General features: G+C 40.9%; 3 protein-coding genes across 6 annotated transcripts; 1 reads left to right on the top strand and 2 right to left on the bottom strand.

Annotated features, from left to right (window-relative positions):
- The first annotated feature begins 1,412 nt into the window (after positions 1-1,412).
- On the top strand, positions 1,413-10,820 carry LOC139301344 (alpha-synuclein-like). The gene is made up of 6 exons (XM_070924710.1): positions 1,413-1,638; positions 2,033-2,191; positions 2,378-2,407; positions 4,290-4,432; positions 9,352-9,423; positions 10,081-10,820. Exons 2-6 carry the CDS (start codon positions 2,071-2,073, stop codon positions 10,096-10,098), a joined length of 384 nt encoding a protein of 127 aa, XP_070780811.1. The 5' UTR covers positions 1,413-1,638; positions 2,033-2,070; the 3' UTR covers positions 10,099-10,820.
- A 1,406-nt stretch (positions 10,821-12,226) lies between these two features.
- Positions 12,227-22,687, bottom strand: nop14 (NOP14 nucleolar protein homolog (yeast)). 2 transcript variants are annotated; one of them, XM_070924645.1, is made up of 19 exons: positions 22,567-22,687; positions 21,927-22,109; positions 20,299-20,433; positions 20,047-20,188; positions 19,634-19,779; positions 19,185-19,322; positions 18,958-19,080; positions 18,708-18,839; positions 18,235-18,580; positions 17,986-18,116; positions 17,777-17,862; positions 17,521-17,656; positions 17,190-17,291; positions 16,629-16,782; positions 16,362-16,521; positions 13,504-13,651; positions 13,262-13,380; positions 12,979-13,134; positions 12,227-12,884 (listed from the first exon to the last, which is right to left on the bottom strand). In XM_070924645.1, the coding sequence occupies exons 2-19, from the start codon at positions 22,107-22,109 to the stop codon at positions 12,788-12,790; spliced, it is 2,634 nt and encodes an 877-aa protein (XP_070780746.1). In that variant the 5' UTR covers positions 22,567-22,687; the 3' UTR covers positions 12,227-12,787. The 2 variants fall into 2 exon arrangements, with proteins under 2 accessions (XP_070780746.1, XP_070780747.1); XM_070924646.1 differs by having other exon boundaries at positions 13,262-13,377.
- Positions 22,688-29,569: 6,882 nt separating this feature from the next.
- On the bottom strand, positions 29,570-57,987 carry add1 (adducin 1 (alpha)). 3 transcript variants are annotated; one of them, XM_070924266.1, is made up of 17 exons: positions 57,883-57,987; positions 47,807-48,015; positions 47,040-47,202; positions 46,561-46,712; positions 45,709-45,789; positions 45,468-45,617; positions 45,226-45,369; positions 44,898-44,996; positions 44,327-44,500; positions 43,622-43,879; positions 40,618-40,713; positions 40,377-40,469; positions 38,767-38,853; positions 37,666-37,822; positions 36,544-36,927; positions 35,574-35,663; positions 29,570-31,993 (listed from the first exon to the last, which is right to left on the bottom strand). In XM_070924266.1, exons 2-17 carry the CDS (start codon positions 47,999-48,001, stop codon positions 31,707-31,709), a joined length of 2,610 nt encoding a protein of 869 aa, XP_070780367.1. In that variant the 5' UTR covers positions 48,002-48,015; positions 57,883-57,987; the 3' UTR covers positions 29,570-31,706. The 3 variants fall into 3 exon arrangements, with proteins under 3 accessions (XP_070780367.1, XP_070780368.1, XP_070780369.1); XM_070924267.1 differs by lacking the exon at positions 38,767-38,853; XM_070924268.1 differs by lacking the exons at positions 29,570-31,993; positions 38,767-38,853 and adding an exon at positions 34,669-34,703.
- Between the last annotated feature and the right edge of the window lie 14,102 nt (positions 57,988-72,089).

The following is a 72,089-nucleotide window of genomic DNA, read 5'->3' as shown; positions in this document are numbered from 1 at the left end:
CACACCCAATAGGCTTCACAGTGTTGGTGTTTGCCACAACAACTCAGCGCCTCGACATAATAGTACTTTTGCAAGCCATATCAGCTAACCACTTAGCGTGCTGCCCTGTTAGCCTAGTGGTTAAAGCTTATACCACATCCTGGCTTCAACTTCAGCAGGCGACCTCTGTTGCACGCCATACCTCTCTCTCTGCCCCTTTGTTTCCTGTTTGCTTCTCTGCTACCATCTGTTTCCTGCTTGATGTGATTTTGTTTTAGGTCGAGGTCTATGTGGCAAGAATTTGGCAAGCTGATGTGACATTAAAGAAATATAGAAATGCATAAAACTGGTGCGGTGATGACACAAATGCAGCACGTTTCTGTTCAAAATTTTGTAACTGTTTAGCAATGCAAGGATGAAACTGGAACCTCTGAAGCCACGCAAGCATTTGAAAGGAGTGACATGTCACACCAAGCAGCAGGAATTACGTTCATCTTTATTTAGGACAATTCCACATCTCATGATTCACGCCAAGTGCCAACGTTCACTGAATGTGCTCTATATGTAGCAAGGGTTGCCTTACGCTAACCACAGTTTATTTGCCATGCACAAATATTGTGGAAAGTGAGAAACTTTGGCAGTGGAAATGTTGTTATTGACCGTATAACGTTCTAGTCTAGTGATAGGGTTGGCTGTATAATATGACTTTTACATAAAACCCCACTGAGTCTAGTCCCTGGACAGTGTGTGTTGAGGTTTCAGTAGAGAATAGAGTAACTTACCTTTGCAAAACTTAAATGAAGCATATTTGAAAAGCCATCATCTATCCATCAAGCCTGAAGTTATAAAAGTGTAAATAACAGCTTTTAATCATCAAATCTGCAGTTGTTTATGAATGGCTTTGATCCAGATCTGTCTGCAGCCGCTTTCTTCAAATACGTGGTTACTTAAAAGGACTTTTGACTACCTGGCAACCCAAAAACTGGGATCCACTAGGGGTATCAAAAAGTTATTGCAATGATTAATGTAATAATTTCGTGCAAGCCAATTGCAACATGGCCTTTTACTCTTCAATGCAGACAATTCATCGCGGACCTGCTGTGCAGCTGTAGTTAACATCTTACTCACACGTGGGAACACTGAATAGCCCAGTAGTGTTATCTCGCATAATTATACTGCCACTAATTGGTAGTTCGGCCGCAGATGCATTCAGCCGACTGCTGATTTTAAAGAGCCTGCTGCGCCTACACGCTGTGGGCAACCCACGTATACAGAAAGAGCTACGTAATCGTTCGTGTGTGTGTGTGTGTGTGTGTGTGTGTGTTACAGACAGACAGACAGACAGCGGAGCATCTCTTCTCTCGCATCAGCATCACGGGGTTTAATCGCTCTTTCTCCATCCAGGCGTAGGAGGCGTCTGTCAAACCTGTGGAGCGTCTGTCTGTCTGTCTGTCTGTCTCTCTCTCTCTCTCTCTCTCTCTGTGTCCGTCTGTCTGTTTGGAGGACACCACACGCGTCGCTCTGTAGAGTAGTTGTAGTTTGGAAACAATAAACCGGTTTTACGGCTCTTTGGGGGAATCTCTCTCTCTCTCTCTCTCTCTCTCTGTCATCCCGGAAGACTCACCAGATTCTCGCCTTAAAGGAAGTTGAAGCGAACAGGTGCGTGAACACACAGCTCTCTTATTTCTTGTTCTCTTTCGCTTAAAAAAACCTACTAAACATCCTCTATTTTAGAATATCAGCTACATTATTTCCCTGTCGCGCTGCATTACAAGAGGTCCGTTTCCTCTTTTTACATTCAAATTAATAGTAAATCCATTCATGGTTTCTCAGTTGGGCTGTAACCAATTCCTACAGGTGGGATTTTCAGCAGCTGCTAGTATCAACTGCACACATATTTCAGACGGTGATAGTGGCTTGACAAACCTGTCAGAGAGAAAAGTAGGGCGGTGGCACCGTTTTTTTTTGTGTCTTATTGTTACTCATTTTGATGCCGAGCGCTTCGATACGGGAGTGCCTGCTCTCATTTGCGCCTGTTTTGACATCCTCGCAGCTGTGTGTGCGTGTAATTTGGGAGCCAATCAAGCAGCCATGGACACGTTACTGAAGGGTATCTCCAAAGCCAAGGATGGGGTCGTGGCAGCGGCGGAGAAAACCAAGCAGGGAGTGACTGGAGCAGCTGAGATGACGAAAGATGGGGTTATGTTTGTCGGTGTGTGCTGGGAATTAATTTGATTGATGGTCATGTTACAAGGAAAATGGAACAGAAAGATTTAAAACGTTGTTATCTTTAATATTATACATAACTCTGAATTAATGAAATAGGGCGTTTTGGGCCACTGTAGTCTATCGTGTTGGTATTTCTGATTAATTGAGCTTCACCTACATTTCCTTTCAGGTACCAAAACAAAGGATGGAGTCACAACAGGTAATAATTCAGGCTTAAATGCATCTGTTTCATTCTCTTGTTGGTCTGGGGGGAAAAAAATCAATATTGTATAAATGTACAGCCCTTCCTGTAAACATCAGAGCAACATTTTTTTAGTTAAAGTAGGTCTTTGACATAAAAGCAGAAAAAGGGGTTAATCTCGCTGGATCCTCAGGTGGTCTGTAAGAGAGATGTATTGTAACTCTGCGGGTGAGTGAGTGTCATATTTCACCGCCTTACTCGACACAACCTGCCTAACTCCCCATGGGCCAGGCCTTGCCATTTCTCACACATAACAAGCAGAGAAGGTAAGGGAGGCGTCCTGCTATATAGGCATCCAGGGAAACGGCTGTATTGTTGTACCCTAAAGCTGCAATTACAGTTAGTGTTTTGGATATCTTTCTTCTCAGTGGGGCCAAGCGGCCAACATTGGACCTATATCTGATAATCTGCTTTCAGGAGGTCCACATAGGCAGAGATGATGTCTTAAAGCAAAGTGCAGCTTAGTTGTGATTAATTATTATATTCAACAGTCTTGGACTCCATCACCATATGGTGCAGAGTATCGATTCTCAACCGTTTTGGCTTGTTGCCCCTTGAAACAAAGCAACTTCTACTTGTGACCCCGTGTCACTGGTTGTATATGTACCAGTTGTGTCCAGTTCAACAAAAGACAGGTAAAAATGAATATTATTTTGTGTAATGTTCCTTTCTGCTCTCCTATCCTGCTAATAATCCCTCGTTGGGGCCCTGATCCCCGTGTTAATAACCACTGGTGTAGAGAAGACCAAGACAAGGCATCAAAATACAAAACACTGAGTGACCCTCAATCAAACCCTTGTCGTGAATGAATCTTCAGATGCATTAGTTATACGGAGAATGTCTGAATTGATTGATTTTTAGCCTTAGTTTAAGAAGGGAGACTCACTGAATTTCAAACTCTTGTTTCCAGTATACCTCTCCAAAACAGTGACACAAAAAGTTTACATTAAGGTCACAGGATGTAAACACATGTAAAATCAGATGCACTGATATGTAAAATTACACAACAATGCATTGTTAAAACAGTAAAAGGCGGGGTGAAACTCTGTGGAAGGGCTTTGAAAGGAAAGTGCCTCCAGGCTGTTGGCGAGGTTTTTCAGTTAACTAAGGTGATGATCCTGTTTTTAAATAATTCTGCAGGGCGTTCCAGGTAGAAGCAGAGTTAGATAACTCCTTTACCCAAACCTGACTTCAGGTACAGTGATGCAGGAAGTAGCTTCCACCACACTACTGCAAAAAATAGGACGCAAGCAGGCAAAATAACAAAAGCTTAAGATCTTATGAAGTTTGTTTTGATTTATAATCGAGATTTAACTCAATGCTTCAGTATCTTATATTCTAGCAGAAGCACTATTTATAAAACGGGACTTTTGAAAGAGGAAGTATCACAATCTTTGTCTTACAAAGTAATTTAGAAGAAATAAATCGTACCCATGTACAATTCAATGTATTTAGGAGTTTTGTGGCCACAGAAAAAGCAGTGATAAATTACTGTAATAGTTTAGATTACTACAGTATTAACATGCGACAATTCTCACCTTCACGTGTCTGTTTGTTTGGTTGGCTGTGACCACCATATGTTGATACCTTATTTGTTAGATTTTGGTGACTTTATGATAGTTCCTTTAGCACCTTCATCAGGTCAAACTAAGCTGCTGGAGACAAGTCACTAAAGGGCAGCAATCGAATTACATTTCCCTCCAATGCCTGTGGCAGCTTTGACGTGCAGTATTGTGAGATCTGTGTCATGTTTATGTATTTTCTCTACATGCTAATCCTCACAGGTATTGAGGCTCTATAGAGATATACAACCTCCTCCTCTCTTCTTTCATCCCTACAGTCGCAGGTAAAACTGTCTCTGGGGTGTCTCAGGTGGGTGGAGCCATGGTTACCGGGGTTACCGCTGTGGCCCAGAAAACTGTGGAGGGTGCCGGCAATATTGTCGCTGCCACTGGATTGGTCAGGAAGGATCCAGCCAAACAAGTAAGAGAGACACTTTTTTATTTTAAGCTGAACTAAAATTCTTCATTTTTAAGAAATCAGTATATACATCATTGGGGTTTCATGTGTACTTATTTGGGCAAAACTGTAAGTACCAAAATGAAGCCTTTTTTCTTTTTTTTGCTGATGATAGCGCCCCGTACAGTAGTGTTCCAGTGGGTGTGAGTTTTGGGGTCCGACTGATAATGTTGGTCTTGTAATTTGATTGGTGCAATATCTTTGGCACTAAAATAGTTCATAATATTCCTTCAATTCCAACAGATACACAGGCAGCTAACCAACTAGAGCAGTGGTTCCCAACCTGGGGGTCGGGACCCCCACAAGGGGTCACAAGACATATCTGAGGGGTCGCAAGATATTTCAGAGGATGGGAAAGCAGAAAACATATTTCTGCTACACCAAATTATGTTTAATTTTCAAACATTACTTTAATCTTTGCTTATTTCTTTCTTGGAATTACCAGAAAATCTTACCTCAAAAAGGGGAAAAGAAAGGTCACTTGGTCACAACCAGTAAACAAATGGTTTCTGTGGAGAGGGGTCGTAAGCAGACATTGAAGCTCAGGCAGCTTCAAAACAATATGTCCAAAAATGATTTTATCTTCTTTTGAAAAATAAAAATAATATGCACAATAACTGGGGAATAATTATAGCGTATATGTCCTTATACAGAAAGTGAGAAGAATTCAAATTTCAGTTTGACTGTAATGTTTTAATTCGTCTGACTGATTCGTCAGCACTTAACTCCACAGACATATTGATATACTGTTAAACACACCTGTAGAAATGGTAGTTTGCAGCACGGCACATCCCTCCATTTCATGACAGTGGCTGCCAGCTATAACTCTTCACTGTGTCAAAATGGCCTCCTGACCTTGAGTCATTTGTCATCACTTCTCATATCTGCTGTGTGTCTTTCTTCTCGGAAATGAAAGCCATTACATATTGTTAGCTTTCCTGCATTGTTCATCATTCAGTCTGGCCAACGTTTGTCCAAAGGAGGAGGGGGAGGAGGTAAAGGCGGTTTACTATAGAAAACAATTTACTGCTGCGACACAAGTCAAATATGAAAAATGATTTTCCTTTCCTTTCCCCTTTACAGTGGTTTCTTTGTAATCTGTCTGTATCTTTCTATTTTACTTTCTCATTCTCTCTAGCAAGGATTTTGATAGCTGCTCATGTAGATTTTTGCAGATACAGTCATAGCTACCATTTGTACACTGAGGTCATGTGTTAGATATTTTTTCTGGGAATTTTGGGCTTTAGCAAATGTAGGGGGAGTTACATTATTTAAAAACATACAGGTTACAGACTAGGAGGATTACAGTATTTTTAGACTTAACACTGTATACAGCCTTACAACAAATTAACTTTTTATCAATCAAAAAACAATGTTGAGCTCCTTTTCAAATGTGAACATTTTTGATATTTTGGTGGTGTGGTCTTCAGCATTTCAAATGTGATGAATTCATATATAGATTTATGTGGTTTTGGACATGAATTCAAAATTCAAAATATATATAATAGAGCATATAGTAGAGCATTTAATTAACTAAATAAAATATTAAAACTAAAAAATAATTGGGGGCATTGGAGGAAGTTGGACTCATGACCTCAGTAATTCTAAAATATTTGAGACTTTTTTGACCTTTTTGACTGAACATAGAGGCCTACAATGCACTTTAAAGGCACACTGTGGAGTTTTTGACCACTAGTAGCGATATAGAGCAATGTTTTCACAAGTGGGTCCCAAATTTGTTTGTATCTCATGCACACGCTCGAGGGCGCGTGTGACACAATATGTACTCTTTTTACGTTAATACGCTGTTCGGTGACATTAAAGTAAACATGGTTGTAGATAGAGCACATTTTAAAATATTTAAAAAATTGGCTTTATAAATGTTTTGAGAAAAGGGCATTCAGCAGGTTTGTTAAACCTCAAGGATAGATACACCCATAACATTTGTTTGTTAACAAGCAAAAAACCACAGGGCACCTTTAATTACAACATGCACAAGATCCCCAACGTAAATCTCTACATTTTCCCTTTTACTTTACACCAGCTCCTCTTAACCCACCAACTCTTCAAACACAACAAACTTTACAAGAGGAACAGATTGCCCTCATGTTCATGTTCTGCTTTTTGTTTTACACTGAAAAACACTTTTGTTGTCAAACCATAGCAGTTACTCTTCCCTGTGGTTTATATCTGGATTAATAAGGTGTTAAAATTGGATGTAATTCTGAAGGGAGGACTAAATTTGCCTGTAATTACCCTCCTTTCTCATAACATCGCTGTGAGTAGCGGGAAATGATAAGCCAATCAAATATTTCCCTGGGCAACGCAAACACTTTGTTGAATGTTTGTTGTGATGCTCAATTTCCCGTCCCTTAATTAGCGATGAGACACAGGGGAATCCGTAACAACAATTTAGACACAAGAGATAACAGCACACATACACACACATTTCTTTAGCTATGCTTTAATTGGCTGTAATTTGTGAAAAGTACCTGATAAAGAGATAACATATCAAAGAAATTATCAAGTTATTTTTCCTGCCAGAGGCAACAAATGACACCTGAACAAAAACAGCTCTTTTATTTAGGCAATCAAATTTTTAAAATCCACTGCTTTCATCTCAAGCATTTGATTTCATTACCAAGAGATGATCGTGGTGTTTTTCACACAAACATCCAATTGAATCCTCTCATCACCGGGATAAAACACTGATGGAGCTCCACCTGGAATGTGATCAGCCTCATTATGAGGAGCGTTGACAAGCCAAACTGGCAGGGAAGAGCAGACAAACAGATGGACAAACAGACGCAGAGTGGACTGACTGATGGAGCTGTGGTGGACTGACAGAGGAATAAACACACAGATTAGAAGAAAAATAAATAAATAAATCCTGGTATTCCCAGCGAGAGATTGACATGCAGACAGCAGCAGATTGTCCTCATTTAACCATCATTCCCTGGCGGCACAGCCATTAAACGTCATTAATATTGATGTCATTTAAAAATTGATGCCAGGTTGAGAGAGCCCATCAAAGATTGTCTCCCATGTCTGACACACACACACACACACACACACACACACACACACACACGCACACACACACGCACACAGCAGCAAACAGAGGGTGGTGGGATGCTGAATCTGATTAATCTCCTCATCTAGTTGTTTCACCAATTCATCAGCTGCTAGTGACTCATACCAGGAGACAGAAAAGCCTGAAAGAGAGAAGGAGAGGAAAATGACAATGATATAGAAGAGCAGGCAGTGTGGTGGTGGCGAGCTGAGGAGGATACATGACAGGAAATAGAAAATGGTCTCAACAAACACGTCTTATTGCTCAGATTTTTTTAGCGCCATGCAATAAGAGAGACTGCTGTATCTCGTGTCCCTAGGAAGCAATTTTTGCTCGAAAATTGCTATGAAACAATACAGAGATTGTAGGTGACGTATTACTTTGATTTTTATTTGGAAGATTATAGTTTACACCGATATTTAAGGTTTGACTTGTCCTAAAAAAGTTAACAAATCTTTAACTTTTGGTCAAAGTTTAATCTGACCACAATGAAAAGACAAGGCAGCGTTTATTGGTATGCTAAAGTCTGAGTGTGTGTTTGTGTGTGTGTGTGTGTTTACACGACCGCACGTCTCACCGGCTCTGCTGAGTGAACAGATGGAGGCTTGATGGGTGGTGTTAAATGCAACAGCAGGAGGAGAAGGTGCAATAACTGGTTTAAGGTTATGTCAGCCGCCGGTGAGCGCGCCACACACATACACATCCACACACACACACACACCTCAGCACACTGTGACCGCTCCCCATTAAGGAAGGTCAGTTCAATGGCACGGTGTAATCAAGGCACCCTTTCAGCTAGGCAGGAGAGACCCCCCCCCCCTCTTCATTAGCGCTTTATGCCTCGTTTAAGAGACAAAATGCATCATTCGTAACTGCCTCTCAGAGCGACACATTGAGGGGTATAAGTAGGATGATGTCATTTGTCAGTGCCTTCCCAAACCGTTACATGGTTGTCGTCGTGGCTAAGTTCAGAGAACTATGGTGGTTAAAGGAAACCAACGTTGACTGACAAGGGAAACGGAGAGCAAACACGTTTTCTTGACCCTTGAACTTTTCCGTCTGAGGACTTTGATTTATAACGACGTCACAGTATTTTCTACTTTGTTCCCGGTAAACAACTCCTACTGCTGCTAGAGGGGTTTCTCACTTGAACGTAAACAAGGCCATGTGCTTGGTGCTGGAAGTGGCAATTACAAGTGGTACAAAAAAGAAGAGGAACTTCTGTCTACTCAATCACATTCACAAGCTTTCAGTCATAGACTTTCTTCAGCTATACAAACAGAATGCAAGCCACAGTGTAAAAAACTCAAAGGTGAGTCCATGGCATTTGTGGACTACAAAGATGGGGGACAATAAGGGATACAATGTATGATAAGTACAATGTATGTACTTATTGTAAGCCTCGGACAAAAGCGTCAAATACATGTAATGTAATTGAATAAACTGTGCAGACTCTAGTGTACAGAAGTTCCTCTTGTTTTTGGTAGATCTTTCTTGTATGACGTCATATCGGGGTCAAAGTTTGTTATAATGGCCAGTTATGCTCCCATACAAGGCTTGATTATATGCAGGGCATGCATGTAGAGGACACATTCAATTTAGTTTAGTTTGAAAGAGAGAAAAAGTACAAGATAGTAAATATATATAATATATACTAAAATCTTTTACCACTTCATAATATTTCAGTCAGACACACTTTAGTCAATTTTCAGCCCTCCTCCTCCCCTTGTCCATTTTCCCTTTAAACATACAGTAACTCCCAAAAGATCATATATATATAAAACATGTTTTGCTTTGTGTATTTTTCCAGGGTGATGAAGCCTCAGCGGTACAGAACGTGGCAGAGTCACCGGTTGATACTAACCCTGCTGATGCTACAGAGGTGAGACTCCACTAGCAACTGACGTAAAACCTACAGTCAATAATACAAAGCTGCATGTCAAAGTTAAAGAAAGAACAGCTGATGGACAGATAGACAGCCAGAGGTAGATTTATTGAAGAGCCTTAAATTCAAAACCTCAGTGAGAGTGAACAGATTGCACCACCACTGTATTAAAATATTTTAAGGTGATGCTTGGAAGCAGCTTATGGACATTAAAAAGATATAATTGGGGTCACACCACTGTAATCTCAATACTCCTGTGTGAAAAGTGGATTCATGGGGAAGCCTGCTTTTTGTGCTTTCATCAGCCCAAAACTATTTAACTAAATCAGCTGGAATACAAAGGTGAAGGAGCATAGGGACGGACAGTATTTGAATATATTTAATTTAAAGGTTTGTACATGGAATTTGGTGAAGGCTTTCATCCTTAAAGCTGGCTAAATTTGCGTACATTTTACAGACTGAATTTGAGCATAACGTGACAAAGATAAACCATCTCAATGGGTGTTGTAACATTACTTCAACTTGTTTATACAGTTCCTGAGATGTAATATCATCACCATGCTGTATGCTGATGTTTCATTCAAAGTTAAAACGGTCCCGTCGCAGGAAGAAATTTACATACAGACAGTAAACTCACTCCCTCTTCTCTCTCAGGAGGACACCGACGACTAAACTGATCAAGAGCTCCACAATCAAAGATCAATGACCGAAACATTCCATGTCGCTCTGCCAAGTCCCGTTGTGCCTCGTTTGTTGGTCCTTCATGGAGTCTGTGCCCGACGTCTGTGTGTGTGTGTGTGTTGTTACGTATGTCTGTACAGCAGTATATGTGTAAATGTTGTAGAGAAAGAGAGATGTTGTTTGTGTGTGTGTGTGTGTGTGTGTGTATGCGTGTGCCTTTTACACATCAGTCCTGAAAGGGACTTCAGATGTGTGTGTGTCGTCCTCGACCAGCTGTCATTTACAGTGACTTCCTACCACTGAGAATGCCACCTGTTCACTTTGTGTGTGTGTGTGTCTGTATGTACATTTTCTGTCTAACTGTGTGGCTATGTCAACAACTCAAACATGGAAATATACCACAATTTACCACTTCAAGCACCTAAGTGTCTCTATATAAATGAAGAATTTACAGTGATCTGTTTGAAATGGAAGCATAATGATATTCTCTATTTTTGTCTGTATACTGTCACTGTTTTTTGCGGTGGACTATAAAGTGCTGAGCTATTTGTGCATTCATATCGTATTTTTTAAGTTGTCACTGCTGTAACAAATATATGTCATACTGAATGGACTTTTGAAAACCAAGAGCATGTAAAATTACTCAGCTGAACCGCTGTGGAATTTATTTGGAGTTAAGTGTTGAATAAAATATGTACCAAAAAAAATAAACTAAAAAAGTGTGTTGTTGCTGATGTTTTGCTCACGCATGTTCATGTGTGGGGTCAATATTGTTTTTAGAGTCTATATGAAAATAAGTCCCTGCTAGGAATTATGACTGTAGAAATATGGGATTATTTATCTGAGGCTATCAATGGGATGCAGAGATCTGATAATGTATCATATATGAAGCTTTACCAACTAAAAAAAGCCAAATAAGAATAAAAAAAAACATGCATCCACTTCTGGACCCTCTCAAGTATTTAAATGTTCACATGTTGTAATATCTCATGACATGTTTCACATGAATCAAATGAGAAGCTGAAGTGGGTATAATGTTGCATTTTGGGATGGGAACACCCTTAAATCAAAATATGAGCTCCAAAGAAAGAACCAGCTGCAAAAAATCTTTTTATAAACCTGCGGCCTGGAGCACTTTATCGTGTCTTTTTGCACAACTCTCCTGTAACGTGTGTGTTTTAGTATTTGTTGCATTTCCTAAATGTTTGTGCTTGTTGCTATTGTGTGTGTTTTGTCCTCATGGGCCACCGTATTAAAGACATGTTTCATTTATATTTCTAAAATGTGACTTTCCATCTGGCTGTGGGCTACTTGTTTGGACAATACCGTGCTCAATGATGGGGATGTAATGTGATCCAAAATGACGAGCCTGGTCAATGTTTTTCCTATCTGCTATAATACAGGCAATAATGGCCACAGAAACAAGTGAGTGGTTAGTGACAGCGAGGGAGAATGGAGAAGTGTGAGAGGCAGTTCTGTTGGTTTCACCACTCTATTGTATTTCTTATGCATGTACAGAGTGTGTATTCATAATAATCACAAATCAGATTATCTACTACCCTCATCAAAAAACATGTTTGAAGCTATATCACTTGAACAGTTTACCTAAAGCTCAGCACTTCCAAGAAAACAGAGTGAGTCATTTAATTCTCTACCTCTTGCTTTCATTTCTCACTAACGAATCCTGCGGAGAGGCCTGGACTTGTATGCATCCTCACTTGTTATTTCCATACCTGTCAACTGCCGTTTCCTGGAACATCCCTGCCGATGACTCCTTGGTTGTTGTTGTTCACCACGGCTCCATGTGGAGATAGTTACTGTGACAACATGTTTATGTTTTGTATTTTGGCTTATTTCATGATTACAATTTTTGTTTTTTGGCCATAGATCAGCCCCATGGGGGTCCCATGAAGAAATGCATGCTTTGATCACTTTCATATGGATTAGACTTCATGCACTCAAGTGCTAATATCAACTAATGACATGGAGCTATAGTTTATATAGGAGTTCAACATGTATCCCCATCACTGTCTTTCCTCACACATCCCTGCTATATTTCAACAATCCTGTGTGGATGTGGTTTAATTCTCATTTTAAAAAATATACTGACAGACACACATACATGTAAAATGACTATTTAATGAAGCTTTGTGAATGTGCACAGACTGCGTTTGTTTCTGGTGTACACAAGGCATGGGGTTTGCATTATCAATTTCCCCTCTACCATAGCATTTGAAAGTATTTTACATTTTTATGATGGTGGGAAAAAGCTTACTACTGAGCTTACTTTACTGGGCTTGACTGGAAAAACATATGCATCATTGATGGAAAATAAGAGAACAGAAAGAAACTGTGCTTCATTTTTCCTGTACACATTACAGTGATGGATTCTGGTGGGGAAAAAAGAAGAAAGCAAACCAAACATTCACTGCTGTGTTGACTGACACTTCAGTACAGTATCTGATCGTCACATCAGACGCCTACATCAGAATGTTTGACAGCTTGGCAACAGTATAAAATGTGTGTGGCAACAAGGAAGATGAATTTATCCCATCTCATGAAGTACAAAACAGTTCCACATATTTCATCCTTGTATAGGTTGTTATCAGCTGGATGGGAGACGTCCATTTGACAGGGAACAGATGATGGAGAGAAGCAATGAAGACTGAGATTCTGTATTTCACTTCCTCTTCCTCCTCTTCAGGGCCTTCCACTCTCCCTCCTGAGTGGCCAAACTGCCAAAGAGTTCCTTCACTTTCCTCTTTCTCTCTGCATCTCTGAAACACAGAATGTGTTAAAAAAAAGTTAGAGTTTTACTAACACAAGCATTTCACAGAAACATTTTGGTTTGACACTGTGAGTTATCCACACCTGTTCATGACCTCATTGAGCTTCTCTCTGGCCAGGAAGCGCGAGTCCTTCCTGATCTCCCTCAGAGCGCCCTTGAACTCCTTCTTGTACTTGTGCTTCAATCGCTCCTTCTCTCTCTCCTCTCTGCTGCTGCCACGCTTCTTTCCATAGTCCAACCTGACAAATATCAAAGAAGCAAATGAGATACAGATGCACTCCCAACACATTTGCATGCGTCTGGACGTGGTGATTAATTTCAACATTGTTAAAAAATGGCTTTTGTATTCATTGGGTTACCACTTACACTTCAACTATCTTGGGTGTGAGCAGCTTCAGAGGAATGGGCTTCTTCTTCTCTAAAACCAGCAGACTGTGAGTCACAGGAGCACTGCTGATGGTCTCCAGGATCTCACTGTGAAGCTTCTGCAACAAAAACAACAAACATTATGATTAAGGAGAAATTGAAAATAAGATACTTGGAGAGAGAAAGACACAAAAGAGAGAAAGAGAGAGACCTCACTGGATCAAACCCTCTTTGGCACCGACCTGTAAAAGCTCTGGTAATGTTTGGGCTGAAAGATGTTTGGAAAGCAGCGTTCTGATTGGCTGGAAAATGTATGTGAAGGACATGAGGTCTTTGTAGAGCAGGCAGCACCGCTTCACCAGGTCCATGCAAGTGGACAGACACGTCAACCTGCAGAGAGACACGTTAACATGGATGAACATCTCATCATATAGTTTGTTGAATGTACAGTATCCTCTATACATAACCGTTGTTCCAACATATTTATATCGTGTATCTGGAGCCTGTTTCACAGAAGAGGACACATGTCCTGTACATGTTCATGTCTCACAAGGTTTCCTGGGACAATGAATTCTTCCTATCTTGTCTTGGATTAATTTTGTCTCAAGAGGAAGAGTATAAAAGCTGATTAAGAGAGCAGCTTGGTGCTTTAACAGGACTAAGAGGCTACAGCCATGCTAATGGCTCTGGAAGCTGTACTTAGGCGCAGCCGTGCTTGGAGCTAAATGCTAACATCAGCATGCTAACATGCTTACAATTACAGTGCTAACATGCTGCTATAGGTAGAATATTTGAAATTGTTACCATCTTAGTTTACCATGTTAGCATACTAACATGCACTAATTAGCATTAAACACAAAGTACAGCTGAGCCTGATAGGGATGTCATTACTTTTGAAGGTACTTGGTCATAAACCATAAAGTATCTGAGAAATTATAATGGTATAATAATTTCATGGTGCTAGTTGAAAAGATAACATCAAGATGCATCCTGAGGGAAGTGTGAATGTACAAATTATCATGGCAATCCATCCAGTAGACGTCAAGATATTTCACAGGATAGGTGATAAAATTTGACCTGCTGGTGATGCTAAAGGAAAAGTCATTGGATCATCAAAGTATTTAGGATTCATCCTCTGGGGACCATGAATGTCTGTACAAAACATCATGGCAATCCATCTAATAGCTAGACCAACACTGCCAGCACTAGAGCCATGACACTAGCATGGCTAAAAACAAACAGAGTCCAACATTCTGTGTGCAAATACGCATATTCATCTTTACACATTTAGACTCACTTTCACTTTCATGCAGTGTACACTCACTCTGTCCTTCCCTACCCAAAGGCTGCATCACCCTGGCAGTAATTACACCACAGCTACTCGGCTCCTCGCACACAGCTGCTGGTGTGCATGTGTCACTGTGAGGCCTGAAGGAATGCAGGAAGTAGAATATGACTGGGCACCCAGGTGTGAGGAGCAGGAGTCACGTGCAGCGCGGACGTTCATAACAGTGTGGAGGACACTGGTCTGGATCAGACCTCCAGGCAAGGCATTTTGAAGATGATTTACTGAGCAGGTATTTAGGCTGCAGCAAGCCTCAGCCTGAGTCATAATGAATTAAAATACTGTAAAACAACTGCTGCCTTCAAATGAATACATTGGATAAATCAATGTATGCTTTTGGTTAATGATTACAGACAAAAGAAAAATCTTGTCACTGACATTAGATATTTAAATGATTACACTGGTGTGTATTCTTTATGACTCATATGTTTACTTATTTCCCTTCCTACAAATATAGCCATTAAATACAATTAAATTCATTTATCTCCATCATAACTGTGTTTGAGTCAGAGTGATTTACGGCATGTTATGAGTATTAATGTTAGTTGAGTACGAATATATATGTGTATATTCTCACAAACTGTGCACACAATCACGATCCGCTGAAGCCTGTTTGCAAGCTTTGCTGTGTGCCCACACACCAGCTGCTGTGTGAAAGCACGCTGGCGACTCATCAGAATCACACGAGTGGATGTATCAGCTCTGAGCCATACAGTCTGCACAGGTAAACATCTAAACATATCTTAGGTTTTCTTATCCGTACAGTGGCGGCCATTAATGCAGACCCTCATCACACATTCATTCTTTATCAGCACTGCAGGGCGGGCTTGTTTTTATTAAATGTTGTAAAGCAACTGGTTAAAGGAGAGGTCTCTATGAGTACATGTTTGTGTGCTTCCATTTTGTCTTCAGCTTTTTTGCAAAGGAACAAATGAGCAAATCTTTTTTCTCTTCTATAAAAAGGTAAATAATCAGCCCCACTTCCTGTGTTCTTGTCTTGCCATTTCATTTTTTGGTGGTCCAAACTGAACATGAGAAGAAAGACAAAAGGCTTTCTCACACTTTATCTCCCTCCCTCTCTTCCTACTGGGCCTATAATTGTCTCCAGGCAAGTGTTCACTCTTGTTATTACATGGTGTTGTTACAGACTCAATTCTGAATGGCCAATTAAGGCATTCAGAGTTCTGTTGTTTCTGAATGCCACGTCTCTGGAGGTCAGCTGTATATACAGAGGGGTATGAACAAAACGTCTGGGGACACCCGTGAAGGGTCTTGGCTTGGCTTGAATGTTTTTATTTTTTTTTCCGATTATGGTCTGGGTCGCTGCAGTACGGACTCAGCCTTAATGGTGCGCGTCCTGTGACATCCACCTATTCACAGTAATAAAGCTCCAGTAAATCTGATGTGGAGAGAGATTTTAAAGACCCAATGCTACCTTAATGACTCAAACATCACTTATAAGCAAAGTTACTCGAACTGTTAACTACTCTGGACAAGGTGACCAGATTTAAGGAGGTTAGGGATGGGATGTAGAATGAAGGCCGTATTCTTGTCAGGATGAAAGGATTATAGCTGGCTCTGCAAACTACTCAATACACTGCTGTTTCACAACACCAATTTGGTATCCTGTAGCCAAGAGTTGTTGTTCCTAGGTAACTGCTGACTGCTGTCTTGTTTTTCTATGTTGTTGTAGCAAATTGTAAAATACTAATGCATCTATGGTTTAAGGGTTTGACCAGCTTCTTTCCCTCCTACCTATGGTGATCTCTGTCAAGGTCATCTTTGAGGTCCAGGTGCTGGGTAGCAGACAATGGAAGGCTTTTCTTGCTCCAGCTCTTGCAGGACTCGGTGTCTAACAACACCAGCAGATCACTGCACTTCCCCGACGGCCTGAATGGCGGCACCGCAGTGTAACCTGCAACATAACGTCAAAGTCTGTCTGCTCCGTTTCACCTTACCAATGCTGACCCCAAAACGTGCATAATAGACTTGTGGGGAAGTGCTGAGAAACGTGAGTGCTACCTAGAGAAGTCTTGTCCCGCACGGCCAGATGCAACGTTCCAGCCAGGAAGTTGACGAGCTCCGGCAGGAAGCGCTTTGAAAAAGAGACGTACTCCACCGCCAGACAGCACAGCACTAAACCTGATGTCACGTCCTGTAGTGATCTCACTGGACACTAAGGACGTACAAAAACACACACAGGTATGATTATGGCATTAATGCTGAAAATCAAACATTCGTTTATCCAGTGACATTGATTTTGTGGTATTTAAGAGGAGATTCGCTTCAGGATAACATGTGTTTCAGCTGCAGATCTGGAGAGAAAACAGTGTAACTTCATACAGCTGTTGTGACCTGGAAAACGTATCATGAATAACTGAAAATGTTTGGAGGTGTATATTTGGAAAGCCCCTTCTTATCCGGAGAAAATACGCACGCACGAAAAAACAAGAATAATGAGATGGTGAAACCTCATTAGAAGTCACACAAACACATAAACAGAGGCAGGTGGGCCAGAACAGTCAGTGCAAAAACAGCTCTAACAACACAGACAACAACAAACACACCGAAGACTATGTGTACCTTGATGAGAGCCTGGCTGATGTAAAGCAGCGCTGGAGTCGTAACTGGGTGTCTGAAGTCGGAGGTAGGAAACAGCAGAGCCGTCATCTTCAGATAGACAAGCTTGAAACACATAAAACAAATGTACTATAACTGTTTTTGTCATACGCAGAAGAAAGAATGAGAAAAAGATATTCTGAGCTGAGGCTAGAATGCATACAGGGCTGTGAATTGACCTATAGACCAACAATGAACACTGACCAGGTCACATAACATTTAAAACCTCTAAAACCTCTATGCACCCTGGTGAACATTCAAAATATTTATGGTATTCACAGCAAAGAATCCATACCATGTCTAGTGTTGGGAAAGCAACATGCCCTTTGACCTCAAGCACCTCCTCCATGCTATGACCAGCGTCTCCGAGGATGCTCTGCATCGCCTTACAGGCTGCTTCCGGAAACATCTGACACAGGGTGTACAACTCTCTATAGCGAGAAAAAAAAAATTCAAAATAGAGCAGGAATGAACAGATGTGTTTAGTTTCAAGGACTAAATATTTGAATCAGGAGGAAAACTTGAGAAAGAAAAACACTTTTTGAACTCACGGTATGAGCTTATCTATGGTGGTGAGTTCAGGTGGACTCCTGGTGGCCAGTTCTCCAATGTACTCCAACAGATAACCACACAGTTTCTGAGGCAAACAGAGATAATACTGTAAGTTCATACAGCACTAAACGCAGCCAAAAAAATACACATACAGAGACAGAAGCACCACAATAATTTAGAGAAATATTCGTACTACTGCATATTGTACCTGCAGTTTGAGCTTATTGCCTACAGCCAAACTAGCGTGGTTACATTTCTGAGTCCTGGCCACAATGAGGCGCTGGTTGTCAGGGGTGTGGCCGTGGAGCAAATCTTTCAGGTCGCTGTAGCTCTCCGGAGCTGCGAGAGGAAGAAACACAGAATAAAAAAGTATTTCTTTGTTAAAATCAGGGTCAAATTACGGTCTGATTTTAATGACATGGGTCCTGAGCGTAGTTTTGTTTCTGTGTGTAGTTACCAGTAAATGTGTATGGGAGCTCTGCTTTAGCTGCCTCTTGCTGGGCCTTCACCTCCTCTTTGCTCAGACTCTTGCTCGCTTTGGCACTGGTCTCTTCATCCTCCTGTTCTCTCTCCTCATCCTCACTTTCTTGCTCAGACTCCAGGTCTGAGTGACCATCTTCTTCTTCACTGCTGCCCTCCTGCTCCTCTTCCTCCTCTCCTTCTTCTTCATCTCCATCTTCTTCATCTCCATCTTCTTCATCTCCATCTTCCTCCTCTGCCTCAGATCCCTCCTCCTCGCCACTCTCTCCCTCTTCTTCGTCTTCATCCTTATCTTCCTCCTCCCCAATGTTCCATTTTCCGTCCTGGACACACAGAAGAAATGTGAATTAAAACACATTCTGTATTAACATATAAATCAACAAAAACATGAAGGATATTCCAGACATGAAAAGGTTCTTTAACACACTTTCATATCGCGTTTTCTCTTACCTGATAAGACAGGGTCTTTTTGTCTTCCTTATCCAGGATGAAGCCATCATTGAGGTCATCAGCTGACATGTGGATCTGACTCTGTGCACTGTCGCCGACTTCATCTCCCATCATCCTCCTCAGACGGTCAGCCTGGAGAAAGCACACAGCACAATAAATCTACCATCACACAGAGCATTAAAATACATTAAAACAAATATCTTATGTGGTAATGACAATGTTCAACAGCCACCCTGCACTGTGAACATACCTCGAGTTTCTGCAGCTTCTCCCTCGCCTCCCGGGCCAGCTCCTCTGGGGTTTTCATCTTCTCTGAGGGCTGAGCCTTCATCTCAAAGCCAAGCTCTCTGACCCTCATGTCATACTCTTCCAGCTGGAACGCACAGAGAGAACAAAGAAACATCAGCCTCTGCCACTGATGAATGACAGCAGACAGTGGGGGAACAACATTTTGCTGGTCAATTGGTGTGGCCCTACCTTGGGCTTCTCCTCCGGTTTGTCGGCACTTTCAGCTTTGGGCGTCTTTTTCACCATCAGAGCCTGGATGCTCTTCCACTCTTGATCCAGCTTCTCTGTCAGCTCCTGCGCCTCCTCCTTCTGCACCTGTCGTTCCCGCTGAAAGACAAAAAAAATCTCAGAAGTTAATTATCTGGACCACAAGACACATCTCCCCTGGAATATCACTACGACCATGAGTCAATAAAATGCCAACATCCTTAAAGAAGGCTGGTGATACTCATATTTTTGTTATCGTCAACAAATACCATGAAAAGACCAAAGCCAACAATGTGTCTGTACTTTCCGACTTCCCATACAATTCCATATGGTGAGAGTGCAGTTCACTTGTTGGCATACATCCATGTTTCACAGGGTGAAAAGGTCAGCGTGGAAGCAAATGAATCAACCGGATTGTGTTACTGGCTCACCTTCTCCTGCTTGGACTTCTGGATGAGCTCTTCAATGAGCTCCTGTCTGGACTTGGCCCTCTGGCTTCCTTCTTCCTCCTCCCGATCCCCTGTTTTCTTTTTGAGGAGGCCCCCTCCTCCTCCAAAGTGGGAGGCGGTCAGCTCAGCTAGATGAGAAAGAGAAATAGTGTCACTATTATGTATACTGTCGCTCTGTCATCTATAATATGACTTATCAAAACAAGCTGTGGGCTGGGAACGATAAACCCCCACCTACAAAGTCACCACGTCCATGGGCTTTGCGTTTTGATGATATACATTCTATTTTATCATCATTTTTATAATCATCCAAAGATCAGAGATTGACAATAAAGGAGGAAGGGAGTTAGAGTAACTTTCTGTTCATCTGGTAATTGGAAACAAGCAACACTCACCTGACAAAAGACCTTTCTCTTCCGATTCATCGTCACTATTCACAAGGTCATTGAATTTCTCCATCTCAGCCAGTGACTGGCCATAATGAGTCAGCTCCTCCTCCTCGTTCAGGTTGTACACATCCTTCTTATCGTGGACACGCTAAAAGATGAGAGTTTAGTATACATTGGGAGATTTGTTTATTGAATGGTAACCTGCATGTCAGGACCGGTTTGTCCTCACAAGTAATACAAAATGATTACACCACTGACCTGTCTCTCCATTGCGAACCTCTGTAGGATTTTCTCTTCTGGTGCCATCTTGGTGTCATACTCTCCAAAACGTCTGTCAATCAATTTGTTGGACTTGTTCTTCTGTTTATATTCCTTCAGGAGGGTTTCTTTTCTCTACAGATCAAAAATTAAGAATTGCTTATGATTTCTGTCCAAACACACACACAAAAAAGCTCCAACACGCTACAAAAACATTGATTCTTTATTAGAGACATAAATGTGTTCCAATTCCATGTTAAATCAAAGCTGCTTCACTGATCAATCAATCCGATCTGATAGCAGCAAAAGCCTCAAATGTATACAAACATTAAAAAAAAAATCATGAATTAGAAGTAAAAATTGAATCAAGTGTGCAGGATCTACTTTCATTCTCACTTTAACTTGTGCTTAGTTCTGTTCATGTTTCTCTCTGTCCTCACAAAGCTCTCAGTCTCTCCCAGCGTGATACTGTGAGCACCAGGCTTCACAGCACAGACAGTGTTAAATGGATGATGACTGCCAGATACAGTGCTACAGTAGCAGTTTTATTGTTTTATTTATATTTATATATCAGACGGCAGAGTCTGCCTTCCTTTTCTTTCTTCCATTTTCTACTAACATTTGCAGCTGCAGTTCCCAGAGTGTTTGGTTAGTTTGGTCAAAGAACTTGGGGCCATTTTCACAAAACAACTTAAGGCTATAAATATCTCCTAATTAAACAAAATAGGGGAACTCATAAAAATGAGGGGCATGTCAGTCTTAAGTTAAGGACTCCTATGTTTTTGGTCCAACGGTAATTCTCAAATCATTTTAGCACTAAAATCAGTCAGCCGCTGCCGGTAATATACTTCATCCCTTTAGCCCTTTGTAAAATTACACAGATAATGAACTCTCAAATATACAATTAGACGGCAGTTGGGTTAATAAGGATCCAATCCAAAGGATCATGAAGACATTCAAATAATCCAATAACACTTTTGTGCATAAGCAGCTTGCAGCGCTGATGAATCGGAACATCTCGGCTATCAGAATTATTCATCAAACCAAAAATGCGCTCCTCAGACTCTACTTTGTTCAGCAGTTCATTAAGTGTACTTTAAATAATCATCAACTGCAATAAATTAATGAATAGTTAATTAATGTCATGGACACTGGAATATGTAGAATAATTACATCATCAAAAGATGAAGATTTGTTAGTTCAACTGGAACATTTCACAGTATCAACATGCAGATAGTGTTTGAAGCCAGAAACAAAAAAAAAAGCAATATTTAAATGTTACATGTATGAAATCTGTGACTAATACTGAAAGTAACTAGTAACAGCAGCTAATACTTAAAATGTTCAATTTGACCCTTTTATATTATCTTATAAGATAACATAAGATAGTCCATAAATTCACTAAGCTCAAAAAGTAAAAGTAAATAAAAATGAGGTTATTATGTTTGTTATTATTTGTGGGACCCTTAGTTTGTATGAAGGACTGTAAACACAGAATATGGATGTTTGTCCATTTAAGGATTTTGGAAATTGAGGATAGAGGAATTGTATTAGCTGTGTAAATGACCTGCAGAGAGTGAAGTCGGTGTGGTGAAGGTGGAGAGTAACTACATGGGCTTTTCTCTTACCTTATTAATGGCTTTGGATCGAGACACACCAGGCAGACCCACGTCATGCTTGGTTTTTCTCCCCAGAACATCAAATTTCTTCCTGTTGATTTTCACCTCAAAAGGGTTGTTTTTGATCTCAGTAGAGGTCTTGGTTTTGCGGACCTTGTCAGCAAGGCTCCTCTTCTTAGGCACCTTCCCCATCTGTAACACAGTAGTGATGAGCTAACACCACTGACATTACAGACTCAGGCTACCTTCATCTGAGGTGAAACGCTTATTCAGTACACCCCATGATTAAATAGGCGCCGAATAACATGCCATTTTTGGTCTTCTTACTATCTTTATTCTGGTGATTGGTTGGGTTTTGGATTTTTGCTGCTATAATGGTGCAAATACCTCTCCTGAATCAGCTGAGATTCGCCTCATGTTACTCCTGCTAGCATTAGCTAACAGTTAGCTTTTAGGACATTTTTAGGTCGAACACTGTCGTATAAGAGTGACTCTAATGTTTTCAAAGCAAACGTATCAAATGTAATAAAAACGACGAGTACACGACAAAAGGCAAAAACTGGAGCTACTTTACAGCCAACTAGCTTCACTATGAGCCGTTAACAGTTTGTAAACAAACTCACATTATCACACAGAGGGGGGGGTTTACCTTTCAGCCGCGTTAAGGGGTCGCGTTATTAAATCCAGGCGGAAGAAAACATGGGACACTAACGCTCTGCCAACGCTGAATTGTATTAAATAACACTTTAATATTTTACTATCCACGTTGTTTCACTGAGTTTCTATCTCCAGCGTGCACAAGTCTGAGGTCAGAGTTCAAAACAAACAAGCAGACAAGAGCAACTTCCGGTGTGAGTTTCCCTACAGCGCCTGTAGCGTTGAGAATTGGAAGTTCATTCATAGATGACAGAAAACTGGGTATAATATAAAGTAGGCCAGCACAAATACACGAGAATTGAGTCTGATGTTTTATCCCATACGTAACATGAATGAATATAGTTTTTATTGTAGTAGCAGCATAAACCACAAACATTGCTCAGAAGGCAGTCATGTCTGTTTACAACAGATGTTCAAGGTCCCTGGAGGATACATTCGAACAACTTTGGTGAACCTCTGACTTTTCCTTTAGGCCAACATTAGGTTGACATTTTAGCTGTCCACACATTCATGATCCCCAGAGGATGAATTGTAATAACTTTCCTGACTTTTCATCTACAGTACGCCTGGTCAAAATGTCATCTTGTCCAATATGACCAAATAATGACATCCTCATCAGCCACAGCTGTGCTTAGTCTTAAGTGCTTATTAGTAAATGTTACCATGCTAACACGTTAAACCATTTACATAAAATAAAAACAAAACATTTTAAACATGTAAAAAGATTAACAAGCTCTTCAAAATACATAAAAAGAGCAGAAGATAAAACATTTTAGTATGATTTAATAAAATAGGTGAGGTAACAAAGGCAGAAGTGTTTCTGAAGTTATAGATTTAACCTGAGCAAATGTATTTAGTTCAGTGAAGCTTGGTAACAATTAGGATTCCTTGACTAACTTTTAAATAATAAAATAGTTTTGTGATGCTTTCTGTTCGAAGTCCGTTTCATATGGATTAGAGAAAAAAACTGTTAACTGTGTAAAAACGTATTGAACCTAAAATATGCTAAAAGTCCATCTGTTGCACTTTATCTACATAGAGTATAGGTATTTATTGTGTCAGAGACGTTTAAGAAAGCCGACATTTTCTAGCTGTTGTCTTGGCTGTCGACATCTGAAAGTGGAAAGTGAATGAAAGGTGGATGGACCATAATAAAACAAATCATGGCTTCTTAAAGTTCGGGAATTTCATTCTCCGTTTATTTCAGTTCATTATGACTGGTTTTTTTTTACACACAGACAATAAAAAGCTATGAGCTTAAAAACTACCTAGAACTGGTAGTAAACACATTCATCAGTGCAGTGAGGGGAGGGGGCTCAAGCTGCTCCAGCATCAGAACAAGTGGCTGGACTCTGATGTTTGTGTGTCAGTTGGTGCAGCGGGGGAGACCAGTGCTGTGGACGCTGTCATTGGAGAGCCCGGCCAGTAGATCTCGTACACTTGTGGCAGGTGACACATGTTGCACACAGGTAGAGTCACTGGAGTCTGTGTGTGATGTGGCTGCATCACTGCTGTCTGCGAGGTTGACGGCGTCGTCACACCCATCTGTGAGGTGGAAGGCACCATCATAACTGTCTCCACCGGGTTCAAACACAGCTTCTTGGCTTGTTGAGTGACCTCTCCGGGTGTAGATGCAGACGCTGCAATACAAACAAACAAAAACACCGGTCAGTCCACTTAGTCCACTTTATAACTTTCAAAACAAGATGAAAAATATAATAAATATAATACTATTTTGGTACTAATATTGAATAATGTCACATTTCATTTGAAAAGATTACAACTTGTGTTTCTGTTTAGATCTCTTTTGTAATAATACACAATTTTAGTTGAAGATAAAAGGAGGTCTCATACCACACTGTTTTAGACAACCATAACTTTCTTGTTAAAAGTGTCCTAATTTCATCCCCACTATCGCCAATGCTTTCCAAAGCATTTAAGTAGTTTGACAAGGGGTAGAAATATTGTCTTACCTTCAGTATTGGTGGGGGCCTTGCTCCTGTTCCTCTTTCTTTTTTTGCCCTACACAAAAACAAACACAAGACTCTTTTCAGTGGCTTTCTTTCATCAGCTCTAGTGTAGTGATGTAAACACGTGTGAGTTGTATGTGAGCAGAGTGTACATACATAATTGTCTCTGGACGACCAGTCGGGGTGTTGCTGTGAGTGGAGCAGCCTCTCCTTGTCCGCCTCCTCATAATATTTCGCCTTCTCCTCATTTGTCAGCGACTTCCACTGTGGACAGACAGTAACATGCTGTCAGCACACACAGACACACAACTACAGGCCGGCTAGTGCACATGCAGGTACAGATGCATAAATGTGCAGACAGATCCACATTCATCCTAAACTGAGTCCCACAGTGCATTTGTTTATAAAATGCTGGAAATCCCCAGTTTAAATTTAGATATGTTCTCTGGTCATGTGACAATGAATGAAAATAATTTCTTCAAACAACAAGACTGCAGAAAACTATCTTTTACCATTACCTGTAACACTGAGTTACAGGTAATGGCTAAAAACATACAGAGCAAACATACTTACTCTCTGTCCCAGGATAGTGTTGACCGCTGCACTATCTTTTACGTTCAGTTCGGCCACAACGTTTGGCCTCTGCTCCTTCCTGAACAGCATGAAAGCATTTGGCGGCTTCTTTACATACAGCCGATCTTCATCCATCTGGTTGTCACGCTTTCTCTTTCTGCGAAAAGACACACGTAAAACGGTCAGGAAAGAAGTACTTTAGAAGGAAACAGGTCTTCCAGTTGATCACTGCCACAGATCATGAGCCAGTCACAGAAAAGAAATGTACATTTTAACCCAAACTGTCCAGAGCTCGCTTACTTTGACATGAGGATGTTCTGTGGAGGAGCAACCGAGTAAGAAGGAGCGAATGGATCTCCTGCAACCCTGTAAACCACCTCTCCGTTCCTTCATAAATAAAGACACACAGAGATATTTTAGATAGAAAGTTTAAAGAAACAAACAGAAGCTCAATAGCTGTGTTCTCGTGTGTGTGTGTGTGTGTGTGTGTGTGTGTGTGTGTTTGTTTTTATGCGTGAGTTACGTACAGTACTCCAATAGGAGCCAGGTTCTGTGCCATGCATTCAGGGATCCCCACCACTGGCACACCATTATACTGGAGACACAAACACACACAACATGTGATTAGACAAGATGCAATGCTATCATGTGTCCACCAGGTGTCAGAGTTTCCACTCTCTTTTAGTTATAGCAACTGCTTGAATGAGCTGCAGTGGCGAGTAGGGAAACAAGACTAAGAGCCATGCCAGCAGCTGTAAATAGGCTCAGGAGTGTGTATATAAAAAGCTATGCAGGAGCCTTATTAATGCAGCATTTAATGAGCGCCAACCTCATTAAAACAACATTTTACCTCTAACTCTGACTTACTATCAAAAATGGCCAGGCATTGCTATCATTTTCCCACAACAATATGCTACTAAACCTGCTGTCTACTGCACTGCGTCTACAACCAGACAGTGATGATGGCTCAGAGTTTGTGTGGTTAACCAGGGTCTTACTGGGTGTGGAGGAGCAGTAGACTGTATTACCAATATACTGTACAAAGCAATAATTAGAGGTGTATCACAGGGATGGGAAAGTCATCTTCGCCATGTGCGCCAAATGCATTTTTGTCTGGTTTCACTGTCACCTGTGTCTGGTTCAATAGACTGTGTCTGATATGATTCCCAGCTCAATCTATTTTCTTTTTGTATATATATATATATATATATATACAAAAAGATATATATATATATATATATATATGTGCGTGTGTGTGTGTGTGTGTGTGTGTGTGTGTGTGTGTGTATGTGCCCTATCCTTTAATTAGTAGCTTACCTGTCCCTGGCTATAAACACCTCCCTGCCTGTTCAGGTGACCCGACTGCGTGACATTTTGTTGCAAAGCAGGGACAAGAGGAGGAGGTGGAGATGGAGGTGAAGGGTTGGGAGCGTCTCCCAGTATTTCCCTGATCACTGCCTGGAGAGTGGAAAGCACTTTGAGCTGTGACTGACATTTATCTTTTTTGATACGGGTATTGATAAAGTTCTTATGACACCTATCCCTAACCTGCACTTGGTATCGTACCTCTATCTGGCTATCATCGGCCTGAGTGAACAGGTTAACAGCTGCTTCCAGGGGGATGCGTCCATCATATTCTGGGACAGGAGGAGGAGATGGAGGTGGAGGGTTGGCTGTTTCCTCAGGAAGTTCACCGACCACCTCCCGGAGAGTGGAAAGCATGTCTTCCCAATCCATCTCCGTTACGACACGTTCAAATTCTGCACACAGATCCATCTCTTTGGCAGAAGAGTGACTCTTGTCTGTGACACACATTGATAGGAAACTGCTTTTGAGACGCTTTTGTAGGGAGTAACATCAGGGACAAAAGCCCCAGGTGCAAACTAGATTCTTGGTTAGAGTCAAGACGAGAAGGAGCAGCGTTTGTGTAACTGCTGCCATAGGAAGCACTACGAATATATTGAAAACAAAAACATTGCTGGACAGTAAATGTCCCCAATGAATTCAGCCAGGAGCTCTGGCTGAGTGATAACAGAATCCTGAATAATAATTATAATAAGAACAGAACAGAATAAGAAATATCAGCCAAAGTAATGACTGTAAAAGTAGAATTATGAGGTATTTCCATCTCTGCTACTTTCTACTTCTACTTCATTACATTTCAGAAGAATTTACTGTACATTTTACAAGCTATAGTTACTACTTACTTCGCAGATAATGTAGCTTATTTAACGTATAATCAGTTTATAAAATGTGATGCATTGTTGAACTACCCAACTATATATAAAGCTGTTAATTGGTTTTACCTGGACAGTATGCAACATTTAACATTTGTATTGACAACTAACAGTCCACAGAAAAAAACATTCAGCTCATGTTAGTTATGTATTTGTGTGTTGAGAGTGAAAAGTGCATTTCTGTCAGCAGAATGATGGTTTACCTGCGTTTAAAGACGTTCAAACCGAGCTAAACAGCTAGCTATTTCTACGGCGTTCACTGACGGTTGAGTTTACCAACAATTCTAACAATTCAGTGAATGTTTCTTGCGATGTGGACTTCAGTTTCCCTCGACGATTCAAGTGTTCCCACGATGCGGTCTCCTGGAGAAATGAGCTAAAGGGCTTCACTAGTTGTACATCACACGTTCTAACGTGGAACAGAACCCTAATGTCCATTATGACATCACACATGGGTCCGAATATTCTGTTTGGTCAGAGGGCCGTCAGTGGCGGGAAAGTAACTGAGTACATTTACTACATTAATGTACAGTTTTTAGGTACTTGTACGTTACTTGAATATATCCACGTTGTGCTACTTCATACTTCTACTCCACTACATTTATTTGATAGCTGTAGTTACCAGTTACTTCACAGATTCAGATAGTAAATATAATCAAATACATTATAATGTCTTATTATACATGCATCCACCCAGCAGCATATAAAATGAGCCCCACCTTCACCAGCTGCAACATTAAAGTGATGCACACATTAATGCATGTAGGCTAATTATAAATGAAATGGACCATTTTGCAGAATGAATATTTTTACTTTTGCCACTTTAAGTATATTTTGATGCTTATACATTTGTACATTTACTTAAATATATAAATAAAATAAATATTTCAATGCAGGACTTTTACTTGTTAGAGAGTATTTCTACGCTGGTATTGTTACTTTTTACTCAAATAAAAGATCTGGGTACATTCTTCCACCACTGCATACAGTTTACTGATAACCATCCATTATCAATGTCCCGATCTCTTCTCTGCCCACTGAAATGCTTATTCCTATTAATCCTTACTTTAGTCCAATGCATCTGAAGTGCAGGGTATCTATAATAATAATAAACTTAATTTGTATAGCACCTTTCATTCATAAGATTCACAGAGCCGCTAGCAGTAGACTCAGTAGGCCCAGTGGTCATGGTAATATCACACCAGGCCTTGAAAAGATCAGCTATACTTCAAAATATAAATATATAAACTATAACTGATAGTATATAAAATGTTTGGATAATAATATTGTAGTGTATTTGATGCTCAAACACTGGATTAAACTATTTGATCTACATAGTGTGTCAGAGTGTCAGACACTCAGGAAGAGACTGGAAATCTGTATCTACTTCACCTGTTCATACACTACCTCACTATTTATTCTTAAATGTTTAAGTGCAATAGATATATAGTCATACACTTCAGTGCAACACATACATACATATACATTGTTATTGTATATATATATATATATTTTTTTTTTTTACCTCATTGTTCACTTAAATACTGTAAATGTGTATATTTTTTATTTTCTATTTCTTATTTTTATATTTGTCCATACTTTTAGTTCTAAATTATGCTACTTTACTCTTGAATGGGAGCACCGGTAGTGCACAATTTCCCCCCGGGGATCAATAAAGTATTTCTGATTGATCTGACTGATCTGATTAACTGATAGATTAGTTCATTTCATACTTTATATTTTTAGTTTTTTGTTGTCACTTTTGATGGTTTCGTTGTCTGTTATGTGTGATTCACTCGCATTCTAGTATTGATTGTTGTGCCAGTATTATTGTACAAGGTCTTATGGTATACACTCGCCCATTGTGTGTAAAATGTAAAAATGATTACTGTAAATATACGCAACCAGCAGATAAATTGTTGACTAGACTCTAGTTTTAACTAGATGATTTTACTAGTTGACATTCTTGATCCATCTGTATTATCTACTGAAGTGTTACCCCAGATGATTAATCCTGAACCTAAAGAGATTTTTTTTAATATTGATTCATATGATTACGCATATGATGGCTGAAATATGTTTTAGTTTTAATAGTACAATCACTTGCCTGTGAAGAATGATATTAACTACTATGGCAAATGACACAGGCACCTTGGCTTACAGTATGTTTCTACATTATTTGACACATACATAAATGACTACAATCACACAACACTGACTTTCATGGTAGTGTTTTTTATTCATGGTTGTCAAAGAGGCAGACCCATGAGAAAAGAGAGGTGGAAGTATTAAGTCTGTAGATGGTATAATGATGAGACACATTTAAATTGGAAGTAGATCAGACAGAGAATACAAATCAGCATAGCTGTGAGATTTACAAAAGAAAGATCTATGGTTGAAATAAAAACCATGACTACAAGGACTCTAGTATTGTTATCGGTACGCTAAAGCTGAAATAAAACATAATTCAAACAAAAAGGGCTATTTAGAGGACAGTACACACTCTAAGCACTCTACACATGCAGTCCTTCATGAGTTCGACATTTGACTTGTATGCAACGATGTAGGTACTCCACCTGTGGTGAACAAAGGCCAAGGTTTATCAAGCCTCCTAAATTAGGTGAAGCTCCCCGTTAGTTTTGCCTTTTGGTTCACCATGAGTTACATGGACTGATGACTCACCCTTTGCTAAAACAGGATAATAAAACACAAGTTAGGAAGCAATGCATGGAGATGGCCTTGGTATTAATGCCCTGCAATCTTAAGCACAGCTCATTTGCCATCACACAATTGATTACACATCAGTGACAAACAAAAAAAAAAGAAAAACTGAATTGCTTCTCCAGTGTACATTGTGTCTTTACTGCAACTGGCAACACACAGGTACTCAATAATTAAGTCTAATAGTTTTAAACAGGAAAGTCCAGGTTCTGAAATATGATTGATCATGCAGCTTCATAACAGTGACATTGTCATCTACATGTTCTGTAACAACTGTATCTATATTTATGATGACAGGCTGACTATCTAAAAGCAATGTGTGGTTCTCAGACAGCGGTTGATAAAAGAGGAGGTTCACAGTGCTCTCTCTCACAGCAAGCAATCATGGCTCAATCTACTTCATGAGAAAAAGCGCAAGACGTTTTAAAAAAAAACTGACATAATCGAGAACAAAAAGAAATATGTAAACTCACAATATGTAGCATTTCTGCCTGTTTCTGACTTTCAGAGACAGAGAGAAATGGAGGGGCAAATGCAAAACAAAGCCAGGCTCAAATAATTAGAATAAATGTTAGAGATTTTGTTTTTAGACATTCCTTCATACTAAAGACTTACAGCCAGGAGCAAATACATTACCGACCCTTGAAATAATCAACAAGCACAATGCTTGCTGACACCTCCTGGGATGACTCGCGTTTTGTGAACCCCGCTCAGCAACAGTAGGCTCAAACAACATCATGTGCAGGTTTGCAGCACTGCAGACAAATCTGGTTTGAGAAATATAAATCCCAACGTTCACATCATCATCATCATCATCATACACAGATCTGAGGCGCTATACAACACACCTGTAAGTTAAGGCTGCGTCAAATGCTTGTGGGTAGAAGATTTAGAGTTTAAAAAAAAAAAAAAAAAAGACTCAACAAACACCCAGATGTGATTTAGCTTGTGTGTGGATGATTTAATCAAAATATCGCAACATGGAGACATTATTATTGACTTTGCATGACTTTGCATTTTCCACAGAAAATATCCCAACTGTAGTTCCCCTGGCCTGCTAACATGTAATTACATAGGTGCACAGCTTCAGAGGTAAAATTAGCACTATGCAATTTGCAATTCTCACAGTCGGAATTTACCACCAGTTAAACGAGAGAGTGCAAGCTTCTCTTTCTGCATTCACGGTTTTTAAAAGACACTTTTAAAAGACATATTTTTGATACAATCCCAATACATTCTAGTGGTTACAATTGTTTAGTTAATACTCTTTTTAAAAAATGAGGGCGATAAAACCCTTAAACCTCACATCAAGTGTGTGGGCCTGTAGTAATAGACATGCATAAAAGGCCAGATGGAGTGGACAAGACAGAATGCATCACTCACTCACAACTAAAAGCCTCTAATAATTAAAAACCTTTAAGCAATCAATCATTTTTACACTGTATACAAAATTGGCACACACTAACGAGGAAAAATAGGTTAATAAGCCAGCGACAAATTATATCAAAACAACAAAAAGCATAACTTGTGTGTAACTGTGGCTTGCTCGAAGGGTGCAATGATAGCAGACAAAAAGCGAAAATGAAAAGAGGCAGAGGCCAGCCTTGAGGACCGATCCAACATTCTCCAATCTAGGACTCTGTCTTTTTTTTGTTTTTCTTTAGGAAGGAAGGAGTGCGGAACTTCTTTTTCTTTTTGGAGGGTGATTTGCTGGGAGACTCTTCACCCTCCTGGTCGCCAGCGTCAGCGGGTTCCTCCCCCTCGGCTCCTTCTGCGTCTGCGGTTGCAGGGGCAGAGGCGGAGTCTTCGGCAGGAAGTGCTGGGGCATCGGAGGGGTCGTCAGGTGTTAAATCTGGAAGGGTCTGTCTCAGGGTGGCTGCGTCGCTCTCATCCTTATAGGTTTGTTCTGGCAAGGACTCTGGTGGGAGGAGGACGGAGAGAGTTATTGATCACAGAGGACAAACTGATGGATCTGTGCTGCCGAGCTTACACACTGAGGCTACTACAAGTCGACCACTGGATTAAGTGTTAAATCCACGTGATTTTCTACTTAAAGAAGCATCCATTTCTCACCGCGTGAGTTCATACAACTCATCAACTGAGATTGATGTACTTAAATAAGTTCAAGATACAGTTGACTTATGACAATATGAAGAATACATGTGCTTTAAGGCTCTGTTAAACTAAAAAGCACAAGCGTCTAATACTTCCACAGGCAACATTCCCATTAAAGCCAAAAGAGCACTTCACATCGCCCCGGTCTAATAAAATAATACACCTGACACCAAAAACCAAAACAAGATGCACTGTCTCTTTTACATTACATAACAGAAAAGCATCGCTCCAGGACTCATTATCTGTTTAATCTTACCTTTAACAATGACAATATGCAACTACAAATAAGACTTTGCTCTCATTAATCTTGGTTATTCATCGCTCTCTGACTCCTTTCATTTTTCTTACTTTGACAGGCCCAAGCTGGTACGCAGCATTTGCGTTTACCTTCATTTAAACAGGGAAATCTTAATGAGTGCAGTTCCCTTTGTCATTTGCATCCTGTGTACAAACAAACAAAAATAAAAGTCTACAACACAAAAAAAGAACTGCAATGTTTTCAAACACATAATCACAAGTGGGGTGACATAACAAGTCAGGGGAGGTGATAAAGTTCAATTCATTCAAAACTGGAGCCGCTCTCAAGGATAAATAAGTTAAAATTAGGCCTTGATGATAATTCAACGGTGTTAGAAAGACTTAACCAGTGAGTGCAGTATTACATTTGATTGCAATTTAATCCAAATGCTGGGAGTATAGAAACTACATAGAGATGTTCCCTCTGGTCTCAATGAATGCTAGATGGGTTTAGCCCTCAATCTCAAATCATTTTCTCTTGTAAAAGTGAAACATATTTATTTGAAAATACAAACAATGAAACATAAATCTAGCCTTTGTGTCTGTCCAAGTATGCTATAGTATGCATCTGAAGATGGTTATGTTCACAAACTAACAGTCTGATATTATCATACTGTACTGTAATACTAGGGCTAAGCACCCCTGCAATACCTGGGGCCTGTTAGCTTTAGCAAAAGGCAAATTTTAACCCTTTTGCAGCTTTTCAATATTTTATATTATTATTTGAGACAATTTTCAATCAATTTACGGGGCTAATGACAACAGCTAGCCAGCTAAAACTGTTGAAATCTGCAAGCGTCAGTTTCATTTCCATTTCAGCTGCTGGCAGAAAACAAAATGCTGCTTTTGTCTAATTCTGTCTGAAATCATACACCCATTGTCTGAAAATGACCACTAATTTTGACTGGTAAAATATTATATTAATCATTGTAAACTGCATTTGTAGAAAGCTTGACAGGTGTAGTAACTAAACAGTAACTAAGGGGGGGGGGGGGCTTTTCAAATGGTCAACTGATTGAATATAGCTTTTTTGCATCAGTAAATACAATATCTGTAAGTACAGTGAGACTGCAAAAACTGTTGTTGCTGTTTCTAGCAACTATCAAGTGACTGTATCATCCTTTAAAAATACTCCCAGCAAAAAGAGTTAAGAAGCAACAAGTGCTGGTGCTGGATCCAGAAGGTCTGCTTCAGTAGACCTCCATGGATCAGTATCCCAAACAGCATCCAAACCACTGCTTCAAGCTCACACAGAGCAGTCAGGTGCAAAACAACTACAGCTTTGCTCACATGCTACAGAGACCAGGGTAAAAACCCTCTGCCAAGGCCTGAGAAAAGACAACACATCAGTCTTCATTTTACATCTCTCATGTCTGTCAGAACAGAGATGAGGCCGAACACACAAACAGATAAAAATGGGGACTAAACAACACCACACAGCCAAGCGTGGGGCCTCGACCATCTTTCAAGCTAAACCAACAGCGAGTCTCAGCAAAAGCCAACAGCAGCATGTTTGGTTCGAAAGCCACACTCAAATAAAGCACTGATGTACCTGGTAAAGGACTCGTCTGTAAGACAAACAACATTCAACACATTTTAGAAACATTACCTGATTTTTTTCCATGAAACAAAAATACACAGTGTCATATAACATTGGTAGATGTGCATATGTGCAAGAGAGGTTGGTTAATTTGATAGTGGGTCATTGGCAGGAAGAAAAGAGAGGTTATCTAACGTAAAAGGTTTGGCGAGTTGTAGGGTTTACTTCAGGAACATCCTCCACTTTTGTTTCACTGTCATTCGGGTAAATGGGACTTTAATGCATGATATTACAGATCTAAGACTCACACCTGAAATAAGATCAAGATAACAATTTGTCATTCCTTGCCATAGTCATTACATTTAAAAAAAAAAAGAAACAGTGAATTGGGGCAAATTACAAGAGAGGGAGGAGCTCTGAAATAACCCCCATCAACCCGGAGAAAGAGATACACAGGAGGTCAGAGAACCAAGTTAAAACCGATTGAACAGTCTCAAACCCCGGAAGACGGGTTAGTTCAGACCACAGGTCAGCTCTACTAGTGAAGCCATGCAAAGAAAAAAGGGTAAATGATCAAACACAGGCATGGAGAGTGATGGGTAATTCGGAGGGTGGTGAGGAGGTGGAACAGTACGTACTTACTATGGTAACAGGTACTCTTTTGTATTTCCATCTCCTGATTGTAATCGCAGCCACAAAGAAGAAAAAGAACAAGTAGAAACAAATGTCTATGCAGATCAAACCACAGGCACTGTGTTAAATTAAAAAAGAAATTAAAATGTGAAATAGAGAAAAAAAAAAAAAAAAAACACCAGAGGAAAAATTTAAAAAGAATGGTTGGGAACCATTCTTAGTAACCCCAAAAAGATGAAGAATGGAAGTGAAGGGGTAAAGGAGATTCTGTACATAGAGACACATGTTATATAACAACATTTCAGGTATTAGATTACACCTGCGATCAAAGCTGTGTGTAACTGGAATGATGCCAATTATTGTTTAATAAAAGGTAACTAAGATTATAACATCCTGGTGTTCTGGTATCATTATGGATGATACTGTTCACATAGGTGTAATCCAATAGTAATAAAGACCAAGAGGGAGAAAAACAAATATAAAAGAACAAAAATAGACTGAGACATCTGCACTGGGGTCCATCAATAAATGCTAAAAATACTTACAAATATCTTTTCTATTCAATAATTCATTTACTATCTTTCCAAACTATTTCCTGACATTACATCTGGAGACTGTGTATTAAAGCATTATCTGCGCTTATAATTTCCTATCTCTCATCACATGAACCTGATTAAATAATCAAAACCTCTTGGCCTGTTATTACAGAAAACACAGCACAGCACGCGTAGTAGTATTATTATTAAAGACCACGACATGAACAGACCCCAAGACAGACAGGCAGGTGGACGGGCAGGAGCCTCCGCATTTGCTCTGTAGACCCTAGAAAAGCTCAAAAACCCAGCCAGAGGACTAGAGAAACCCATGCTGAACCAGGCGGGCAGGGTATGTCAAGTATGTCATGTCAACCTACCTTCTTCTGCTCTGACCGGGGTGCTGGGTGGCGTGGTGGTGGGTTTCTGGCCTTTGGGCTCCTCCTCAGGCTCTACTAGCTCTTCCGGGTCTGAATGATAATCAGCAGAAATGAAGTACATAAGAAACTGTTTACCATAAATAAATAAGGAATATAAATAAAGAAATCATTAAATAAATGAGCAATAACATTAATTTATTTTTGTCTGTCAACACAAACAACAACGCAACATAAAGAAAAGGGAGCACAACACAAAAAAACAAACCAGGGAGGAAGCCTCAACCAGAAGGACACAGCAAAAAGCGAATCCCTGTAAAAATCCACCTTAAAATATCCTGAAGAGCCAAACAAACCTATGTACCATTAGTTTTATTGGAAATCAGTCAGAGGCACAGCAGGAAGAGTGAACACCAACAGAGATATATCCAGGACAGGTTAGCAGGAAGAGAGGAAGGACACCATTATTCATGTCATCACACGGGATGCTCTGATTGGATGACTGAGCTCAGACAAAGCCCAAAAGGTAAGCACAACACTCCACTGCAAAAGCACTTTTAGACTTGAGGAGAGAGCTCCCTCATAGAGAGGGGATGGTTTTAAATCTCAATATGAGCTTGCTTTTACTCCTCACATCCTCTCCACTCAGCTCCTCGTCCAATCAAACTGCAGAAAGGTATCTGATCTGCCAGAACTCTGATGCCTTTGGACAAGACATCAGAGAGAGGGGACGGGGTGGGGGGGGATAATCAAGCAAAGGCTTCGAAGATTGAACTGTGGGTAGGGAGGATGCTTGCACACGGTAAAACAACGGCAGCAATCTCCAAACCCCCAGAAAAAGGAGAGGACACAGCAGGCAGGGACTCCCACACTCCCAGTGCAGCGGTATGTAGTGAGACGGGCCATGGCTGAGCAGGGGAGGAGGGAAGCGGGAGGCCACATTTTAGGCCCGACTCCGCTTCATCTGGTGTACCTGGAGCCTGATCTGCCTTAGTTGCCTCTACCACTGACGACTCCTTGCTGAGGGCTCGCACCACGGCGCAGTGGAACTCCTTTTGTGGGGAATCTGGAGCAGAAAGACCTTCATCTGCAGTCGAAAAAACGTCATCTACAACAGCCTCTACAGAGTCTGCGCCGCCCTGAGCTGGCTCAGCCCCACCAGAGAGGCCGAGGGAAGATGAGCCCTGCTCAGGGGCTGGTGTCGCGGGTGTGGTAGTTGTAGGTGGGGCTTTCTCTAAGGAGTCGGTTGCAGACTGTAGAGGTGTGGAGACAGAGGCTTGACCCCTTGGTACCGTTTCAGGCTCAGGACAGGGTACGCTGGAGACCGATTCCCCCCTGCTATCGTCTCGTCCCTGCACTGTGAATTCATGTGTATGGGTGTGTGGAGAGATAACATCACAGTTTGGCCAATCTGAACTTCATTTGTTTTTTTCATGATTCTGCAGGAAGGTTCATATTTTTTTTTCCTTTCATACAAGTATATTTTAAAAATTGAAGTATATGTTTAAAGCAGCTGCACATAAAATAAACTGTAAACATATATTTTAACATCAGAATTTAACATCAGCGCTCAGGTTATCTCACCTCTTGCCTGTATCTATGCCTGCTGTGTATACTTCTATCTAAGTGACATTATTGTTTCTCTCAGTGTAATTTTCTTTTCTTGAGGGAGGTCAAAGACGAGTGATTACAGAAGGAGGGAGCAGTGAATTACACAGTTCCCTGTTGTTCATGCAATACATTTTTACTCTGAGAGGGACAGAAAAAATTAAGTCATTAAACTCTCATCTGCATCAACATAAATGCTAGCTACACCAGTCATTACGTAAATGCATCATTATCAAATATAACCACTGTGGCATTAAATATAACTATATAAATATATAAAGTTTTATCTGCCATTTTGACAATGCAGGGTTGTCAATTTCTATTCTTGAAACATATTAAAAAGACTGAAAATTGCTGGTTAATTCTATGTGAGCAGAGCACTGTGGCAATTTTTCAACCAGGTTTGAATATCATTTCACCCATAACAGAATGCCAAAAAATGAAGAGAAATGCTGCTCCATTTCTCCTCTCTGCTCGTCACATTTACCTTCAGTCCCTTTCTGTTTCTGCTCCACCTCCTTGCGATATTCCTCCAGCTCCTGGTCGGTGAGTTTGGTGAAGGGATTGGGACCCTGCTTGCTGACGATAACCTTGGGCTGGTACTCCTTTTCGATGATTGCCTTGGACGCGGTCACTAGCTCCCCCTTCAGGACACACAGACGGAAGGCAGAAAGAGGAGACATGACGGTGAGATAGACGACAAGTCACTGCAGGTTACACATGGAAGGATCTAATATACAAAACTAGCTCTAGTGTCAAATTCTTGCAGAAAATCTCATATAGTTTAAAAACTTGAACAGGATGATCAGATTGGAGGCAGTTTACACACATAACTATTATGTAGCATGAGCAGAAGTATCAGCCATAGATGAATAAATGTATATTCAGAGCACAAGTTAGAGCTAACAGACCATTACAAAATTAGGAAGCATGCGTTATGATGTAAAACAACAAGTTACTTCAATTATATTAGGAAAGAGCGGGATCTTTCCCTTTTTATTCCATACAACACTGCGACATAAAAGTCAAGCACTGACAGATTTGAGAGTTCAGGCCAACAGTACCAGGATCACAGGAAATATCATGGTGAAGCAAAAAAAGCATGACTGCAGTAAACTACCAAACAGCAATAGTTGTGTTTGTTAAACCTAGACAGTTGTAACTTGACTTAATCTTTCAAGGACTTTTTAAAATTGTGTACAATACATGCAGGAAACACCACCATCACTGGATCGAATACCTGCCATCTCTCCTTACTGCCCAAATCAACTTGCAACAATACATTTTGAAACAAGTTTTGAAACAAGTTTTGAAACAATGGTGAAAGTCTCTCCTGCAGATGTACTCAAGACATCAATCTTTTACCTCAAGGATCCTAGCTGACACAACTGTATCCAAAGTTCTCAAGCTCTAGAGTGCACAAACACGTAAAAAAGACTACAGTGGGTCCAAAGATAACGAGGGAGAAAATGGCCTCATTATAGCACGATCATTCACTTCATCTATACGGGCCCGAATATCACGTGCATATCCGCAGACTCAAGAAGAATGACTGGAGTATGATGTGAAGTACAGGTGCAGTAAGTACCTTTCTAATTGATTTAGCAGGACTATAGGACCCCTCGGACACATCAAGGCCATCAATAGTGTCTGTACAGTCAGATAGAGGGGCGTCCTGCAATAGTAAACCCAGTGAGGGGGGGGGGGGGGCACAACCCAGCTCTTAAAAACACCAGCACATTCAATCAGGGGTCTGTCAGGCAGGCATGAATGTGTGCAGACATTCAGGAACATACCACCTTTCACACACACAAAGGTGGAAAGAGTACTACGATATCTCACACTATAACAAGTACAAATATTATTATCCAAGTAATCCTCAAGCAGATGTGAGGCTACTCGTGTTGAAAACTGCTCAAGTAAAAGTACAAAAATAGCTACTTTGGGTAACAGATATATTTACAGTCACTGTGAAAGGGCCAATTTGTCAACCTGACCACACCACTTCTCTGCAATTAAAGTAATCGCATTCTTTTTCTTCATTACAAACTGTGTGAAATCTTGGGTTAATTAAGCAGGGGTTATCTATGTTTGTTTTTCATTAGTTACTTTCCACCTCTGCATACAAACATACCATACAGACGTACACAAACACTAGAAATGCATGCAAAGAGAGATGGTGCCGAGAGAGATGTGGGGCCATGGAAAGCGTAGCAGTGATGTAACAAATAGCCAAGATCATGCACTGTAAAGACAAACAGTGTGGTTCAAATAATCTGAGACGTATCACAATAACAGCACATCAAGGACTCCTTTGGCCTTACTACTGACATGCTGGGTGAAGTTTTAGGTACCCCTAAAACTTGGTTAACGCACTTAGCAGCTGTGTTTCAATTTGCCCGTGTCCTGCTCCTTGTGGCATTTTGGGTTGAATGTCCAGGAAGTTTTACAAGAGCTAAGCAAAGGGAGGGCAAACCATGCAAACTGAGCTCAAAAGTAAAATTGTATATGTATTTTTACTTCTTAAAAGAGAATAAAGAATGCATGCACAGAAATAAAACCCAAGTATATTAGACTGTAGTGGGAATTTTGTTATTACTAAAATTGCAAGAGACCAAATTGACCTGGCTCAACTCAGAACTACTGAGAAGAGAAGGCAAAATAAATAAAAAACACAAAGAAATGAAGGATAAAAGAAAAACTATGTATGAATATGGACACAACCTGAGCTGGCAGGTTTGGAGAGAGCAGAGTGAGGTTACCTCTCCCAAACACTACTCACCTGCCAGATTGACAATCTCTGGTGGTCAAAGAATAATGTGACAGTTACAAAGTCACCCTGTGCTCTGGGACACAACATGGAGGACACGTTTTTCTCTCTGACATTAGAGGTGAAGTTACTCCTTCAGACAATAAATTGGGTTTGATTGCAACCAATTTCTTTCATTAAAGCTAATGTCCAGGACAACTTCAAGCACAATATTCACACTTTGCAGCATTTTGCTTTCAGGGGTGACTCCAGACCTGGACAGAATATATTATGGGACTTGTTCTTATTTTCAGAGGTATTTAAATTGAATAAAAAGAGGCCAAACTACAAAAACTCTCAGGTATTTCATCAGTATGAGACACATATTCATCTCCAGGTCAGGATAGCTGTGGCAGCGAGGTTTTTATGTGCCGAGTTCACAGACTGACCTGGTTAAAGGAGCGCTCCACTACGGTGCCGGCACACAGAACCTGAGACTGAGGTCCTGCTGTCTTTATGTCCTGCAGGTTCTGCTCTCGGATCTACAAACAACAACATTTTAAGTCATAAAAGAATGAACATACAGTGCATCCTGCTCAAGATGCGTCCGTGTGCATCAGGAGCGTTAGATGGTCTTTGTTTCACAAAAGTAAAAGGTTGTATAAAAAAAAAAAAAAAAAAGTGTGATACCTTATTCCTCATTTCCAGGACATCTTTTGGGTTGGTGTTCATTGGGATGAACTGATTGGCTACGGCAGCCTGGCGGAGTCCTTCTTCCTTTGTCCACTGTAAATACCACATAAAGTGTTAAAAAAGCAACTAAAACCAGAAATGGTGAATGACATGAAAACCCAAGCACAAAAATAGATTTTGACAAAATACTATGCAGGCTTCACAATACAAGAATCATGCTGAACTGAAATGGACAAAGTTGGATGGCTGTAAAAAGGTTTGAATGAAAAGTGAACCAATGATGATGAGGAACATTTAGGAAGATATGAAAGATTCATTTATACTTTCATAAATGTAGTACGGGGCTTCTTTACATAGTTACCTACATTACCTCTCTGATGCTTACTTATCAACCCATGATATTAAATTACTAAGTCAGTCCTGTGTGTTTGATTTGTGCAGTGGGGTTAACAAACACTGACTGGAGCAGGGGCCTAATGAACTGAATGGAGAGCATCAGGGCTGTCTTGGTACATGATAGATTCAATTTTGTGTCTATGAGCTATACTGAAAAACTGTTGCATAGAGCTAAAATATAAGAAAAGCACAGGCATGATGCTCACCAGGGGACATATGTTAATGCAAGTAAATAATGTACACCAGTTATTGTATTGAATGTTTTCCGTTCATCCGCAAGAGTCGATACTAAAACACTATAAACTCCCAAATCAACCTGCACACGGCTGCTGCAAGTAAGAAGTGAAATCACAGTTGACACTGCGAAAGTTAAACAGAAACATTTAAAATGCACTTTTATATGCTGTCTGACATCTCTTAGTATATTTTTTGTTCAAGAGGAGCTGCCGAATGTTTCATGAGCATACTGGATATGAGAAGGAGTTCATGATTTTTTTAAGCTGCTGAAAAGTAAAGCCTGTACGTCAGGTTTTAAGAGCCCGCACAGAGAGGAAACTTAAAATCCTTCAGATGGTTAAACGCCCTTTTTGACTAAATATTTCTGAGGTGAACCGTGTTGGCGATGCTCAGTCAGGAACTGATGAAAAGACGTTGTGCATGACGACAGTTTAAGATGCATCAACTAACGCCTAACAGTGTATTTGTACTGCTGAAATCCATGTCATCATCATTGATGTACCATTAGAATGAAAAACAAACAGAAGGAGCACACTGAAGGTCAACTGAAAACATCACAGAATGAGAAAAAAGGTGAAGGGATAAGGGAGGGAGAAGTGAGGGGTGGGTGGGTGGTTCACTGAGATGATGAGTCTGGCTTACGAAGCGAGAGTGGCAGTGAGGGGTGAGCTGGCATCACCAAAGTCATTTCCCAGGCTGATACACAACAACAAGGACGACAGAGATAAGAGAGAAACACACCCGAGGACACTCGCCACGTTGGAACAAACAAAGCCATTGTCACAACGCAACAAACAAGGACAAGAGTGTATCTTTCCTGCAGAGGATGAAACCTTTTATTGTCTTGTTATCTGACGTTTTCCTCTTAATGTGAAAAAAAATACCCCATTTACTTTTCACAATGTTTTTGCAAACCTGGTAATGCTCAGCATGATTGAAGGGATTGAAAAGGATTGAAAGTCTGTACCCATTTCTTGCACCAAACTGAATGAGCAGCGGGTGAATACACAAATCAAATATTCAGCTTTCATGCAAAATATTCTGTTCAACCTTTTTAAACTAGGGCATGTAATTCGCAGTGGAAAGCGTAAGCTCATGACTTCATTCCTGCGTTTACTTTAAGCTTGGCTGTTTTAGGGGCTAGATGAGGAAGGGATTCTGGATGGAAGTAGCTGGGTTGGGTTGGTTGAGTTATGAGATGAACATGTAAACACGATATACTCACTGAGAAAGAGTCTCACAACACAACATTTCCTACTTTCCCAACAGGAGATAATTGATTCAAAAGTCAGGTCAAATTCCATGGCTTTTTTTGTTGTTGTTTTTTTTTTTTAAACAAATCCACTCATGCAGGCCTTGAGGTGTTCAAAACCATTTTCATTATAAACTGAAACCAGAAGCTAGAGAGAATAGAAATAATAGAGGAAACAGAAACATACAACTGGAGCAGTTGAAGGTGTTGGAGAATAATAACAATTAGAAAAGCAGACTGCATAACTCTTTTGGCCGAGGAAATTTTGCTTTGATGTATTAGAATCTACATATGTTTTACTCAAAGGTCTATAATGTATCTGCCATTATTCTGGTAATTAAAGATTCTCAGTCAGAGACATGCCACCTCCCTCATTTATGCAGGAAATGTAAATCTTATAAATACACTTTGTGAGCAGCCCACAAAGCAAACTCACTTTATATAGCCTCGATTCTACCTGTACTTGCTTTTTCTTCACTGAATCATGTTTAACCAACAAAGTTAACAAAGCTAACTTCAAGATGCAAAGACAAAACCCCCCCCAAAAAAACAAAGAGCGTGTACTACGAGGGGGGGTGAGCGATAGTGTAGTTAGCAGCAACGTCACAGTGTCTCGCCACATTCACCTGCCCACTTGAGGACTCATGCCACACCCCTGCTGCTCGCTCCTCTGGGAAAAACATCAACACCAACAATGCATTTCACTACTACACATGCAGTGGGGCATGCTGTGGGCAGCTGGCCCGGCATCATGAAGCATTAGGAGACCAGAAGGGAAGAAGGGTCAACAAATAGTTACAGCTATGCTATAAAGTAATTAAAAGAGCAGAGTTAACTGCATGAGAAAGATGGGTTAATAGGACATCTGAAATTACAGAGAGAGTGAGCCTAAAAAAAGCCTAAAAGTTGTGAAAAGCAGGATTATACTGACTCTCCAGAACCTCAGGATGCCGACCACCTACCCGTTTCCACCAACAAGGTAGCTGTAAAATCTATACTATGAACAATAAGGTAGGCACAGACCAAGCAGTTGGTTATACAGCTTGGCACGCAGACACCAGACGAGAGAGACTGCAGCAAGGGTTTCACGTGATCGTGTGTTATGTTCGTCCACACCTTAGGCTTCGACTTGGGGCTGCTGCCGTCGGGCCCGTCCTCACAGGGCTCGTCGGGCCGGCCGCCGGCATTGAGCCAGCGGGTCTTGTCGCGCTGGCCACGCTGGAAGCTGTGTTTCAGCGGGGAGCGAGCACCTGAGTCACTGTCCTCCCCGTATGAGTAACCACCGTGGGCGGAGGGAGCGTTCTCCACGTCACTGTACTTTTTAGCTTTGTCTCGCAATGCCGGGCAGCGGTAAGGGTAGCCCGTCCTGTAGCCCTGGGAAACAGGAGGACAACCAACAACAACAACAACAGGGGTTAGTAAATGGTTAATACAATAAGTATGTTTTGAAAGACGAAATGACACTTTTCACAAACAAAACATTTAAGTTATAGACAAACAAACCCACCCATTTTCAATTCAATACAATCAGGGGTTTTACTTCTACAGCCTTACTTATCTTAGCTTTTGGTGGCTAATGCTAGCTTATGTTAGATGTTATAAACTTTACATTGCTAAATGATTGCTGCAGTTTTGTGACTTTATGAGTTTTACCATTTACCATTATCACATGTGGCCATCATGGTCGGTGTAGCTGCAGTCTTGCTTTTTTAAAGCCAGTTTTACTAATTTGGAAGAATTCATGTTTTTGGATTAATTAAAAATAATATACTCCCAGTCCCCTGCAGAAGTTTATGGTTGGTCCCTTTTCTTTGTAATTACCAAGTTGTCAAGCATTCTCATAAGAGCCTCAAACTCCTGCTCCCCGACGAGCCACTTGGGGTGTGTAGAGGACCCATCACCAGATGGCTCTGGGACCCGTGGGCGTGCCTTGTATTTCCCCGGGTCCAGCATCACCAGATTATCTGGTCCTCCAGCGCTGGCCAGTGTTCGCACCTGAAAGAAATCGGGGGAGGGGATGTAGACAAACAAACCACGGACAGGATCCGGAATACAGAAGGAAAATAAAATGTGGACATGAGGACATACACGGAAGCAAAAACATCCAACATAACACACAGACATCAACATGAAGAAAGAAGAACATATATAAAAATGTAGAGAGACAAGGGACAAAGACAATTGTTATGAAAAATGCAGACAAACATGATGCCAAATATAACATCCAAAATAAATGGTTCTAGCCATCATACCACAATGATAGCAATATGATAAGCCTTTTATAAGGATTTATAAAGGTAATCTGACACAAATAAATGTCCATGTGCTAGTCGCTATTGCTGAATGATATTTTAAAGGGAATGTCCTTTACAGAGCTCAGTGTGTGTCCTACCTGGATCTCACAGGCAGTGACCAGATTGTGGATATAATAGAAAGCTTCCTCCACTGTTTCGCCTACAGACACCAAGCCATGGTTCCTCAGGATGAGCACCTGGGATGGAGGAAAAATAAAAAAAACTTAGCAAAGAACCACTACAGTACACTGCTGGTCTGTCAGTCTAATAAAAAAGCACATTGTCGTTTCTTCTATGTGTTTTAGAAGTTATAAAATCTGAATTCAGCCACCCTTTTATAATGAAACTTTCTAAGTGACATTTCCTCAGCTGCAGAAGCAATATTTCTCTTGTTTTCATTTACACATACACGCACTCTGTTGTTACCTTGCTGTTAGGCCCGAGGTTCTTCTGTATGAGAGTACTTTCTTCCTCGTCCACCAGTATGCCGTGGTAGTCATGATAAGCTATCTCACCCAGGGACAGTGCCTCAGGTGAGATGGGCAACAGGCCGCATTTCATGGCCGACACCTGCAACCAAACAAACAGCAATGTAAGTCATAAGACTATAATGTGTCCATGTCTGCGTTTGTATTGGGTATAATTACTTAGTGTACACTGTCCCTTACCGCAGCACCCGCGGCTGTGTGTATATGCACGATACTCTTGACGTCGGGCCGTGCAGCATAGATGGCAGAGTGGAGAGTGAAGCCGGCCTGGTTCACCCCGAGATTGGTGCTGCCCCGGTCCACTATCTCACCTTGAAGGTTTATCTTCACCTGGAGAGCAGCGCAGACAACAAGGGGTTTAAGGGTTTTCTAACGTAAGAAAAGACATGCAGTTCTAATACAGATCAGTGCAGATTCTCACCAGACTGGAGGCAGTGACTTCACTGTACAGGAGCCCAAAGGGGACAATTAGGAAACGCTCCTGGTCTGAGTTCACCCTGACCTAAAAGACAAGAAGACAATCATATCAGATGATATAGTGTTACTTCTCCAATTGGATCAGGAATGCAAGAAATGTATTGGTTGAATAGTTTCTTATAATATAATACTTTGTTCACTGACACCTTTACTGTTACACTTAGAGAAAGCATACCCCCTTAGAATATATTGTAAACTTCCTAATCAGATCCCACATAGCACTGTACACGTTTGTGCTGTAATTATACATAGCACATGAATACTAAAGCACTGTGAGCTAGTTTGTTTTTTAAAAAGACACATTCTACTACTTAAATCTGACACTGTGGGCACCAGTCAGACAAAATTTGAGCAACTGCAACGCCCACAAAAGTACGGCCCCTCGCCTGGCTGTGTGCTACAACTTGAGCCCCCCCCCCCCCCCGCCTTTTTTAGCCTATATTTGTTTACATTTTGGCAAACTGGCACTAAAAGTATAGCTGCAACAGTTAGTTGATCAAAAGGAAATTAATTGCTATAAAAAAATATTTTGATCATCAATTAATCGTTCAGTCATTTTTCAAGCAAAAATACCAAACATTTGCTGATTCCAGCTTCTTGAATTTAAGGATTTGCTGCTTTCCTTTGTCATTTTTGATAGTAAATGAGGAGTCTTTGGGTTTTGGACTGTTGGTCGGACAAAAGAAGTTTGACATTGGGTCTCGTCCCTCCCTCATTGTTAATTGCATCATTTTTGAATTGCTGGATGACAAATTCAGTCAACATGGTCAGTTGCATCATAATGAAAGAATCTTACTGTGAGGTGGTTGTAGATGAGCTCCGACCAGCCGAACAAGTCAGCGAGCCGATAAAAGGCAGCCAGCTTGCAGCGAAGCAGCTTCTCGCCCTTGTCGTAAGAAATAGAGTCTGAGCCACGCAGATCATTCACTGGAGTCACCATACCCAAACCTGAGAGGATGAGACAGGGTCAGACAGAAAGACGGTTCGCTTACATGAAAGGGGTTGAAAAATAATAATAATGAGTAGTGAGGAGAAAGAGACACTACATGGGCAAATATGGATAAAATACAGTGTTCTGTACATATAAACACATTCCTGATTCCTTACTATCTCACTTACAGATAACAACAATTATATGGAGTCTACTTACTGAAATCCAATTGGACTCTTTGTCCAGAAATTAACTTTGGCAAATGATGCATTAGTCATTGTGAGCACAGACATAGCAGCGCTGGGGTCAAAAAGTCACACACACTGATTCTCTTCTTTGCTTACTCATGTTGAGTGCCGCCATGCCTCCTTGGGGCGCTGCGGGATACATAGAAGGCATGCTGGTGGTCATGAAGTCTGCGATCTGCTGCAGAGCTAACAGGCTAGTGGGCGTCTTCCCCTTCTTCAGCTGATCCTGGATCATCGTCTCCAGCTCATCGCAGAATGCCTGTCGGTCATCAATGCAGACACAAAAACAGACAGACACAGTGTGAGGACAAAAAACCAAACACACAGGGGCACAACAACCCAAAAACAAAACAGAAAAGGGGACAAATGGGTAAAAGACACACAGAGAAGGCTTGTTTGAGGTTGAGAGGCAATGTTAGAACCAACCTCCATATTTAGGAAATTAAATACCCTTATCATAATTACTACAAATTCATATTTGTGAATATTAAAAAGAAATAATTAAAAAGTAACAGCTAGACGTCTCTCAGCACTGACCTGAGCTCAACAAAAGTAAAAAGCTCATTTATAGCACCACTCGGGGCCTTTTTTCTGGGACTGGAATACATCAGTGCTTTTCATACATACAATAGGCCTTTAAACAGTGCTGTTCTCTGCCCTGGGTATTCAGCTAGTCACAGGCACACTGTTGATGAGGAATAAACTGGATCCATCATGTGATATTGAGCAGGCTGCTGCCTTTACACTAAAGGAGCCTATTCACATTTTAAAATGCTGGTTATAGCAGTGTGCATTTATCAACTGTGACCACGGTCAGTTAATGTGTATGCCAGTGAGTCTGAATATATGAATGATTTACTGACCGGGCTCTGTAGTATCATGGAGACCCTCTTCCTCTGCTCCATCATGTTGAAGTCCTGCCGGAGGTCTGGTGCCATGTTTCTTTCCCTCTGGTACTCCGGGCTGCTCTCATCCACCCGGTCAAAATACCGCTCCTTGTGGGGGGCTGTGGTGGGAGGAGGGGCGGTCACCACTCCGGCACCTGACTCGCCGTTCATCCTGGGCTGGCCTCCTGTAGAGGGAGCGACGGAGATAACTTTTGAACTTTTTCTATCCGTTAAAAATGAACAGATAACAGGCATCACTTCCCCATACACCCATATCTAAATTTCTGCTAAATGTACCCCCAAATCAAATCAAAAAATACCCCAAAGCAAAATCAATCAATAACAAATAGGATTAAAAAATCCACATCCACTTTGTTTACTGTCTGCTTGTGTCTTAAATGTGTAGAGGAAGTATATATATATTTTCATGAATTAATAAACAAATATTAAGTAGAAGACAATAAGGTGCTGACAGAGGGACATGGAGAGTTTCCCCGGGTAAATGAGGAAATGAGCATCACCAGTCATTGAACCAGAAAGCCAATCACACAGACCACATTCTTCTGTACTTCCTGTCACAATCATGTGACCACTCTTCCCAGCTCAGAGGTTTTTCTTTTTTCTTTATTGATTCCCACAATGTGTTTCCTTCCTGGAATCACAACACCACTCAACTGTCAAAAGGCTGGGCAAAGGAAAGTAAAACAAAAACTGGAAATATCACCTCTAAAGGTCCATTACCATTCAAATTGAAAAACATCACTGTTTGACTGAGGAATTTCTAATGTATGTTGTGGACTTAACTATTACATACACTGTATGCTTGGGAATCAATAACCAAAGTTCAAACATTACCATGGGCCCTCTTCAATTGACAGCAACAGGGGGGATTTAGAGGCATAAAGAGAATAGAGAGACAGATTTCCAATAGATCTATGTCCATCCAGCTGGCTGAGTGTATGTGAGGATAAATAGTCTCCGTCTGTCTGTCACAGCACAGACTACTCAAGGCCTGACTCTGAAGGACACACACAGACTTACGGGCATAGGGAAATGTGTGTGTGCAAGCATGCATAGGTAATGGGGTGGGGGTGCTCTGGCAGAAACTGATGCAGCCCATTAGTCTGCATCAATACTAATGTTCGGCCAAAACTACCATGACAACTGCAGACCAAACCCAAAGCATCCAGTATCACACTGAGAGCTGACAGAGCCTCTCTCTGTGTCTGTCCGCTTTTATTGGTGTTCTGAGATTTTCCACAATATCAAACGCAACATTTTCCCAAATCACAGGGTCACCTGCTCCAAACAAGGTTTTTGTGTGATCATGCGGTTTGGCTAATTCTAGGCCAACAATGTTTTGTCCATTTTCGCCTCATAAATACATTAAATGAAGGGAAATTAAATTATCACAACAAAACAGCATTGCAGAGAGAAAGCTGACGTTGAGTAAAATAAAAAGTTTAAACTTCTCAGGCTGACTGGGTAAACTGTAACAGACGAATAGGATGAAAAACCTCTATAACAACAACGAAGAAATTGACATTGACCACAGATACAACCTAAAAAACTGCACTCTGCCTTTGGAAAAATGTCTATGAAAAGTATGAAGTGAGAACACAGTATCAAAAAAGTTTGTTAATAATTACCTTTAAATCAATCTAATAGATACATTTACTATTTAATACATTTACATATGTGATCTATAACCACACCAACTTGTGATTCAAATCTGAGATGGTAGTTACTGATACTTTGCTAAGCTAGGCTAGTTACCTTTTAGCAGGGCTGGTTTGGCTGGTTTTATTCACCATAACCAGGTTTAAATGACTATCTTATGTATGTGGGATAACAAACCAAATTGCCAAGATGTTATTGCATCACCATTGATATATTTCTATTACAGAAAACAGTTCAAACGGGAAAGTAAGTAAATTTAGCTTTAGCCAAGGCTAGCTGTGACTATATCATCATTGCTAGCTAGCTTTACAGGATTCAGTTCTTAACTCTTCCGTTTGGTTTTGTTATTAGCTGTGTTTTGTAACTATAACAATTAACACAGTAACACATTTAAATTTAACACGGCCTTTTCATTGAAATTATACAATTATATAGCATAAAAAACTTTTATAGTCAGATTCTGGACTTCACTAGGTTTAATATGTTGTTATTACATTTTGTGTATCCTATCAAATTGTTATTCTGGATTAAATACTTCAATATTATAAAATTGTAATTAAGAACATGAGAAAAGCAGGCTGCATACTGTCTCTGCAAACATTCAGCAAGGAAAACTATGTTGTTCTGTCTCACTCGTGTGATTAGGACATCAGTTATTGACAGAAGAATAAGGACATCAGCAATTAGCTCTGGTGCCAAATACTCTCATTAGTGAGAAGGAGAGAGTCCCAGTCCCTGGCCTGTTGTTAATACAAATGTATCTCCACACACTGCAAACATCAGCTCAGGTTGGTTTGATTCTGGGAAATTAGCAACACATAAAATTATCCTTTAATGCTGATGGATACAGACAGGGTATGTCTAATACTTCAAGAAAGTGCACATGACAGCGCTACACACTCCGCAGCCCCTCCAAGACTGACCCATGTCAGCCTGGTTTACAGGAAGGTGGTCTTAATACTTCTAGACTGCGAGTCTGATCTCATTCCCTTTGGTCTGACTGGTTTGTGCTGCATTTGCTGTCCGTTGTTCATGTTGGTGTTCATTGCTAGCGGCAACGAGACAAATCAAACATCTGCTGTCTGCTGACAACCGAAAAAAAAGTAGCAAAACCCTAAAGGATTAAACATTTATGCTGTTCTTCCTACTGACCTTGTTTGCTTAGAGAGGAGTACACTTGTTCAGAGAGGTGAAGACGGTGGTCAGCTTTTTCACCATTGTATTTTGTTACAATAAAAACACTAGAAGGCCACAGAACCATTATCTGTTGACATTTCACTGGGGAAAGAAATCTAAATTCTTGTCATGACCAGAAAATACAATGTTTGACAAAACTGATATTTTAGCATTTATTCCAGCCTTTGCTTATCACTGAGCACACACACTGTAACATTAATTACTCCACAGCTTTTTATTCTGCAAGACAAATACAGTATTAAAACAGTATCCATTTGAGCTCAGTGGCCTAAAACAGGAATTCTGCCATGATTCATATTACTGACACTTCTTTTAAACACCAGGCAGCTGGACAGTGACGTCTTAAGTTGTTGAAGAGCTTCTGTGTTTTACATGGTAGGATGTTTGGAGATGCCCATTATGGCTGCTATTGATGCAATTGAAGCAATTAGAATTTGAAGGTATACTAACCTACTGTTTCATCAAGACTAAAATTATTTAGCACTAAATCCAGAATTGTGGCTTGATATCAACGCTAATCTTGCTCACAATGACTCATCTCTATGCACTAAAACACTGCAGGAACTGTGTCTGGATGGCATCCTTGAAACAATTTAAAAGGATCCTATTACAGAGTCCAACACTGCAGTGCACACTACCACAAAATCTGCTAACACCTGCAAATACAGGGTGACAGAAATATAAGTATGTGTTAAAATATGTCTAAAACTGCAGGGAGGAGAAGGGTAAAAGAGGAGCCGCAGGAGCAAGGAGGAGGAGGATATATGCAGAACTGTAGCTTTCAAATATTCTCTTCTAGTAGTTTCTGCTTTGTCAGTATAATCACCTCAATGTCAGAGGAAACAAAGCAAGGAGAGGTTAAAAAGGGAATACAGGCTGTATTGTGCATTGACAAATACTAGTAATGGATTTTAAACAGGTCACTTCCACTGCCCTCTCAAGGAGCATTTGTTGGAGTAAACTCATTTCCTGATGCACTCTGCCTTGCCACAAATGTTAACTGACTCACTCCAGCTGTGCAATACTAGACAACATCCCAGCATCAACATCTCTAGAAGCATCATTTTCTACGTTGTAAACTATGCTAAAACAAATGGTGAGATCCCAGAGTTGTTTATTTCTTGTGGACAATGTGGCTGTGGATGCAGGAAGCTTTCTCTCCATCGATGCCGAATGTTGTCATCTCACAACCACAGACCCCCCCCCCCCCCCCCCCCCCCCTTACTTCTCATCTCTCCTCAGATATATAGGTGCAGGGGCTCGACTAGCCTCCACTCCTGTTAAAGAATGCAGTCACTATGGAAACCAAACACATTACCATGGAAACACGGGACAGCCTTTAAAGATTACAGTTATGTAAGAACAGCTGTAGGCCAACATCACGCTGCAAGCCAGTCGGTGTCACAAGGCGCACACCTTCAAACTAATGTGTTACTCATTTTACATTCAATTCAAAACACAGAATCAACGTCTTATTCTGTCAGATGTGTACGTGCATTACTGGAAACTAAATACACACTGAATCAAGAATGACATGTGTTTTAGATCAAGATGAAGTCGAGTTGGGAATCAAAAACAATATTTTTATGGAGCAATAAACTAATATAATAATAATGTGAGTTCCCAAGGTTACAACAACAATCTCATGGGAATTACATGGTTATAATCATAACACATGTAATGAGACTGATGTGCAGGCAAACTAAGATGTTTTACTGTTTTATAAATGCACTTGTTCTGTATGAAGATGTCAACTGAAAGCGCTGTTTGGAAATGCCACTGTGCATCAGAAGCACCTGTCATTGTGCATCAGTGAAGGGTTGAGTCACTGCCATACTATGTTGGGACAAGTCATGACAACCAGAAAGTGCTCATCTCTTCCACCTGAACCTTCTTCAAGAGAGACAAAATCAACTGAACAATAACAAAATGCAGTGACGGTATAAACGGAACATCTTGTTGGCAGATTCACCCTGGCTTCCATAACCGCACCCATTAAATAATCTGTATTGGAAAGTACCCTGTCCTCATTGAGTGGAACCATGGGCGTGCCTAAAGCTGCATCTCATGCACCACCCTACAAATGTTAGGGAAATTATAGCAGCCCTGACTGTCAGTATCTGGTCCTGGTACTGTATTGTATTGTCTGGCCTGACTAACACTCAGAGCCATGTAGGTTTGGAAAAAAGGGGCATAGGAGAGTCCAGCTTCTCCAAATCTACAAAAGAATAGACAAATGTTTAAAATTGTGTCTTTTCCAATCCTTTGCATGCAGAAGACACAATGAGTGAGCCTGCAGAAAAAAAAACTTGAGATACCTGATGCACAGAACATTTACCAGCGTATGAACATCAAAAGCTGCTATTTCTGCCTCCATTTTCACTGTGGATGTGGAAAACCCTTGGATTCTATGCGTCCAAGGGTTTTCTCGTCTCCAAGCAACAAGTAAATGTTGTGATGATGAATCAAGCATTGCATTCATACAGCACAGTATATGCCATCTGCTTGAGTGAGAAATTAGAGGCGACATTTTGATTTGTCATTGAAACACTCGAGTGTTTTAGACTTACCAACGTTACAAAAGCAAGATTAAAATAAGACTAAAGCTGCCAGTATCAGATGGTGGTCGGATGGTTGAAGAGCTTTGGAAACCACCACACCTAACCGATGTCGAAATTACATCTTAATCCAATCAAAAGTTGTTGAGGTGTTTCAGTCTAGACCAAAGTGGTGGGCCTCCAAGCCTTGCTGCTAACACGGCTAATAACCACACTGGAATGTCTGTTTTGATTAATGCAGTGAATTGAATACCTGACAAATCAAGTAACTTAACCACATTAATACAAAAACCACACAAATCCAATAATAATTCCATAAAGCAATCCTTCTAATTAATTTGCAACATTGCCCACAATGGCCTAATACACCCAGAGATATTAAGGGATAGTTACCTCAGTACTCACAGTGTCATTTTACGGTGTGCATCATCATTTCTCAAACATAGTAGAAATGTCTACCAAGTCTCCTCTTAAACCCATAACTTGATGTATGTGCCTACCAGGGCAATGTCCACCCATACATCCGAAAAGGAAATTGAACAGGATGCTGTTGCTTTAAACAAGGGATCAAATTTCCTCTAGATGATTGACTTGACTGATGTTTTGAACTTGCTATGACACCACTCTATACAGATGTTTCCATTCTCCACAGAGGCTGCAATGAGCCAATGATGTGAAGGAAAAAAGAGAGGTAGAGATGCTATATAAAAAGAAGGCGCACCAGGCTCTTTGCTCTCCCACAGCGGCTGGCTTTTTTCTAAACTTTAAAGCGCTGGGCGTACATTGTACATATTTCAATTTTATCATAATTCAATTTTGAGAAACGGAAGCTCGCACTAAAAGCATCTTTTCAGCATGACTAAGCTCCCTGAAAAAAAGGAAAGCAATCTGAAAAAAGGATCCATTTAGTTTGCACCAAAAATATGCCAATCAAGTAATCACCCGTGAAAAAGATCATTATGGTGGCCTCAAAGTCTCACTGGCCTTTCTGTAACAGTTTGTGTGTGTGTGTGTGTGTGTGTGTGTGTGTGTGTGTGTGTGTGTGTGTGTGTGTGTGTGTGTACAGTTGGTGTTTGAAGCAGTTTTGAGACATTCAAGAGAAGCACAGAAAAGGCTCTTTATATCTCTGAGCTGCATGCCTGTCATTACTGGGGACGAAGAATCCACTAGCAACTGCTCTTAAGTGTGTGTGTGTGAGAGAGTGTGTGTGTGTTACAGACCCTAACTACTATGACTGGTAGGAATGCATTGGGTGTCATTTTAGCACTGCCCCATGTATGGTCTTGTGCACCAAACAGTAATTGACAGTCACAGAGAAGTCATAGTGTTATTTACAACATGAGCTCACAGCAGACAAACTATAATAGAGAGGCAACAATGCATGTTCATATTACTGACCTCAACCACATCACTTAAGGAAAGAAGGCAATAAAATTTGGTCTTGTGGCAACATTACTTGCAATTCTCTACTTCAACTTGTGTCATTACGCTCAGTTTGAATATCATACCAGACTGCATGCAAAAAAATGGAATTTTAATATCTTAAATTCTATTTTTACAGTCCAGATATGATTTGAGAAACAATGCCAAGTACAAGTTCAGCACACATTTTGTCACATATTTGATCCAACAAGCAGCATTTATTTGGCAATACAACATAATTTTACAACTAGAGATTGAGATTTTCATTATCTACTGATATGACAATTATTTTCTCAGTTAATGGATTAATAGTTTGGTCAACAAAAGATCATAAAATATTTGGTGTTATTGTAACATTTTAATGAATCACTGTGCCAGGGTTTGTTTCTTCTTTGAAGTCAGGTGGACTGGTCTGGAGAATTATAGTTAATTGTGTCTGCTAGGAAGACATCCCACTATCATCCACTCACTGCATTACATCAAGTACTTCTTTTCCATTTTGCCCTATGTAATTATATCACACGACGCAGTCTCCAGGTATTTGTGCTTAGCCAACTGATGCTAACCCTAATAACAATGTGTCAAATAACAATATGAAAGGAGTCGCTTGTAGTGACGAACCTACAGAGAATCATCACCTGAATATGCAGCTCCCCTCGGCTTTACAGAGCTTTATGGAGCTTTATAGCAAGTTTCAGCTCATTGTTTAGCTCCAACCTGCAACTTTACTGTTTTTGTCCACTCTCAATGCTCCAATAGCGTCGTTTTCCGCCTCAACTGGCAGCTGTTTCCAGCGAAAAAGTTTTAAAACCCCACTGTACACTACCTGCTCGGCGCCAGACGGCAGACAGACACAGTTAGTGACAAGTTGGTGAACATAGCTAAGAGAGAGTGAATATTGGAAACACGACTCCAAATGAAAGATAATGTTGCTCCGTAACTGCTGGATACATAAATTACATGTAATTACATTACAGTAAGCAACTTGTTCGATAACAACTTATTTAGGTTTAGAGAAAGCTAATTCTATTGAATTCTCAAATCATCACTGCTTTGGCAAGTAATGTCACCTTTTCCAAGCTGTCCAAACCTTTTCCTCCCTAAAATTAAATGAATGACCATCAGATGGATTAGAGCCAAAAGATACATCCAAGATTAATTTGAGAAACAAGAAAAATGGCTCCTCAGACAAAGCCAGCAACATGTTTTTTTAAAAATAGCTTCACCATCAGAGGGACTATCTGCGTAGGAAAAGTATTATCTGTTGCTGACTGCCGAGGCCAGGCACTGTGTTGTGTTAGCATGCAAGTACCGTGGCTTGGGGTTTATCTGGCTGTCGCATGTCATATGGGACAGAGTGGCGGAAGATTGCTCTCTGAGACAACACACCCCTCCCTGTACAGTTTCACTAGTCTCATGATGTGTCCTGTACCATCATGTGTGCATCTGTATAGCATTCTGCTGGCTAGATATTTGACCCGAACATAGCCACTTATATTGACCCTCTGTGGTGTGAAGGAAAGTTCAAGAATGACTGTTTCTTACTTTAAAAAAAAGTCTCCTGACACCCTGCTAAATGATCACATATGGGGAAGGAAGGAAGGAAAGAGTGAAATAGAGAGAATGGACTTGAAATGAGGAACACATTTTCAGCTGCACTGCAGTCAAGGGTGTGGGCGTGGGGAGTGGGAGTAAAACAAACACAGAGCTCAGTATCTAGAGGAGTGTGTATGCATGTGTGTAGTAGTGGAAGTGTATGTGGAGGGTGGCAACATGGAGCCAGACTGACAGAGCTAAGCTCCCTCCTTTGGGAATTTCACTCATTCTAACAGAATTACCAAATCCAGGGAGTTACCATCCCTTAACATAGTCAATTTCTTTTGGCAGTTTGGCTTTGCTAATCAGAGTGGATTTTAGAAAGAAGCCAGACACAGCAACAACTTAGTGGTTATTTTCTCCAGTTTGGGCCTAGAAACAAACTCTCAGGTTACTATCACCTCTTAATCCTCCTCCTGACACTCCTATTAGAGCCAATTATGGCTGCAACTAACAATTATTCTAATTATTTATTCATCTTGAAGGCTACAAAAAGTCAGAAAGTAGTGAAAAAACAGCCATCAATGTGATTTGATGTGGTCAAATTGCTTGTTTTGTTCCGACCAACAGCCCAAAACCTGATAATCCATTTATAAATTATATAAAACATCTCCCTGCAGCAAATATTTGGAATCTTTCCTCGATGAATGACTTGATTTTAGGTAAATCAACTTATCAGTTAAGCAGTTATAAATACCATGATGCAGGTTTAATGCATTATTGATTTTTTGCACTACTAATGTGCAGTGTATTACCATGCAGTATCTTAGTGTACTGTATACTTAAAATTTCTTTTAAAGTTAAGAGTATGGCTCTAGTTTCATCTCATTTTTTGTTCAATGCCTCTCACTTGTAAGTGATAAGACTTGGCTACAGTAACAATACAATTAATGAAGCACTCTATCTGATGCTGTGCGGCTGGATGTTTCCTCTTACTGTTAAAATTCAGGATGAAGAGTGATGTGCAAATCAATTATCAAAATGAATGTGCACAGTTATTATTGTGAAGGACACAGTGCCATCTGACCAACAGGAAACTGCTCCAGCACCACACAACTGAATACAGACCGATTTCCTCTGCTTCAAAACACGCCCAGACTAAAAGCAGACCTACCCGGTGCAGAAACACTACGTGAGGAAACGTTATCGATCCGAGAAGCTCACATTAAATAGCTTCAGTGACTGTGCGCACGTGAGATGCAAAATAATGCAAGCACGGGCCTGCTCGAGCAGCAGCCTGACGATACTTGGGTCAAAACACACCGGGCACAAAGTGTGTGGCTCCGGGCTGTTGTTGACCGACACAGGAAACCGTCTGAGCGGAGGCGGAATTCACTAAAACGCAGAAATACTCGTTTTACAGCATGAAAACGTGCAACGCCACTTCTCTGCACGCTCGTAGGCAACATATTAGGAAAACAGTAGAGAGAGAGAGAGAGAGAGAGAGAGAGAGAGAGAGAGAGAGAGAGAGAGAGAGAGAGCTCGCCACACTGAAACACAACGACAAACATTTTAAAAAAAACCTCCACATGGATCATGTTGTACCGGACAAACACTGCCGATGAGACAACAAAACGTACCAACTATATCATAGCTTACCCTCTCTTTGATGAAGTGATGAAATATAAACAGTGCTCGGTGAAAGCGGGACGGCGGGTTTTCACTATTTTTATCCCCGACCCTGGTGCTTTCAGAGTGGGTTTATCTCTCTCTGCGTTTGTCGTCGCTCCGCCCATCCGCCATCATCCCACTTGGGTGCGGCAAACTGGTTAATCCGCGGCTCGCTATTGGCCAGCAGGAGGCACGTGACAGGACCGGGGGCGAGTGATTGGAGCACGAGCTCTTTGCCCGCCCCGCAGACAGGGACTTTGGGTTTAATACATCCTTAGTTTTTACTGTACTGCTAAAGCTAAAGCATGAAGCTGATCAGGGAACAGAGGCTTGTGCTGGTTGTATATGGCAAAAATGAGATTTTTCCAGATTCATATAGGAGATCACAATTTATATATTTATTCATACCACTGAAAACTGCATTATATATTATAGCTCCTGCATATAATTCAATGTTAAACCTAAATGTTGTGGTACTACATTTTAGTAAAGAAGGGATGATCTCAACATGTTTACTTTCCATCTGCTTCTTCCTGTGCTGCAGTATTTAACTGCACTCTGAATAAGGGCTACATTTGTTGATAAGCTATTTTTGATATCATCTATAGCAACACACAATAATACTAAATTAGTAATTTTATCCAGATAATATGGTATGGCTTTCAAAAACAAAATAGGGCAAAATGAAAGTATTCGTACATAGTTCGGAAAAACATATTACACCAGAACATTTGGAATATTAACATTAACATGACCTGTATGTACATAAATAAGGCTGCAAATGCAAATTGACCTGTTAGCTGAATTAAATTGAATTATACTAAACAACATTTTGGGGTTCCTTATAAACAATATCAAAAAATCATCAATAAGAAATACCAAAATAGTAAACATAAACAACCCTTGATCTTGCATTGTGATCAAAGATGTGAGGTTAAAAAAACATACTTCTGCTGACAAAGTTACACTTTTTTGGACTGTACATAACTGTAGTTGTGTTGTGATTTAATTCATAACTTTTGCCCATTGTTTGAAACGTGACACAAAATAAATAAAAACCATAATGAGATGAATTGAGCCCTTTTGCTCAGATGCATTAGATGTGTTTTGTATTTATTTACTTTGAATTTATCATCTGAGCAGCCAAAGAGCATAGGGTTACTCTTTAGTCTTTATCTCTTTGTCCCTGTGGAAACATGTCAGATTAACTTTTTTATTTGTACATCTTAACACAGCTTCACCTTATTGTAACTTGCAGCCAAATCACATTAACAGTTATGTTGTTACGGCACAGCTCTATTGACTTTATGGTGCAAGTCAGGTAGGCTATTTTAAAACCATCCCGATGGCTCTCGAGGTCAGTTACATCACTGATAGTGGCCCCTCAGCAGATTCTCAAACATTATACAGTATAATGTGCACAACTGTAACTGCCCGCAAGGGGGCGCAGTCAGTTGCTCTGTTGGAGACATGAGGCGGGATTTCCGGTGAAAACAACCCAACGTCCTCTCTGGCACAATCTCTCAAATATAACCCCTTCGTGGTCTCTGATGGAACAATGTAAAGACATGTTATCGAAGCACAGACACTTTTCATTACAACTGGAGCAGAAACGGCGCGAATGGGGACACCTATAGGACCTGTGCACGCGCAGGATACAGCCGCGTGCTCGTGGAGGGCAAATCGTTATCATTGAATATAAGGATGGCATGTTCGGTATTTTGCCACTAGATGGTGCTGCTTTGCCACACTGGTGTTAGTTAACCTGTAATGCTTTTATTGCAAAATAATGATGTTATTTCCTGAAGTCACTGAAGGATATGAAATGACCAGAGTTTATATATTACTCTATTATTGGTTTAGGAAAACATACAGGCTAATAATTGAGCTTAAGGACAAAACAACGTTCTTGAATTTACTCAACAAGGGAGGGGGGAGAGGAAACTTAAAAGAGGAGAGGCCTGGCGAAGGCTACAACATAACACCAAACTCTTTTTTATTTCTGTATGTTTGTGAACATATTTGGCACAAATGAGGCCCAGTCCCACTGTCCCACAGGAACTATTCCTATTCAATATTAATTAAGCTCAACAACAGTCTTAAAAAATAATAAAACAATATCAAAAGTAATACTTGATGTTGTGATAATACTGTTTGTTAGGTCGGGAAACATTTGTGTGAATATTTGATGATTCGTCCATCATTGAGCAACATCACACCATTTTTAAGTGTATGACAACGTTGTTTTAACCTCTGTTTATGGCTTTAAGACCTTACTCCTTCAGAAATATATAAAAAGTATTTTTTAAATTGTTAGCCATAAAAGTCACTGTGTATTAAAATATAAGCTTTGCAGACTCTTAAAGGTCATATAGGGTATAATCTTCCATTTAAGACTCCTGACTGCATGTACTTTTTATACGAGTGGCCCTGACCTCCGACTCTTGTGGTGTCAATCCTGTCCCGTACCAGTCGACACACGTGCACCCTCCTCTTGACTGATCTCAGACCAGCGCTGGCCCCTCCAGTGTTGTGAATAATTGTGGTCTGCCTTGTAGCATGGATACACCAGCAAGGGACTCTAAATATATCCAACTGGTGTGTCTGAAGAGCTCAGGCATGAAGATCATATACTGACACTGGAAATCTACACCCAACTCTATTACTTTCTCATCTATTGTGTGTGTGTGTGTGTCTGTGTGTGTGTGTGTGTGTGTGTGCGTGTTTCTGACTCCCTGTCCCTGCTACATTTACATGTTGGGCATTTATCAGATATTTTTATCCGGAGCAGCATTCAAATAAGCTTCACTTTGTGGTGTCTTTGTGTCCCTGCGTCTGTCTGTGCCTCTTTATGTCAACATCCACAATTTAAGCATTAAAATGTCATTCTTATGCCAGGAAACAACAAGTAGAATTAGTGTGTCAATGAAAGAGAGACGAAATAAGAAAAAGACAAGACAAGAAAGACCTACTGTACATATAGAAAGTACATAAAATATATCTTTCAAAATGCAGATCTGCCTAAGTGGCAACAAATCATTTGAGCTCCAGTATTACGTTTGGGTTTCAGCACACATTCCTCGGTCACCTGTTTTCTCTTAGCAGCACATGTCACAGAGTGAGTGAAGATAAACCCAGCTGCTTTACGTATTCATTTCAGGCAGCACTTACTGTCCCCCTTTTAACTTCAGCCAGCCTTCAACTCTAAGCTCTCAAATCACTGGGGGCTGATATGAAAATAAACAATTTGTAGTATAGCTGATGATGCCTGGGAGTATCGGCATCTTTAAGGACACGGCCTAATTCTTCCTTGTTGAAATAAACGGCCATTATAGATTTATTGCAGCTCAACTGTGCAGGTAAATTTCTCAACATTTGTTATTCAGTGAACCCACTAAGCAGCCACAGAGGTAGACTGCGACGCTGTTCTGTCCTCCACCAGCAGCAATCTGTCTTTCAGTCAAAGATGGTATTGTATTCGGCCCGCAGTGCCATGGAAAGCCCCTCTCCCTCCTCCTCTGCCCTGCACAATGAGACAAGGGTCAGCCTGTCTTTCCTCCACTGTGTTTTTGATTCACTTCTCCTTTAGGAAAATGTTGTATAAACTTTGACCTCCAACAGTGACCTTTTAAACCCACTGGCCCCACCTACAGAGTCCCCCTCAGCCAAGGTTTAAGGTAACTGGTTCTTCACCAGGTCTGTAGCTAGCTGCCACAGAGGACACTGAGGTCATACTTTCGGCCATATTAAATCAATTTCAAATTAATAGATTTTTTATTGATTGAGTGAATGATCAGTATTCTTCACCCAAATTACATATGTGTAAAGAAGTGTAGATAAACACAAATAATGTAGGGAGACAAAAAAAAAATACAATCAAACAGTTGAAAAATAGAAAATAGAATGCAAAATATTTAAATAAGCAGAAGATTTTCATTGAGTTTAATTGGTAGCTAGTCGACAATGCACAATACAGGATGGCCGTTTTCAGATTGTTATATTATTATATATAATATTATTGGATTAATACTACAGATGCTTTGACATATAAACACTGTTTTAATGTTGTCGCTGTAACCTTTTGTTTGGTTTGTTTTCTTTTCTTAGAAATCCCTCACTTTCTTACACTCTTGAAGAAGTACTCAGACGTTTTACTGAAGTAAAAGTAGCAATATCACACTGTGGAAATACAAGAGCATAATTCAAAATTTAAAATATTTTATAGACTGCTGGATATCCTAATATATATAATAATACATAATGTATTTGTTGATTATATTTATATTTGTTTTATGAATCTGAATCTGCAAAACAATAGTAAATAAAGCTGCAAAATAAATGTAGTGGAGTACATGGAAGTATGTAGTATACAGAAGTACAACATACAGAGAATAAAGTAGCATAAAATGGATTACTTAAACAGTAAAAGTAGGCTACCTCAAAATTGTAGGCTCATAGAGTAATCCACCACTGGCTATAATGTGTGTATAAAGAAGAAAAGAAAAGAAAAGTCCAGGCTGAAGCTGCTTGTGAACTTTGTGAAGGATACCCTGGCCTCTCACCACCACCACCACCACCACCCCCCTCCTGCACCCTGCACCCTCCCCCTGTCTGTTGATATCACAGCCCGGAGAGGTTTGAATCCAGTCGGCCGCCATGCTGAGCTGAGAGAGAGCGACACACCAAACTTTGTCACGCTGCTGCTGCTGCACCGACGCACATCTCCGTACACACCGGGACAAAGAGGAAAACCTCCGCACGGTGAGTTGTACCGCACGTTTTCACCTCAGTGCGCAGTTTAATTGGCGCCTGCTGGCTGTCGGAAGTAACGTTGGTGGCTTTTCTGCCTCAAATTGCGAAGTTATTTCAGCCTGTTGCCCCGCTGCTCGTGTTCATGCGTGCTGTCGCGGACTTGAAGCTCAGCTGCACTTGTTGCACTGTTGCCGAAACCCCCACTGAGACACAAAAGAAGAATAACACAGCGTTATTATTCTCGTTTTTTTTAAAAAAAAAACTCTTCCGCGTTTTGACTGCGCATAAAACTTTTAAATATACTTTCCCGCGACGTTTCAAAGCCGAAGTGCGGAAAAAATAAGATGTTAGCGGACGACTGTAGACGCTGTCACCGTCCTTGAAGCGCAAAATAACTCGTAGAGAATGTAATATTACCTGCAGCCGTGCTCCAGCAAATCTTTTTAAAGATTAAACTTCCCTTGCACTTTCAAAATGCCATTCTGGCACCCAGAGGTCATTCAGGGGTTTCCAGCCCTTGGCATGCATAAATCAAGGGTGCTCTTTCACTGCAGCAACAAAAGACTTTTTATTGACAGCACTGAAGCACAAATCCACGTAACCACAGTTTATATGAAGATGGTCGGAGCATCCAGTCGCCATCAAGCTACATAAAGCCCTGCAGCGTGCACTGTGATGTCTCATGATGTGTTTTTGTAGTTCTTCAGCCTCCAGGGCATCTTGTGCCAAAGCAGGAGGGCAGTCCAGTGCAGCTGGGGCTCATCAGTGGATGCTCATAAACCTTTCACCTGCGTGCACGTCTAGTCTTAGCTGGTGTGGAGATGTGAGGATCGGAGGGAGTAATAAGAAGTTATGGAGCTGCTTTCTGTCTCACCATTTGCCCTCTGGCCTGGCTAACTGAAGTCCTGTGTGTGACTCTCTTGGCTCGATGCATTATAATTCAAACTACACCATCATCACCGTGTTCTTTCTCCTGGCTTTCATCAACCCTAAAATAAAGTATGGACTTTTGACAACCCAAAGGAGAGACGGATGCCTTCGTGAGCCCCAGTTCTTCAAATCTGCACCTATTTTTTTATAATCTAGCCAAAAATGCCTGATGTTGGACGGCTCCAGCCTTTTAAATGTGAGGACATGCTGTCTTATACTACACTAACTTTAATATTTTGGGGTTTTGGACTGTGGGTCCGCTGCTTTTCCTTATATTCCATTATAGTAAACTGAACTAGGGCTGCAACTAACAACTATTTTCATTGCTGATCAATCTGCCTATAACTTTTTCAATCAATGAAACATTTGGTCTTGAAAACATTAGAAAATAGAGAAAGAATTCAGTTTTCGATGCCTTCATGTTGCTTATTTTGTCCAAACAGTTCAAACCTCAAAGATATTCAGTTAGGCTACCATACCAAGAAGACCAAGACCAAGAAAACCAGAAAATATTCACATTTGAGAAGCTGGAACCAGGCCATTTTTGCTTAGAAAGGACTACGAAGTATAAGTCTCAGTGCATCCATTAATCATTTAAGTACATTTTCAAGCAAAAATGCCAAAAGTTTGAAGTACGGCTGCAACTAATGATTATTTCTGTTGTTGATCCACATTGACGACTTCAGATGTTTTGTTTTGTCTGACATCCACGGTCTGAAACATCACAGCCTTTAGGCTTCTCTTCTTCAATTAAACAGAATGAATCACCTTGAGATCTTTGCTAAGCATTAAGCGGTAACGACAGGCTGAACAGCTGTCCGACACTATTTGAAGTCTGATGGCGTCGGATGAAGGACGCCTTCCACTTGCAGCCTGCAGGGATAACATAACTATGATCAGGGTGACCAACTGCACATACAGTTTTTGATCTAGTTCTCAAATATGATTTATGAATTGACGTTGCTTTTCAGCGCCAATCGATCAGACAGAAACCATTAAAGACGGGAAGAATTGCGCTTTACAGGTTAATTATTTATCAAGTTGAATTCTCGAGGAGGCAGACCATTAAATCAGCAAAATAAAATGACAAAAATCGCACAAAACACAGCGGTAGCCAATATTTTCGTCCAACCGCCCAACCTTAATACAGGCTAAGTTTGTATTGCATAAGCACTGTGGAATTTTGGAACATGCCAGCCACTTTTTCCCTAAATACAGCTGTTGTGCTTCTAAATCTGTTTTCCACAGCTTCGTTAGTGACATTAACCACCCCGCCTCTCTCTCCTCTTCGCCCAGCGTTTCACCAGAATTCATGGGCTATGACAACTCGTCCCTCGCGGCCTCAATAAGTAATTCTTCTGCCTCATTGAGTTTGATTCCACAGGTCCTTGGCTGGGTCACATCAGGCACCCGGATCTTGTCAATATGATTGGCTGGCTGGCGCTTCAGTGGCACCCGGGCAAGCCAGAATCATGTCAGCCAGACCCTCAGGGGGGCCCGGAGAACTAGCCAGAACAGGATATTGCTGTGTGATCATTCACCAGCAGCAGACAAATCATTAAACCAGTGGCTGTGTGCCGCTGAGCGGTTCAGGCATTTCTGTCTGTCACTCCGACTTTCCCTCAGGTTACAGGTTGTGTTTGCGTTGTGAGGTTGTCATTGCGTCTTGCAGGTTTTGGAGTTCCCTTTGGAGAGAGGGGTAGAAATGGCAGATTTATTATTTTATGTGAAAATAGAGGTAGGAGTGCATAGTCTTGAAGATAATCCATGGTCTTGATTTGTTTTTTTAATTTGACACCAGTCCATTTTATGCTGTTTGTACATTTAACTTTGCCATACCTGCTTTTTAAGGGAGTGAATCTTTGCACACATGTAGCTTTCCCGGGACTTCCCATTTTAGGAAAGCTAATTAGTCTATTTTTAACATACGTGTGTCTGTGTTTGATTTGTTTAAATTCTGTTAGTGGAGAAACTGAGCCATCTTTCAGTTGCTTTTTGTCTTTTTTCCCACATTCATTGGAAGCACAGGATTCACATGCGCTAAATGAAATTACACAGAACACTCTTGCTTGTTAATGATAACCACACATAGGCACGCAAGCCTGTCTTTGGAGTCCTTTTTAAATCAATAATCAATTTAAAATGGGTGGGAAATGGGAATTTAGTCAGGAACTGCGTGGCTGAAAGAGCGCTTTGTTTTAAACCTGAACTTTGTGCAGAAATGGCACTTGTTTGGATGTCGGGGGTTATTTACTTGGATGCCTTGTTTGGGTTTCAGAACAAGTCCTGGCTGTTTGTCAGATTTCTCTCTTGTAAAAAAGTTGGAGCACTGAAATTGGTTCTTACTGGAGCGTATCCAGTGTTGCATATAGGAGCTCGCATTAAGCACACATGCTGCGTTTGTGTGTCCTTCAAATCCAAATGCAATTATTCGACCACCTCCAAAGGAGACGTCGCGTTTCTTCGCATGCCTACAGTGAGCGACTGTCAGGTAATTGAATAAACTCTTAATGGATTTGAGGGTGACCATTCATGAGCCTCCAGAGGCTTTCTTCTCATCCCCTCTGCTGGGGTTGGTCGTCAGCCAGCCCCTCTCATAGAAAAGGCTGGAGAATACCTGCAAATGGTCCCGGCGGAAGCACCCCACCTCCTGCTGTGGAGGTCACTGTAAAAGGTGCTATGTCCTTGACACAGACGCATACGACCCCTTATTGTTCCCTGTTGCTCATTAGCAATCTAATTATCAGGAATCTCCAACAGTAGTGACCTTTTCATACGAGCCGATTAGTTGTCATGGTTGTAGGAAACAAGGTATGCGAGTTTGATGTATGACTTACAGCAACCTCTTTGTTTTGGTCCTACAGGAGTTAAAGGGTAGAGGTCAGGGGCCAGTCTGTGGTGCTCTCATGTTGAGGTGAGGTGGGCTGTGCTGGCTCTATGGAACAGACATCTGGTGCAACCCCCACCTCCTTTTTGAAACACACACACACAAACACAAACCTCCCCTGCCACACCCAAGTACCCCAACACCCTCAGGCTGGAATAATTTCCTATTGGCAAAGACAGAAGCATCTGGCTCCATACCGGCAGCAGACAGTAGTGGCATGTGTAGACACTTTGTGTGTGCGTGTGTGTTACTGGCCATGCATAATGCATTGCTGCATTCCAGAGATGTCTCGGCAAAATTGTCTCATGATTGAATGGTGGTTTCTAATCAGCTGGTACAAAAGTAAACACTAGATGTTAAGCTAGGCTTCCTGTTTTTCTTCGTTTCGCGTGTCAGGTAACAATAAAGATGAAGAAGAGTCCACACCCTGCAAGGCTCAGTTGCTTTAATTCTTTTCAATGGCTGAAAAGTAGTTGTAGCATGAGCATCCACAGCACAGCAGTCATTTGTTCATTAATGTGCAGGAAATCCGCAAAGATTCCCAAGATGCTGCACCCATAGCTATGACTTGGTTTTGCTGAGAGTGCAGGAAGCTTACTGATGTGTTGCTGCAGTGCTATTGACAGCTTACTTGATGTTTTGAAAAGGTTCCCAGTGGTGTGTTGCTGAGAGCAGGGAGCTGGAAGGGAATGGAGTGGTGAGCTGGTCTACATACAGTACATTCTGTTACTGAGGAGGATACCACTGTGGGACACAGCTGAATGGAGAAGGTGCTCTCTGTCTTTGTGCAACTTTCATCTGTAATGAAGTGGGTTAAATGCTCAATAGCATTTGTTTATAGGTGATAGTTTTGCATAAGGCGTCGCATGACAGAAACTTAATTTGCAGTCGGCAGATTTTAATAATTTTTTCTTTTCATCAGCTTGTTGTCGCTCAGTGTTAGATTTGTTTAGTGTTTGCATAGTAAGAAAGTCCCAACATCAATTATCCATTGCCTGAGGATGCAAACTGTCTTTACAGTTATCCTCTGTGTGTGTGTGTGTGTGTGTGTGTGTGTGTGTGTGTGTGTGTGTGTGTGTGTGTGTGTGTGTGTGTGTGTGTGTGTGTGTGTGTGTGTGTGTGTGTCAGGTAGAGCTAGGTAAAACGAATGCAGTCTACTGCAACAGCCATGAAATGAATCCCATCATTCCTTCATGAAGTTTATAATGAGAGGTGTCGCTTCAGTGTTATTAATCAGAATCAGAAACTGTTTATTGCCAAGTAACATACATTACAAGGAATTTGCTGTGGTCTGAAGGTGCTATTGTTTTGATAACAAATAAGTAGAATATAAAAGCTAAAATAAGAATAAAAATAAAAATAAGATAAGATAAATAACAACAGTGCAGTGACCAGAATAAAGTAAGTGTCCAGTAGGGGGTGGGTGCGTTAATGTAACGCAGGGGGGACAGGGGTGATGTACGTTAATATAACGTATAAGTAGTGTTTGTGTTCGGCGGGGGGGGGGGGGTCAATGTAAGTTCGTCAGGTCAATGTTATATGATATAATGTTGTAATACCTTGGACATAATATTAGAAGCACCTCTCTGTATGATGCACCACAAACTACAGCCTCAAAAAGCCTTCATGAAGGTAGGGCTTATTGCAGGACTGTTGCATTAGTTTGTACCTAATAAACTGGCGACTGAGTGAACGTCACCCAGTGCTAAATACAGTGCTGAGAGAGGGCAGCAGCTGGACCTGCAGTCCCCATTCACTCACTTAAAGGAGAGAGAGAAAAAAAAAACGTCCCCACAACAATAGACACACTCCCACAGACGCACATACACACTATCCTAACCTCAACCCCCTCCCCCCTTCTTCACTTCCCCCACCCGCCACCCCCAAATTCCCCCTCCCCCTCCTCAGCAATTGTGTGCATTGACGCTTTCCAGGGGCGCGATCTCTCCGCTGGCGAGCAGCGTTTGACTGCTGTGGCAGGGGAAAGGCGATCCTGGCCGTCTTGTTATACACTTCAGATGTCTGTCTGCCACTGACATGCGCTAAAGTGAAACAGGCCTTTTAATGCAAGCACTATCTCTCCACCCTTTGCAGCCTCTTGTGCTCTTTCTTTAGTGTTTATCGTGCAAGATAGAGAGAGAGAGAGGCAGAGGGAGACCGAAGCAGGGAGTGTGAGAAAGAAGGAGTAGGGAGGGAGGAGGTGACAGACTAGTCGTGCTGAATGATCATATTCTATTTTTTATTTTTTTTTGGTCGTCTGTCATGCAAACCAGTGGTGACTTTCCCGATAATAACAGTGTGACTGAGCCGGGTTGGAAGAGCCTCTCTTTCAGCGTTGCTCCCTCTCAACCTGCAGGATCTTCCACCTCAGATTATGGTAAGATTCACGTTGCAGACAGCTTGTGTGGAGTGTGTTGACTGCTGGCATCTCACAATGTCAACACCTTTTTTCCTCTGCCGTAGCAATCAGATCTGGTTTTATGTTTACTCTGTGCAGTGGAGAGAGTCTCCACTACACTGCATGCTATTTTTACCCAAATCTCATCTGGGAGGTAAATAATTCAGTGTTTTCATGATGCAGTGTGTGGGAGTCTGCTGTGCCTTTTTTTATTTGAGGAAATACCCCCACAGTTCACTTTCTGCTTTTTACTTCACTTTGGCTGTATGAGCTAAGATTTGATTTGTTTTAAGAAAGAGAAAAGGGCAGTGTTTGTTTATTATTTTACGCTGTTGTCTATTGTTTTGTTTACAGTAAAGCCGACAGACACGGTACGGATTTGACCAATTCCCTGAATTGGTCCCCCCCCTGACTAATTTTAGAATCAAGCCGAATTTTGCCAGATCGGTTGTCATTTGAAGTGCAGGTCACCACGCCTGATTAATTGCTTCAACGATCTGGCTTGTGGACAATTGAGTGGATTTCTAGCATATTAGAAATTTTAGTCCGCTGTCTTGCAGTTTAAACAGTTACATGGATTTCCCTCATGGCTGCCGTCAAAAGATTTGTTCCAAACTGCAAAGCGCTTGTTCTAATATTACTGGAGTAGTGTTTTACATGTGACTAAACTGCAGTCTTGACACTACTGTGATATTAAACTGAACTTGGCTGCAGAACAGACAGACCATATTGTCTGCGTCTTCCAGACATCTGCGCCTCCACGTTTTTCTTACCGTTCATAATAGAAATGCACAAAGGTAACGCTGCCTTTCTCTTTTTTGTCAACATTTAGGACGCAGCCATCTTGTTTTAATAAACTTTATTGGAATTGCCACTAGACACAACCAACCAGGCGTTCCTAGCTTATGATCAGCTGTGACAAGGCCGGTCAGTTGATCTGCACAGCATTTAAAAACGTGTCATCTGAGTTAACATACAAGATAAAATCGCAGTGTCTGCCCAGCATTAGATGCGGAAAGAGTTTGTTTTCCCCTGGCTGGCTGTTGTCGGGAGTTCATAAATCTGCCTTGAGACGTGAAGGAGCGGCATTGCCCTCCCAGCTTGGACATTTCAGGTTTTCCTTTACCATGTTGCTTTCCTTATCTGGGCATTGAAACACCTGGAAAAAGATGCATGGTTTAATTGTTTGTGAGCGTAGGTCTCAGGTAGATCAAAGCTAGCTAACATGTCTTTTCAAGTGCTATCGCTCCACTTCAAAGAGCACTGTTCTCTGAGAAGGTCTCTATCTCTGCTGTTCACTGGTAGGAACCACTCACTATCTCTTGTCATTCACGTGACTTTTTTTTTTTTTTTGTTAAACCACCAGCTGCAAATTTCTTGCAGTGCAGTTTGGCTGCTCTTTATTGTTCACTGCAGTCAGTTGTGTGTTGAATGCCAGCATCCAGGCACTGTATCATTGTTGTGCGTGAGAAGGCAGGAGTTTAATTTGGGGTTTTGGGTAAGGAACTCCTCGCTTTGCAGGAAAACACTGCATACATCATCACAGCGCGTATTGGGACTTTTTTCATATAATGCTCTCATGCTGGGGTGGATTACCACATTGTGCAAAAGCATGGACTCTTGCATATTTCAACAATTCAGTAATGTAAGGAAATGTCATTTGGAAATGGACTTATGGAGCTTCTCGAGAGCAAGGCTGTTAGAGAAGAAAGAAAATAATAAAGAATAACAGAAAATAGCCTGCACAATCACCCCAAATGTGTCACTGAAATTCATTCAAATTTCACCCCAATTTGTTCGAATTTGTCCAAAGGTAACTGTGATGTTAAGAGTTTTTCTTCTTTTGAAAATATTTCCTGTAAACACAGCAGTCAAGAGACCAGAGGAAATGGAACTAAACTGATTACTGGAGAGTACTTGGGTGTATACAGCTAATGCCTGTTTCTGCACTGAAGACAGACAAAAGTTCAATGAGTGCTATTAGACAGGAAAGAGACAGGCTGACAGGTAAACAAATGCACTGGAGCATCAACATCGATTCATACTCGGCACCGACAAAGAACTGGGCTGTGATGCAGTGTGGAGAAGGTGAAAGGAAAGCAGGGAAAAGGAGGCACATCAGCCTGATGAGCCATGGTCCCCACACAGACAGACTGTCACTGACTGGCTCCGAGGCTGCTGGCTGTCTGTCTGGGTTTAAGGCTGATAGGACTGGGTGGGGTTGAGACCCTTCCTTCACTCCCCTGTCTCCCTCCAGTTGTATCTGACAACGATAAAACCATTAAGTCCTCTTTGGTTAATCAGTGTTGGATTATTAACCCAAATAGACATGTTTGAGGTAAAACATATGATTTAAAAGCTTCAGGTCTGTTATGTATATCTGTGAATTGGTATCTAACCTTTTTATCTGCTTATGGAGCCTAAGTCCCACTTTGGCAATCTGTGTTATGGCAGTGACGGGATATAATCTATGAATTTAATGTGCTGCTACCGTAATCTTTTAAAGGCAGATAAGCTGAAAAGCTAATGCCAGGTTTTGGAGGTTGCTCATCAGCCAGCAGGACACAGGATGTGCCTTCTATCGTCGCCTCATTAATATTTCAAAATCAGAATACTGCCAGTGAATCTGCTAATTTATGTGCATTCCCAAAATGCATCATTAGCAGAGGTGTGTTTATAGATTAAATTATGGCATTTGTTACACCCTTTTATGCTCTGTTTATTAATGGATGACAACCAGCTGCGCTGATCCCAAAAATGTCATCATTGCTTCCTTTTGTCACAAAACGCATTCTTCATCTGTGATTTTGGATTCACACAGTCTGCTTGCTACCCAGAGGATTCCTTGGTGCACTCTATTTATGCTAGCTAGCTGGCTGGTTGGCTGCCTTGGTAACTGTGGCAACAGTATCCCCCAGAAAGTTGGGAGAGACCAGGCCCTTGCTAGGCTAATTGTGAGCAAGTGAAGCATGTCTGCAAAGTTAGCTGTAGTCCCAGCCTGGACGAGGGCCTGTTCAGAAGATTTCTTTTTTTTTGTCCTCGCTGATTTTCACAGACGTGTAGTGAGTGGGCCATCACAATAGAAGTGATTTTGACATTTGTGTTATTAAGTAATTTTTCTCATCAGTAAGCATTGAATCATTTAGCAACTTGACCTACATACATGTAGAACAAAATAATGTACATAATCTGTGACAAAAAAAACAAATTTGGGACTATATCACCATT

Source organism: Enoplosus armatus, chromosome 18 (genome assembly GCF_043641665.1).
Source record: "Enoplosus armatus isolate fEnoArm2 chromosome 18, fEnoArm2.hap1, whole genome shotgun sequence".
NCBI classification, from domain to species: Eukaryota; Metazoa; Chordata; class Actinopteri; order Centrarchiformes; family Enoplosidae; genus Enoplosus; species Enoplosus armatus.
The sequence above is the reverse complement of the archived record's forward strand: the minus strand, read 5'-3'. Positions and strand labels throughout refer to the sequence as shown.

Excerpts from the sequence above, each read along its gene's own strand:
- LOC139301344 (XM_070924710.1), top strand. The coding sequence starts at position 2,071 with ATGGACACGTTACTGAAGGGTATCTCCAAAGCCAAGGATGGGGTCGTG. Across the intron at positions 2,192-2,377 it reads AGATGGGGTTATGTTTGTCG|GTACCAAAACAAAGGATGGA; the intron begins GTGTGTGCTGGG and ends ATTTCCTTTCAG. Across the intron at positions 4,433-9,351 it reads GGAAGGATCCAGCCAAACAA|GGTGATGAAGCCTCAGCGGT; the intron begins GTAAGAGAGACA and ends GTATTTTTCCAG.
- nop14 (XM_070924645.1), bottom strand. The coding sequence starts at position 22,109 with ATGGGGAAGGTGCCTAAGAAGAGGAGCCTTGCTGACAAGGTCCGCAAA. Across the intron at positions 16,783-17,189 it reads TCAGCCAGGCTCTCATCAAG|TGTCCAGTGAGATCACTACA; the intron begins GTACACATAGTC and ends GTACGTCCTTAG. Across the intron at positions 13,135-13,261 it reads ACACCCAAGATAGTTGAAGT|GTTGGACTATGGAAAGAAGC; the intron begins GTAAGTGGTAAC and ends GATATTTGTCAG.
- add1 (XM_070924266.1), bottom strand. The coding sequence starts at position 48,001 with ATGAACGGCGAGTCAGGTGCCGGAGTGGTGACCGCCCCTCCTCCCACC. Across the intron at positions 38,854-40,376 it reads TGGAGCGCTCCTTTAACCAG|GACGCCCCTCTATCTGACTG; the intron begins GTCAGTCTGTGA and ends TTACTATTGCAG. Across the intron at positions 35,664-36,543 it reads TAAGGCAGATCAGGCTCCAG|ACCCGGAAGAGCTAGTAGAG; the intron begins GTACACCAGATG and ends ATTATCATTCAG.